Raw genomic sequence first — 72,089 nt, 5'->3', positions numbered from 1 at the left:
CGAGTGCCCCCCACTCGATCGAGTCATGCAGAGTCGTGAATACTACCCGCATGTTATCTCACATACCCCAACGTACTATGCATTCATTAGTATCTTAACATTATAATTACAACTACGCATGCGAATCTAAATAATTCCTCATACAATCAACAACAATTATCTACTTCATGTTATCAAGTGCCACGTTATAAACAACTAAAATGCCTTTCATTCAATTCCACATATAAAACACACCTCTTCAACCTTTAACCACACACCCAATCCTCCATTTCCAACATCCAATGATTCTTAACATATATCATTACGTACACACACAAACCAAAAGATAACACACATGACTCTGACGCATACCCCCCCATGTGACCGGTTCAAAATTACAGGGTGAGTTCGCGATTTTAGGACGTCTCCCAAGCCTTTGCATTAGCTCCTACAACTTTTATCCCGGGTTCATTTTATTTGACTCCCTATGTTCATTAGATTCATTAGTTACAGGTTTCAGGATTGTCTCTCTGATACCATTTTATAACACCCCCATACTCCAAGTGCCTTACCAGGACCACTTAGGTATAAAGCTGTTTCCATCTCGGTTTCCCGAGGCAATGATAATCAAAAGACAATAAAGAAACAACGTTTAAATAGTATAAAGTTTAAAGTGAATACAATCCAAAAACCAAACTGCCAAAAACGGAATACAGGTTCATAAGCCAACTATCTAAAAAACTAAACAAATGTTTGATAAACTATTCAAGCTACAGCGGAAGACTCTATCATCTGAAGGTGACACATCCCAGCTAGCCCATATGCCTCGACTCATACCTGCTCAACAACTGCTCACCATCCCCGAATGAATCACCACAGTTTTTAAAACAATAAAACGGGGTCAGTACTATTCACACAATCATACATATACAACTACTATAAGACAGACACCAACATATCTCAACCGTCACATAACCCAAACTCCACAATCAACTCCTCATCACCGACTACACACTAAAGTGTGTAGTCCTGCCAGAGTACCCGTCACAATAGGTTACTCCACTCCGCCAGTGAGGGACCGCAGCCGTTCCCACCTAAGCCCCGCTCATACCATAGAGCGAATAACCCAAATCAATTAATGTGCACATCCCTTCTGTGGCGGATTCCGCAAAAGGTGAATAATGGGCGTGAAGCCACTCCCGCAAGTGACCCCACTCAGCCAGGGACGTACCCCGAATACCACAGACCGATACAATCAATCATAACTACTAGCAGTAAACAATTCCAACAACCGTCACAATACTCGTATGATAATACTCAACAAACATAGATCACAACCAACACATATGTGAATAATACTGAGTAGGGAAACCCTACCTGGAATGCAAAACAATCAGACGATCTCAACAGCTGTTATCAAAAAGCCTCCTCTACGAATTCTCCTCCTAACATATGATCACATAATTACTAACAATCATAAAATGCAACAAAACCCCCAAATCCCCACATTAGGGTTTAAACAAACTAAGTAAAATACTATAAAAATCGGTACGTAGATCTTACCCTCGACGCAAGGATCACAAGGATGTAAAGAACGATAGATTCCGACCTCCCAAGCTCCAGGATTTGTCAATAATGCGAAAGATGCGAAGTACGTAGATTGAAATCCCTTTTGAAGTAATTAGGTTTGATAAAAGTGTATTATGAAAGTGACGGAAAGGTTTATATATTAATTCGCATTATTAACAAAACCCGACAAAACATTACCCGTAAACTGAGCCACTCGATCGAGTGCCCAACGTACTCGATCGAGTGCCCCCTACTCGATCGAGTACCAAGGCTACTCGATCGAGTACCAAGGCTACTCGATCGAGTACCAAGACTACTCGATCGAGTACCCTACAGACATAAACTGTTTTAAAAATCAAAACACCCTTACTCGACAGAGTAAGGCCCACTCGATAGAGTATCCAGAGACTCATAAAACCGTAGTATTACATATATGTTGAAGTTATAGTCGAGGTTACTATAACCTCGCATCTAGAGTTCATGTTATGGTTAGGGTTACTATAACATTGAATGGTTAAATGTTAAAGTTATAGCTGGAGTACTATAACATTGAATGGTTAATGTTAAAGTTATAGATGAAGTCACTATAACATTAGTTGCTTATACTTGTTCACATGTCGTGTCGTGTTCAGTTATTAAATGACATTGTGTTTTCTTATGTCGTTGGTTAATCTTGTTTACATGATAAGTAGGATGGTCAGTTATACTATTCTATGAGTTGAGTCATGATGTTGTTCACGCATGTTAGTACAGTCGGTTATACTGTGCATGGGTTTGTTGCTAGTTTGAATAGATGACGGTAGTATCAGTTATATACTATATACTATCGGAATGAACCAACGCCACCCGTAGATGCGGGATTTGTTTTGGTCTGTGTTCGGAACTAGCCAGAGGCAGTGGTTATACGCTCTGGTTCCCGAGTGTCGTTTGTTGTACATTTATTGCACCGAGAGTTTGGCCAGGTCTTAGACATATAGGCAGTGGTTATACGCTAGACATAGTACCGTGGAGGCAGTGGTTATACGCTCCACACCGATGGAGGCAGTGGTTATACGCTCCGTCAGCTAGAGGCAGTGGTTATACGCTCTGGAAAGTTAGAGGCAGTGGTTATACGCTCTAACGGACGTTCGCTCTATTCGCTACGCTTGATTGCTAGCTTTGTGCCTTATGTTGCTGTGGATTGTGTGTTACCATGTTCGCTATGCTTTAATGCTAGCATTGTGCCTTAGGTAGTTATGGGTTGTGTGTTACTTTGGTTGTAAGTATACATGGTTTAGTGGTTGCATATGATCTAGGTTTGCATGTCTCGTCCGTTTAAGATTTATTAAGTCATGGTAAGCTATGTTGGGTTTTCATGAGTATAGATGATTTCGCATGTTTACTGGTTTTACATTTCCATTGTTAATGATTGTTAATTATATTCAATTGTTGTAAACATGACTGGGAGAGCATCTAGTTATTCCCGACTGATTGCCGAGCCCCCATTCTCAGGTTGTTCAGATGTTTGCTGTTTGGATGATATCTTGTTGGGGAAATACTGTGCGGCGAGATGAATAATAAATTAGAAGTTTGTTTTCATGTTTAGAGAACCTTGAATAATGTATTAGTTTGTTTTGGTTTTAGTAGCGAACCGGATTGGTCAGGTGTTTCCGCCACCTTAACCCTTTTATCATTGTTATACTTTTATAATTCATTTTTATATACGTTTTCCATTTGTTTTATAATCCGAGTTGTTACATCTCTAATCTCTATTAACCATATCTTCTCAAAATCCTTCTTTCCATTGCAAAATTATCGATCAAAATTCGATTTCCTGGCATCCGATGACTTGCTCCACCAATTATTTTATACTCCGTATCATTCTCACTTTTCACAAAAAGGTAATCGCTAACTATCTCGCTAAACTCGGTTAGGTTAAGTTATTTTGCGTAATTTGAGACAATGAATCGATTGGGACTTCGTGAGGTTAGCTTTCTATTTTTCTCATTTTCCTAATTGATTTCAATGTTTATGAGAGATTGAAGTTAATTTTTACTCAAATTTATCGTTTATGCTTTTTTTTGTCTAAGTTTGAAATTTAATCCTTCAGATTCCATGATTGATTGCCAACTATTTCAGTAAAACTCCTATTAATGTTATTGGTTTTAGAATGATTAATGAGAACATGAAATTCTAATTATGCGATGACATTATTCACCAGGGTTTTCTTGGTTAGTCTACAACTCTACATTATCTAGATAATGACATGATGTTTATTTATGTCACCTACATTCTACATCTTCTTGGCATTTTCTAGCAGTTAAGTTATGAGGTCTGCAATAACAAGAAGGTAAGCCTTCTAATTAGCCATTTTGATTCCAATTCTAATTTTGAATATTATGACTGTCACTTTATCAGGATGTCTCAAAAAGTTTGTAGTGTCCCGCGAATTTATTTGTTGTGTTCCGTAATTATTGCCTCTCCCATCTTCTATTTCGCATTTTCGCGAAACTATCGAACTATGATTTCAAATTTGATCATCCATTCTTCATATATCAAAATATATCCTTACATAGCCACATAATAATTATTTTTATGTATTTGTTGAAGACAATTTTAACACTTATAGAGATTTGAATCTATTATATACTCCCCGGCCCGATCATTTATTTACCTTGCACTACTACAAATCCAGGCAACTACAACGCCCCTTTAACAACGATTATTCACGAAAATCACAATAGACGTTGTAGAATGTATGGCGCGAATTTTACTAAAATAAATTACAACGGGTATTGTTATAAACACCGTTGTTATTAGTTTTAACAACGGGTCACACATTCACAACCGTTGTTAATAATTTGGCGCAAAATTGACGCAAAGTTAGTGAAAAGTAATCACAACGGTTATTTTTGAAACCCGTTGTTAAACCTTATTTAACAACGGGTGTTTTTTTACAACCGTTGTTAAAACTTATTTCACAACGGTTGTTGTTTAATAACCGTTGTCAATACCTTCCATACTATAAACACACAAACACAAAAGTGCTGCAGCCCACAAAACACAACCCTTAATACACAAACACAAACACAAACACAAACAGGCCCAGACAAACAAACACAAAACACATACACACTCTCTTTCTCTTTTTCTCTATTTCTCTCTTTCTCATCGTCGCTTTATCTTCTCGCCGTCATTGTGATTTCATCGTCTATTACGTTCTGTATTTATCGGGTAAATCTCTCGAAATCCTTTATTAGTTTCATCGTCATTATTTTCTTTTTCTATTTATTTCTTTTGCATGTATGTGTTTTTATCGACCATTATGTTATTTGTTTAAGTATTGTTCGCATAATTAGTTAGTAAAACAATGAAGAAGCAAGATGAAGAAGTAAGATAAACATAATTAATATATATATATATATTTATAAATACATAAATTAAAAAAAAATTACATATGTAAAAATGCAATTCTTATATTTTCATGGAGGATCTTATTCTGCTCTATCGTATCCGTCCTCTCCTCCTTGGCTATTTGGAGGTTCCGTTCGTGATTGCTATATCGTCATATAGCCGCAATCTTTCTTTGCTCCGTCAAGCCATCTTCTTTGGCGTGCTTGATGCGGATCGAGCTTCCGCAAGGTAGCTCTGAAACTTTCCTCAATATGGAGGAACCAGGCGGATGAAGTTGTTGTTGTTCTCGATCATGGTAAGAGTCTTAAGGATGAAATCATTCATTTTGTTGGAGTTTTTGAGTTTGTTTTGAAAGATTAAGTAGAGTTTGTTTTAGCAGTTAGAGTTTGGAGATGAATATATGAGATAATGGAAATGTTAGTTGAGATATGCAATGTATTTATACTAAGCAATGTGTGGGTTGAGTTAATTGCTTTTTAATTAATATATATGTTAGGAAGTTGTGCCATAATCATCATCATATCTCTCAATAATCTTTGCTTCAAATCCTATTACTAACCCTTCTCATTCCATATTATCCGTTCATATGTACAGTGATGTCAGTAATAATGCATGCATCGGAATTCTAACAGGCCGTAATTATGCATGCATCTAGTAATATTTAATTTAATTTTTTTTTATTTTTTAAGAACAAACAACAACGGTTATTTTAAAACAACCCGTTGTCTTTAGTTATAACAACGGTTTTGTATATTAAAACCCGTTGTTATAACTTTCCCCCCAAAATTGAGTCACACTTTCCACAACGGGTTTTTATACATAAAACCGTGGTTAATAGTTTTAACAACGGTTTCCTTAAGTAAACCAACCGTTGTTAAAACCTTCTACAACGGACGCTTTAACAACGTCCGCTTTTTTATATAACAACGGTTTTTTACCGTTGTTATAGCCTGTATCTGTAGTAGTGTTGGGTTTGTTACAAATTCTAAGGAAAGATTAGATGACCAATTATTTGATGACAGGTGGACTAAAGTTAAATAAGAAGTCTCTCTTAAGATGGATAGATTAAAACGGGTCATATGCACGCCACTTGCATATATAAAAGCAAGTCTTTTGCTAATTTCTAGGCATTTTGTTTTTGTTTATCTATAAAAGTGGTAGCTATTTACCCGTCTTAAGCTTCAGATGGATAGTACCATTAATAACTGACTGAAACACCTTAAAATGAAATATGCCAGCGACATGGGGAGTAGTTGTTTGTCCTAATTTTATTTTAATTTATTAGTTGTTTCAGTTTATCAAAGATCATTACTTATTTGGTACTCCATATTAGGTTAGGGAGAGCAAAAGTTTACATATCTTAGTTTTTCCTACGACTACTTGACTATGTGTTCAATTTTAATGTGCATAACTTATAGCGTATATATGTTATTTATGGTCTCCCATTGCCCCTAAATATTAAACTCTATGCAACTTTATAGTAGATGTGTGTCAAGGGGCATTGGTCTGCAGAAGCCATGTAATGGATGCGGAAATTGTGGCAGCTTCACAACCTAATGCCAAGCCAATTTGGAGTGGTACAAAGTACAACTCGGATGGAATGTACTTGAGTTTTGATATAAGTCTTAGTTTTGAGAATTTGTGCTCTTAATTTTGATATTGTACTGAAAAAAATGAATTTATTAGGCTGTGTCACATACGTCTACTCTACAAAATTGTTTTGAATGGTGGCCGATGAGACTCAACGTTTTGTCTAATTAGTGAATAAAGAGGGCACCGTGTGGTGTGTGACTGTTTGTATAATTTTATGTATTGGTACAATGGTACCCTCATTAGTTTTTCACCTCAAATCATTCCAATTAGTAAAATAGCATGATTTTCAACTTCTTATTTCAACTATATAAGTTGTCGCATGGGTACCTTTGTGATTTCCTGTTATTTGTCGTCTCCAATTTTCACAATTAATTTTTGTTATTTAGAACTTAACATGTGGATCACTTTTGAAATCATCAACATAAATGCGGGGATACATGACAGCTTTATGAGTTATGAATAGATTTATCAAAAATATGAGACGGGTCTAAACATGATATAGAACATGGGTGGTGTAAAATACTTTGTATGAGACATGAGTATAGGCAATTCCTTACTATTATGGGTATTGTGTGATAACTTTAAAAGGTCAGAAGTTATTTAGTGTGGTAATTTAAATATCATTTATTCTACCCCGATTCTAAACGATTGTATTTTATGGCAATGTCATGAACAATTTCTTTCACATTTATCCAGTATAATTATATTTATTGTGTTGATTTTAGAATGAGTATATATTTATAAGGGGTGTAGACAGTTTACATAACGTATTATATACCCAAACTACTATAATGATAAAACTATAAAAGCTTATTTATATATACCCGTACAATTTGCACAGGTTCTAAACTAGTATCTTTATAACCAAGATGAAGAATACAACATAATAGGTAGTAAGCCAAGAGCTTAAGAATATACATACCAACTACCCTTTTATACTTCCCATGATATTTGTTTAACACAAGATTAAGAGTTGAGAAGTTCTTACCATCCTTACTTGAAGTGCGAGTAAACTTGAAACACCTTGCCAATTCATGTTTCACACCTCCACTTTGTAGGCTCTATCTGAGAGGCAAAAAAACATCGTCTCAAATGCCCCTTGAGCAACGAAAGTAATTACAAAGAAAATCCCCACGATCAACCCCGATCGTGCGACTCGAGTACAACCCCGTACCCTAATAAAACACTCTCTCACAAAATGAAAATTACAACTCTTTTGTCTCCTTATAAGGTTCACAAGTTAGAACAATGGAGAACAAATATCTTTAGGAGTATGAGAATTTAAGCACACAAGAATGATTCAAAAGACACGAAAATAATTTTGCAAAAGTAGATTGAAAACTCACGTTAAACTGATTTGCAAAACACTAAAGTTTAAAGCTCTTTTGATTTTCGGTCAGAACCGATTGATTGAGTGCCTCACAAATATAGAAAAGGTTGTTGTATAACAACTCCTATATTTTTGACAATAAAGATAGTTGCAAATAAAATCTTTGAAATAAAATATTCCATAATATATTTGACTTCTTTTGCAAGGCAAACTCTTGAACAAATTCAAAGATACTAGTTTGGATGCCCGTGCGTTGCAACGGGGTAATTAACTTAGTAAAAAAAATTGGTTATAAGGTCTTAATATTTACCTCTTATGTCTAATCATTTATTTAGATATGATCAAAAGTCTAAATATCTTATTTAAGAGACGCAAAAGATGTTAGGTTGATACCTAAGTTCCAAGGATGCCACATATTTATAATCATAAGACAACTACATCTTATGTTAATCTTTCGATGTGGGACAGTTCTATTATTTTTATATAATCCTACATTATTTTTCAATGTGGACATATAACATACTAAGAAGCACACAATTTTATATATGTACAAATTATATGAAATCTATAAGCCAATGATATCATTTTTACCACGAATTTCTATGTTATTTTCATAATTTTCTTAAAGATATTTTTTTGCCAAATGAAATGTAAATTTTTTTATATAAAAGTTAGAAACATTACTTGAATATAATATAGGAAATAAATATTGTAATAATTAAAATATTCTCCACTTTATTTTTTACATCAAAAAATATTATTTATGATACTTTCCTAAATTAATTTTTAAGATCACCCCACCTTATGATAATTTTCTGATGTGGGACAATTCAACTATTTATATGTATTATATTTACCACACCTACATTATTTTTCAATGTGGGACAAATAACACACGAAAAAGTACACCATTTTGTTTTCACCTATTTCGATATCCAACCCGATTTAATAATGAGAAAATATTATACTATCTATTTATATTCGTACGTTTTTTTATCCATTTTTTGTCATAATTAAAATATGTACAAATGATATGATTTAAATTACATTCTTTTTCCTAACACGACTTTTAAGATGTAATTGAGGGAGCAATAAAATGTATAAACAAATGCAAAATATTTTCTTTTTCTGGTGTGATTTTGATTAATGGTTAAAAATTGTGATTGTTTTAGTTACTCAAATGTAATGAGGCATAATAATTACCTATATTTGAAAGTTAAAAAGATTTAATTCTACTATTAATCAGAGTAAAAAAGCTCATTATTGATTTGTTTGTGGATTCAAGATCTTTTTATGCAACACTTGATTGTATTATAGTTCATAAATTTTCTATTTTAGTACAGAGATTATCATTATATGACACATTAATAACCAATTTATGTATACTTAGCATCCATTTTATTTTTAATTTATGATTTTGTCTTAAATAAAGTTATTATACTATCGATTGTCTTAAAATAAACATTATAATATAACTAATATAGCAATATATAATCGCTTTTATAAATATCTACGTGATTAATATTTGTATGGTATCAATGTAACTAAGGTTCGTCGTTAATACAAACTCTTATAAGAACTCTCTAAGATAATATTTAAGCGATTCAAAAGATTTTGGGTTGATACACCTAAATTTCAAATATGACTCCTATTTATAATCATATGATACCTCACCTCATGATAATATTCTAATGTGGGACAATTCAACTATTTATATATAGTATATTTACCACACCTACATTATTTTTCAATGTGGGACAAACAATATACTTTGAAATACACCATATTTTTCGCGCCAAATTCGACATATAACCCAGTTTAATAATAATAAGCAAATACTATACTATTTATTAATATTCGTATAGTACATTTGTTTTAACTTCTTATCGTAATTAAAATATGTGCAAATAATATGATACTATATTCTAATGCTAACATTTATTTGCCACGAATCTAATTATATATGTAACACCCCCATACTCCAAGTGCCTTACCAGGACCACTCAGGTATAAGGATGCCACCATCTCGGTTACCCGAGGCATGATATTCATAAGACAATAACGAAACAACTTTAAATGATATAACTTTAGTGAAAAGTACAACTGAAGCCAAATCCCAAAATACGGGTACAAGTCCTCAAACCAACTGTATAATCAACTAAAAGTAAAGTTTATAAAACTACGAAGCTATAGCGGAAGACTTCTATCGTCAGACGGTGGCACATCCCAGCCTATCCCGAAGACTCAACTCAAACCGCTCAATTCCATCGCTCACCATCCCCGAATGGATCACCGCGGGTTTTACAAAACAACAACCGGGTCGTACTAATCACACAACTTATATATATATCAACAATAAGACAAACATGCGACTTACACCGTCACACACACACACAATCACACGGTCCCATCAATCTCAATCACCGATGTCCCTTTGGACCGGACCCCGCGAGTGGGGGACCGGCCCGTACCCACCTAATCTCCGCCTCCTCATATTGAGCGATAACCCTGTCCATTAATGTGCACATCCCCTTCCGTGGCGGGTTCCACGAAGGGCGAAACTAGGGCGTGAAGCCACTCCCGCAAGTGACTCCACTCAGCCGAGAACGCATCTCGAGAACCATAGACAAACAATCACAACCACAACCGTCACAATACAATTACGATATTAATCAAACAATAAATCTCAACACATCAGCAATCATCTCATTATGGGACTAATGCGAGTAGGAAATCCTACCGGAAAGCACAACAATCGACGGTCTCTCTACGCGGTATCAAAAGCCTCTTCTACAAAACCTCCTCCTATCATACAAACATATAACACTACCAAATCAAAATCTACACAAAACCCCCAAATCCCCATATTAGGGTTTAAACAACTTAAAGGAAATACTATACAAATGGTACATAGGTCTTACCCTCGACGCAAGGATCTCAACGGTATAACGAACGGTGAAATCCGACCTTCCAAACTCCGGGATTTGCTAACAATGCGATTAAAGTGAAGAACGTAATTTGCTTTCTCTCTTGTGAGTAATTTAGGTTTTGAAAAGTGTTTAAGAACAATGACGGAAAAGCTTAAATACTTTAATCGCATAATTAACAAAACCCGAGAAATAACTCCCCGTAAACCGGCTACTCGATCGAGTAGCTAAGGTACTCGATCGAGTGCCCCCTTACTCGATCGAGTATCCTAGTTACTCGATCGAGTACCCAACAGGTCAGAAACTATTTTAAAACGCAACTCACCCTTACTCGACAGAGTAAAGCCTACTCGATAGAGTACCCAGAGACTCATAAATACGGAGTATTACAGTCTTCCCTCCTTAAAAAGAACTTCGTCCCCGAAGTTCAACCCATACTCAAAAATAAACATACTAACTCGATCAAGACACAACAACGTGACTAAGAACTCTAAACAAAACTCCAACCCAAACATGAACTCGTAACACCAACTCCGCTAACTATTCCTACCTCCGCAACATGGCTCACGATATCGTATCAACTCCATTATATCTCTCTCAACACTAACTCCATACACTACTAACTAGCTCCGTAATATATCATCCAGAGCCAATCCAATATCAAAATACCCATAACATCAAACGGAATGTTACATTCTACCACCCTTAAAAGGAACTTCGTCCTCGAAGTTTACTCAGACTCATAACATCATCCTCCAACTGTCAACACTATATAAAATATTCTCACACTCCGAAGCATCACACTACTACAAGCACGGCCATGGCCTTTTATAAGTATCATCCACAAAACAAATCCCTGCTTTACGCTACGCTAACACTCTACTTCCAATTATATTACAACATGCACCACCATGAAACTTTCTTTTATTGCATCCTACTCCTCTTAAGATAAATGTTACGTCCTCGTAACTCACTAATACTAAATCCTAGATATATCGTCTCATTATCCTCATCACCACCGTATGTCAAAGATAACCACCTATAATCTAAACACTCGCCATGCATATATCCAAGGCTCTCTTACTTAAACATTCCTCATACCTCAGCTCGTTCGGCACACCACCTAACCTATACCATAAAACTCGTAGCAAAAACACCATACTAATTCCCCATTATTACTGCAAAACAACATACCTCTCTATGTAAAGCACCTATCTCCCAAAAGCATAACTCACGATCCACACTCGTTACGTACACTCACACTAGATCCTCAAGTTCTTTCCTTCATTACCGCAAAACTCATACACAACTTAACATGACACTAATACCCAACACCCTACACTCACTGTCCCAAAAACTGATTATGAACCACGTGCAGCTTCTAGATTAGTATAACACATGTTCCACTAATCACTTACCATGACTATGTCTAACGTCTCATCTTAAAACAAGGTCCAAAAGTACCGTAACAACTTATGACAACTGTGTCCCATCAACAGAATGTCACTATAACATGCCAACAACGAAAACATATACAACTCTCTTTCATATCATACTCTATCCTCATTTCAAAACTTAACTGGTAAGAAACATCGATAACAAAAAAACCTGTCTATCTGTACAAACTGAAACTCACAGGAAGCAACATCAAACAAAACAACAATCTATGTATGACTGGTATGTACTTTCGAAACTCGAATCATAATCATCCCGCCTACTCCACCACAACGGTGACGGCATCACAACAACGCCACCAACACCACACGCGGTGCGAAAATACCCGCATCACAACACTAAATATCGTGCCCGGATCACCACCCGAGGCACCACAACCACATCGATAGTCATCACAATTGCATACAACTCCCATAAATACGACTCGAATAACTTCTCGAGACAAGAAAAACTTACTCAAATCCACTTTACTAAATCATAACACAACATATTTTATGAATTAAACAGATAATAACCTCGTGAATATCATCCCCTTACCATATCACGGATTGACATGTATCATGAATACATACAAGTATAGCCAGTCGTCATGCGGATCACTCAAATTATTACCTTTTTGAATATTATTCAATTAGATCAGCGTACTCAACATGCATTACAGAACATTCAAATAACAACTTTATGATAATCACACCATACCACGTCTTGTGAGGTCAAAACCTCACACAAACATTTATATATCACAGACCCGTAATCACATCCAACCAGTCAATCCTGATCACGTAAGTTACCACTCAACAAAGGTTACCTATCGCCCGAGCTTAACTCGCATGCCCCTCATCACATTCTTCCATTCGCATAACCAGTACCTTCTGCCACACATAACTATACAGCTAATACTCACTATGAGAAACCGCCTCCTAAGACTATGTCTTATACTTCCTCACAACCATACCTATCAATTCAATCTCTACAAAATCAGCCTCTGTAGAATTGCCATCTTTCCTATTTATCATTAACCTTAACCACTAGCGACAACACCTCCACACAACTACCGTTCGTACATCAAACTTCTTACACTCATCTCTAAACATCACCGTTTCTTCCCTATCTTTGGTTATCATCCCCAATAACGAGCATCAAATCCATCAACAAAATTACCTCAACATTATTTCCAATACTATCCTTAATTGTATCATCATCTAACTCTCCACCAAAATCTCATATCCTGCAGATATTCTACCAACTTCTTACTTTCCTTAATTCCTCAAAACTCAAGACTAATCTTGTTGTTCCGAAGCTCCTGTATAATCATTAATTCAATTCCTCATGATATTATCATGCATCTTGACGATTCCTTACTTTTATATCACATAACTCCGGTGAACATTTTCTTAGTTTTACTCCCCTCATGCTTTTCTTTTTACACTCGACTAAAGCAATTGACCATTCAACTCCTTATTACTTCTTCCTAACTTTTTAGTGCTCCGATCACCTTCTCATTGCTCCAAAATTCCAATCCCATTATTTCTTATCGATATTATCTCACTCTTCCTTACCATGTGTCCCCTCTCATCACTCCACTCACTCACACTTGTCGTTAATTTGTCCATAAAAATCAACATTTAAAGTTCAAACAATTACATCTCTAGAAATCATTTTTTTTTACCGTTAATTGCCCAAGGAAATCGCACATTAGTTTCGTCTCTCGATAACACAAATTTCCAAACTCAGTCACTATCTGCAAATCCACGTCGTGACATGTCTCCATTAAGTTCACTATATACCACTCTTCTCAATTCCTCTAAAACGACCTTTCATTACATATATTCTTACTCAACACTATTTCTAACCATCTCCTTCCATAATTCGTTATACATCTCAGGTTGCTACTATCCACATCCTTTCTTTCAATCTTTTCATTCTCACGTTCCTTAAACTTACATCACTCTTTGCCCACATTCACTTACTCTTACATTACTCAACACACAATCATATCACTAATCCCGTCTCACAAAACATGCTTTATGCCTCAATTAAGCCATACCAATCTCCCTTTTCTTTTTCCACTATCTATCACAACACATAGAACTCATGTCCTCCCACCAAACTTCTACTCACCACAGGTGTCACTCACTACACCATAAGATTGGGTAACTTACGCATCAGGATCAACATACATGTAAAACAATGCATAAAGAAGTAAAATAACATCTTTGAATTAAACATAATATGCAACGAAGTCAAAAGATAAGCATATGACCCAAAACAGGGGTCACTAGATCAAGTACAGGCCACTCGATCGAGTAAGTGACTTACTCGATCGAGTAGGTGAAGATCAGAAGCACGAAAAACAAATTACCAGGGCCACTCGATCGAGTAACTGACGTACTCGATCGAGTTCCCCCCTACTCGATCGAGTACCAAGTCTACTCGATCGAGTACCAAGTCTACTCGATCGAGTACCTACGCATTTCTCAGCACTGTCCAGTTTTCGTAAAACAGTCATAACTCACTCATTTCTTGGTCGTTTTGGGCGTGTGACCTATCGTTAGAATCGTAAAAGAACAAACTAGATCACATCAAAATCATTTATGCATCTCAAGTTATAACAGTTTAAAGACAACTTTGCTGTAATCAGACGACATAACTATTTGATTTTTACTTCCAAACAGCTTAAACAACAACCAAGCAAACAAAACCAGTCCAAAACTCATAAAACCAGTATTCCTAATCATATGTTACTATTTTCAAAACTCAAGCAACAATATTCATCATACACATAGATTATTTAACTTGTCAATCGCGATTTACCCACATGCTTTTATTTTATAACTTTACGTACACAATAACATAATATACGACATAAAATCCCCTATTCACATGTTACTAACATTGCAACATTATACAATCCATTACCCACATAAACATGCTTCACACACATGAATTTCATATTCTTATGCAATTACTTACTTAATCTCTTCCAACCAATTCATCCATTACAGCTACACACTTCTTATAACATATACACAAGAACAATCGTGGACAAGTACATAAACTTATCATACAACTCTATGCAAACAAAATATACGTATACAACACAACATTCTATTCACATGTTATTATTATGTCACATTATGAATCATCCATCCTGCAACATCATTACTCATCACATATGAACTACTTCCTTTTTCTACCACATCATTCATCATTCTCATATACTTTTCCTACGATTCAAAACAACATTGTAAACCAACTATCATGCTTTCAATCAATAGCTTACGAAATCACATCATCACCATCTTTTCTACACATTCCCCATTCTCCACATACATACATCCACTGATTCATGCCACACATCACCATATAAGTACACAATTCACAAGATAAACACATAGCGATCACGACTCATATCCCATGGTGACCGGTTCAAAATTGTAGGTCGAGTTCGCGACTTTAGGACGTCTCCCAAACCTTTGCATTAGCTCCTACAACCTTTATCCCGGGTTCATTTTAATTGACTCCCTATATTCATTAAATTCATTGGTTACAGGTTTCAGGATCGTCGCTCTGATACCATTTGTAACACCCCCATACTCCAAGTGCCTTACCAGGACCACTCAGGTATAAGGATGCCACCATCTCGGTTACCCGAGGCATGATATTCATAAGACAATAACGAAACAACTTTAAATGATATAACTTAAGTGAAAAGTACAACTGAAGCCAAATCCCAAAATACGGGTACAAGTCCTCAAACCAACTGTATAATCAACTAAAAGTAAAGTTTATAAAACTACGAAGCTACAGCGGAAGACTTCTATCGTCAGACGGTGGCACATCCCAGCTATCCCAGTACTCAACTCAAACCTGCTCAATTCGCTCACCATCCCCGAATGGATCACCGCAGGTTTTACAAAACAACAACCGGTCAAGATACTAATCACACAACTTATATATATATCAACAATAAGACAAACAGCAGACTTACACCGTCACACACACACACAATCACACCGGTCCCATCAATCTCAATCACCGATCGTCCACTGGACACCGCCGCGATGGGGGACCGCAGCCGTACCCACCTAATCTCCGCTCCTCATATTGAGCGATAACCCTGTCCATTAATGTGCACATCCCCTTCCGTGGCGGGTTCCACGAAGGGCGAAACTAGGGCGTGAAGCCACTCCCGCAAGTGACTCCACTCAGCCGAGAACGCATCTCGAGAACCATAGACAAACAATCACAATCACAACCGTCACAATACAATTACGATATTAATCAAACAATAAATCTCAACACATCAGCAATCATCTCATTATGGGACTAATACTGAGTAGGAAATCCTACCTGGAAAGCACAACAATCAGACGGTCTCTACAGCTGTATCAAAAAGCCTCTTCTACAAAACCTCCTCCTATCATACAAACATATAACACTACCAAATCACAATCTACACAAAACCCCCAAATCCCCATATTAGGGTTTAAACAACTTAAAGGAAATAATATACAAATGGTACATAGGTCTTACCCTCGACGCAAGGATCTCAACGGTATAACGAACGGTGAAATCCGACCTTCCAAACTCCGGGATTTGCTAACAATGCGATTAAAGTGAAGAACGTAATTTGCTTTTTCTCTTGTGATAATTTAGGTTTTTAAAAGTGTTTAAGAACAATGACGGAAAAGCTTAAATACTTTAATCGCATAATTAACAAAACCCGAGAAATAACTCCCCGTAAACCGGCTACTCGATCGAGTAGCTAAGGTACTCGATCGAGTGCCCCCTTACTCGATCGAGTATCCTAGTTACTCGATCGAGTACCCAACAGGTCAGAAACTATTTTAAAACGCAACTCACCCTTACTCGACAGAGTAAGGCCTACTCGATAGAGTACCCAGAGACTCATAAATACGGAGTATTACAATATAATTTTTTGAAAAACAATTATGTTACTCCCTCCGTCCTGGTCATTTGTTGTCCTATTCCATTTTAAGGTGTCTCAGTCAGTTGGTGTCCTTTCTATTTTAGGATTGCATTTGATGAGCAATTTGAACCTTCACATTCAATTTAGTCCACTTGCCATCTTATAATTGACCCCTTCCTCTTTCCTTGGTCTTTGTGCTAAAATCAAAGGACAACAATTGACCGGGACAGGGAATACTTTTTTGCTAAATGAGATGTATAAGTTTCTAAATAAAAATTATAAAAATCACTTGGATATAATATAAAAAATATATATATCATATCGTGGAGATAATGATATAAACTCTTAAGAGCTCTCCAAGACAATGCTTAAGAGACTCATAAGGTTTTGGGTTGGTATTTAGGTTCTAAGGATGCCTTCTATTTATAATCATATGATCACCCACCTTATGCTAAACTTTCAATGTGGGACAATTCTATTATTTGTACGTAATATATTCACCACACCAACATATTTTTCAATGTGGGACAAATAAAATACTTAGAAATACACCATCTTTTTCGCACATAATTCGACATCTAATCCGGGTTAATAATAATGAGCAAACACTATACTCCCTCGATTCAAGACCAAATACAACATTCTTTTTTTAGACTATTCGTGAACAAATCGAATCTTTAAGATTCCTTGCAATATGTAAAACAAAATATGGTCACATGGGATCTTATTTGATTCACCTATAAAGTACAATGAGAATATCAAATTTTTAATTTTTTTATAATGTAAACTTAAAGATATTTACGTTGTAATTTGTGTCTTGGCAAGTGTGTAAATGAAAATGTTGTATTTGGTCCTGAATGGAGGGAATACTATTTATTAATATTCGTACGTTTTTTTTAGAGTACTTTTTTTAGCAAATGAGATATATAAGTTTTTATATAAATATTATAAACATCACTTTAATATAATACATAATATAGAAAAAATATGTATATATATATCATGATGTGAAGATAATGATATAAACTCTTAAGAGCTCTCCAAAACAATACTTAAGAGACTCAAAAGGTTTTTGGTTGGTATATAGGCTCCAATGATGGCTCCTATTTATAATCATAGGATCACCCACCTTATGTTAATCTTTCGATGTGGGACAATTCTATAATTTATACGTATTATAATCACCACACCAACATTGTTTTTCAATGTGGGACATATAACATATTAAGAAGTACACCATATTTAATACTCGTATGTGCAAATCATATGAAATCTATACTCTAATGAAAGCATTTTTTACCACGAATCTAATTATATTATCTTCATAATTTTTATAACAACATTTTTTTGCCAAATTAAATGTCAAAGTTTTTATATAAAATTTAGAAACTTCTCATGAATACAAAATAGGAAATATACATATTATAATAGTTAAAAGATTCTCCACTTTATTTTTTATGTAGAAAATATTATTTATGAAACTTTCCAAAATTAATTTTTGATGATGTGGACGCTCTAGAATCGCTCGAAAAAAATCTCTTTTATATATATATATATATATATATATATATATATATATATATATATATATATATATATAGATAGATAGATTTTTAGCATAAAAATGAAGTTTCATGTATCACAAATATCTCAGTCAGATGTATATCATAAAAAGTAAATTTTCGAAATATTTTTGCAAAATAAGATCAGAAAGATTTCAGTCGTATTTTGTGAACCATTCAGAACTGAACAGTCTTTGGGTCTGTTAAGAACATACAACGAGTATGCTTGTGTCAAAGATATTAAACAATCAGTGAACAATGATCCCACAAATCAAGGGACCTAAGTTAGTTAAGTTGCTTATATTTAGAATGTATATTAGGTTTGATTTGTTCACACATTGTACTTTAGTATATAAAGCCTTGTAAATCATAGTTGCTATTATCAATATACAATTTATAAATTCTACGTTTATATGGTATCAAGTTCCTTTCATTGATCCTATACTACTCCTTGCTTCCGCCGTCGTCGGTAGACCTGGCAAAACGGGTCACTCAGGTCGGGTACGGGTCGGGTCAGTTTGGGTCGGGTCATTTCGGGTCTGTCACATATTTCGGGTCGGGTTGGGTCGGATCGGGTCACTTTCGGGTTTCGGGTCAATTTCGGGTGATCTGTTGTCGGGTTATTTCGGGTCGGGTCGTTTTTAGGTATATGTCATTTTGGGTCGGGTTGCTTTTGAGTTAATGGCTAAGCATTTAAGTTAATACTATTTTGATTAAGAAATGCAATTTTGCAAATTTAACCATTTATTAGGGATTATTGTAACCAATAAAACTTTATTTTGATATATATAATATTAATATGAGTTAGTACTAGTCGTTTCGGGTCATTTTGGGTCACTTCAAGTCATTTGGGATCAGGTCAGTTATGAGTCGGGTCTTTTCGGATTGGGTCACCTCGGGTCGGGTCAACATTGGGTCAGACAATGTTCGGGTCGGGTCTGGGTCGGGTCGGGTCAATTTGGGTTTCGGGTCATATTCGGGTCAAGCAAATTCAGGTCATTTTCGGGTCTCGGGTCAGCCTTTTCGGGTCGGGTCATTCGGGTCTGACCCATTTTGCCCGGTCTAGTCGTCGGTACACCCATGGCATCCTCTAACATCCTTATTCCCAATCTCGATGAGCCATCAAAACCACTCCTTTCCCTTCATTTCCCGTCCTGCACCAAACTCACGCCCCACAATTATCGTACCTGGTGTTTTCAAATCACCCGTCTCCTTCAAGGATACGGTTTATTTGCTCATCTCGACGGCACTTCCAAACCCCCGTCGCAAACCACTGTACCCCCTGCCACAGAGGCTAAACCCAATCCCGACCCTATTCCCAACCCGGCCTACAACACTTGGTTTCGCCAAGACCAACTCATCCTCGGTGTCTTAGCAGCCACCCTTCATGAAACCGTGAGCCCACTCATCCTCAATGCCACAACCACACAGGAGGCACGGGAACTCCTTCGCACTACCTACGCCAATCCCTCACGAGGTCACATCCTCCAACTAAAGGATAGGCTCAAAAACATTACCCTTGGTGATCAATCCGTCACGGATTACCTCTTGTCGATTCGAGCCTGCACTGATCAATTGGCTCAACTCGGCAAGCCTGTTGACGCAGAGGACATCACCTCCCACATCATCTATGGACTCGACCAAAACCTATACAAACCTGTTATTGATGCGGTACGAGCCAGAGATACTCCCATCTCGTTTGAGGCGTTTCATGAGAAACTCATTCAACATGAAATTCTCGTCAAAAACCAACCACCCATCACTCCCTTCACCCCCTCAGTCCACGCTGCCACTCGCCACCATCACCTCTCCAACCAGTCTCGCTTTTATCAACCTCGCACTTCCTAACACTCTACTCCTACAACTCAAAACCGAGCACCCAACCAGACCAGTCCCACCACCAATCAGCCCAAACCTTTTTGAGGCAAGTGTCACTATTGTCGCGAACAAGGGCATGTCACTGGTGACTGTCCCGATTTTAAGCGTGACTACCCTAATGTTGTATTCCCTCCACCGCTTCCCAAACAACACCAACCTCATGCCTACACTGCCACGACAATAACCACACCCAACTCATCCTATCTCATTGATAGCGGCGCATCTCATCATATCACCAATGACCTCCATACTCTTTCGCTCCACACTGCATATGATGGCCCGGATGATCTTGTGATAGGAGATGGTTCGTCTCTTTCTATTACTCACATTGGTTCTTTCTCTTTTCAATCTCTTATTTTCAATAATGTCTTAGTTGTTCCCAATATCTCTCGCAAATTAATTTCTGTTTCTCAGTTTTGAAAAGACAACTCCGCTGTTGCCGTATTCTCACTAACATCTTTTTGTTTTAAGACACTTTCGACGGGTCAAATTCTCCTTCAAGGACACCTCTATGATGGAACCTATGAATGGCAGCCTCCTCCTCCGCCTCCCCAAGCACACTCGGCCAAGCTCTCCTCAACCTTGTGGCACAACCGTCTTAGTCATCCCTCCACTGCCACACTAAAACTTTTAAATTCTGCTTACAATTTCAATATTTCTACTTTTAGTCATTGTAATCCATGTCTTATGAATAAAAGCCATAAACTCCCGTTTTCCGTTTCCACTCTAAAATCGACTGCATATCTTGATCTTATTTTTTCGGATGTTTGGACCTCGCATATACTCTCTCGTGATGCCTTAAAATACTACGTAATTTTTGTAGATCATTTTACGCATTACATATGGTTATATCCGATGAAACACAAATCCGACACTAACCTCACATTCACACGTTTCAAAGCAATAATAGAAATTTTTTTTGCTAAACCAATCAAGTGTTTTTATTCTGATAATGGGGGTGAATACATGAAATTAAACCCGGCTCTTTTGAATGACGGAATTACACACTTAACCACCCCTCCTCACACTCCGGAGCATAATGGCTTTGCGGAGCAACGCCACCGTCACATAGTTGAAACCAGTCTCGCTCTTCTCACCCAAGCTAATATGCCCACCATTTTTTGGCCGCATGCCTTTGCTACGGCAACCTATCTTATCAATCGACTTCCGACTCCAACCTTACAAAATAAATCTCCCTATGAAAAATTGTTCAACCAACCACCAAACTATCTGAAACTCCGCCCCTTTGGTTGTCTATGTTTCCCGTGGCTCAGTCCTTACACCATGCACAAACTAGACTCAAAATCAACTCCCTGCGTATTTGTTGGATATTCCATGACTCATAGTGCTTATATTTGTTTCGACCCACTAACGAGAAAAGCCTACACCACGCGCCATGTTCGTTTTGTCGAAACTGAGTTCCCATATGTCTCCCTCACTAAACAACCACCGAGTTTTATACCCTCACTTGACCAATGGTGCGAACTCACCATTCCTTTACTCACCCAGCCACTACCCAAGCTCACAACTATCTCTCCACAACCCCAACCAGCTCCCTTCCCTGCCCCTACCCCGCAACAACCCGAGACCACCACAACCAGTACCCCTGCTTCTCCTATTCCGCCATCCTCCACTCCCGTGTCTCCCACTCAGTCTCCTTCCCCACCTCCACCTCCACCTCCTCCCCCTCCCTCTCGAGCTAGAACCCGTCTTAGCAATAACATTGTCAAGCCTAACCCGAAATATGCACACCTAGCCCAATACAACGTGACTCATGTCACTCCCACCACCACAAAACACGCTCTCGTTGATCCCCGCAAGAGAGCCGCGATAATTGACGAGCACCAAGCCTTAATCCGCAACAATACTTGGACCCTTATCCCACGTACCCAAGCTCAAAATGTTATCGGATGCAAATGGGTTTATCGCGTCAAGTACAATCCCGATGGAAGTCTTAAGCAATACAAAGCTCGTCTTGTTGCGAAAGGCTTTCATTAAAGACCTGGTATTGATTACTCCGAGACGTTTAGCCACGTTATTAAGCCTACTACTATTCGTCTCATCCTCACCTTAGCTGTCACTCACAACTGGCATCTCCACCAAATTGATGTCAATAATGCCTTTCTTCAAGGCACCCTCATGGATACTGTGTTCATGTCTCAACCCCCTGGCTTTCTAGACACCGACAAACCTGATCACGTATGTCGTCTCACCAAAGCCATTTACGGCCTCAAACAAGCCCCACGGGCTTGGTACACCGAACTCAAAAACTTCCTCCTTACCTCTAATTTCCAGAACTCTGTCTCGGATCTTTCATTGTTCTTTCACAACTTGATGCATAAGTCCCTGTATGTCCTTGTGTATGTCGATGACATAATCGTCACCGGACCCAACCTTACCCATATAGCTGCGTTTATCACCTAATTATCCTCCAAATTTTCCCTTAAGGATCTTGGTCCTCTATCCTAGTTTCTTGGCATAGAAGTGACACCCACCAAGACCGAATTACATCTCAATCAAACCAAATACCTCTTCAACCTTCTTCATAAGTACAACATGCACGAGTGCAAACCTGCTCCTACACCGATGCTCTCCCATCCACCTCTCGTAAGAGAACCTGCCCAACCTATTGAGAATGAAAGTGATTATCGCTCCATTGTTGGCAGCTTGCAATATCTCTCTCTTACACGGCTGGATATTGCATATTCCGTCAACAAGTTGGCTCAATTTCTAACCCATCCCACGTTCACCCACTGGTCAGCCCTGAAACAATTACTACGTTACCTACAAGGTACTCTCCACCTCGGCATCCAGCTCACCAAAACATCCTCGTTATGTCTTCACGCCTTCTGTGATGCAGATTGGGGTGGTGACCCGACTGACTACGTCTCAACTACAGGATATATTGTCTACCTAGGCCATAACCCTATTTCTTGGTCATCTCGCAAACAACGCGCACTATCTAAGTCCTCCACTGAGGCTGAATTTCGCGGTGTCTCCGACACCACTTCCGAGGTTCTATGGCTCACGTCCCTCCTTCATGAACTAGTTATCACCGTCACGAAAGCACCAACCATCTATTGTGATAACCTCAGCATAACACATTACTCCGTTAACCCGGTTTTTCAATCAAGGATGAAGCATCTTGCTCTCTCCTTCCACTTTGTCAAAGAACAAATTCGCCTTGGCTCTATTCGAATACAACACATAAATGGCAGCGATCAATTAGCGGACACGCTAACCAAGCCCTTACACAAGCCCCGTTTTCTCGAATTGTCTTCCAAGATTGGACTTTGTCACCGCCCGTCCATCTTGAGGGGGAATGTCAAAGATATTAAACAATCAGTCAACAATGATCCCACAAATCAAGGGACCTAAGTTAGTTAAGTTGCTTATATTAGAATGTATGTTAGGTTTGATTTGTTAGCTTTATTCTCTCCTAAAATATGGCAATTATATTATTTGTTCACACCTTGTATTTTAGTATATAAAGCCTTGTAAATCATAGTTGCTATTATCAATATACAATTTATAAATTCTACGTTTATATTAAGTACTATACCCTTACATTCAGGATGTCAATCCTTTTAAACCTGTTACAACTCATGTCTAGACAACACATATTAGTCAAGGAGGGAAGAAAAGATTAAGGACTTGTCATCATCAACATATATGGTTCAACACACCGTAAGACGGATCTTTTTTATAAAAAAATCATTCATTATAATGATCAATAAAAGAGTGATTTTTATACAAACTGACCATAATTATTTCCAAGTCGTCAAAGCCTTGAAATTTATCCTATTACGGAGTTTATTCTCGGTGATAGATTTTAAGACAGATCCAGGACTTATGACACAAAAAGGGGAAACTATCATGGGAGGGGGAAAGTGACAGCCTTGAAAATGACAAAATTGAATACAGTACATTGACATTCTCCATATCTTACCATCACTAGTAGAAAAAACCCCTATCACGACGCAGTTATCGTGGCGGTTCTAATAGAAACGACGCGAAAAGCCCAATAAATTGGCGGGAAGGGAATTTTTATGTATGTAGAAGGTCTATAGTGGCGGTTTAAGTAAGAACCGATGTGATAACATAAGCTTTTTATGTCGGTTCCAAATAGAAAACGCCATCATAAGGCAATTGCGGCGGTTTTATTAACAACCGATGTTATAAATGACGCGAAAAGTTAATACAAAGTGACAACTTTTTAGGCTAAAAAACCGCCATTATATGTTTTTGCATCGGTTTTTAATTAAAACCGACTTTAATAGGAAAAAAACACCAAATAAAAACCCATTACAATTCCCTCACAATTAAAACTCACGGTTGCCGTTTCTTCGTCTTCTTCGATTCCACACCGCCAAAACCCAAAAACCCTTTACAATTCAACTCCGGCAATCACCACCATCAGGCATCCCCCCACCTGCCCACCACTGCATCCGGTCTTGTTGGGTTCCTTATGGTTGATGATGACATGCCCATTTTATTTGTGCTATCTTAGTTTAGCTTTTCAGGTTTATTGATGTAATCAAGCATGGATTAAGAAGTGTTGAAGTTGTTAATCATCCCATTGTATTAAGTCAAGTGTCATCTAATGAACAAGTGAGAAAGTAGAGTATCTTAGAGTAATAGAAACAGTCCAGACGACTGTTGCTTTCATTAGTAAACAGCTGCTTGGATTGTTGCCACAATTCGTAAAACTTGAAGTCCTTTTTATCTTTCTAAAAAGCTTTCTCGTGACTCTTATTTTTCAAAGATAAAACTTCAGATTTTTATTAGGAGATGGTCTTCAATAAAGAGTGGTTTGAATTATTATTAATTTCAAAATATTTCCTCTTTATGCAAATTCAACCCTTTGGTCTTTTAGAAAACAAAAAATGCTTTTTGCCATATTTGTGTTAACTTGTCATCATGTGACTTGTCTCACATCCTTTGTTTTCTGAATTTGCATGAGCTTTTAAGGTTATATTTCAAACACTCTTTCTCTATTCTTGCCTTTGCAAAAGAGCCCTCTTTGGTGCAAGTTTTGGGTGGTTGCAAATGTCCTTCACATGTGTGGTCTTTGACCCTTCAAAACCCTAGCAACCCCTTCACTCACCTCCTCTATATAAGACGTGCCATCCTCCTCATAAAACCTAAGACTTCTTTCTGAATTTATTTTCAAGTTTGCAAATTTGTTTTTCAAAGCTTTAAACCGTGTGTCATTTGCAAAACCTTTAAAGAGTCTTCAAGTTGTTACAGTCGTGGCTACTGTTACTTTAATATACTAAACTCTCTTGCATAAGAATTGTTGATCTTGTAAAAGTTGTCCATCTCTATTCTTTGCTAAGAATATGTTAGTGGAAACTTGATCCTATAACATTCTAAGTGTGTTAGTAGAGTTTAGGACGGAGTAGTCTTTAACTCTTGGCAACCGGAGTAGGTTGCGAGTTAGCTTGTCATAAGAACGGAGTAGTTCTTGTACTAGCTTTACAACCGGAGTAGGTTGGTGTCTTTTATTGTAATGGTCTTTTAGTTGTCGGAGTAGATCACTAAAAGAAAGCAATAAAAAGGTAGATTGGACGTAGGCACTTGAGTATTTGCCGAACCAATTCAAAAATCTTGTGTTTAATTGTTTTACTTTATTTCCGCTGCATTTACTTTGTTTGTTTGTCTTGCTTTGCTTAACCTTAGAAGTAACAGTTCATCATACTGTCACATTTGGTCTGCAGTCGTATTCCACAAACTGAGACAAATAGCTACAGTCAGAACAATTGTTACTTTCATACTTCAGCAAACATTCATCGTGATACTTGTTCAATCTTTCAATATTATTCAAAGTATCTTCTCATCTCTTTTGTTCTCGTAACTCACTTTAATTCAATAAAGTTGGAGTTATAAATTTTTAAATATTACCTAATTCACTCCCTCCCCCTCTTAGGTATTTGAATCCATAAACTCAACAATTGGTATCAGAGCCTCGTGCTCTTGATCGAGGCTAATCGCCTTAGAGTTTGATTCGTGGGTAATGGATTCCGAGAAACACTCCAAGATCCCGGTCTTTACCGGTTCGAATTTTGGATGGTGGAAACTCAAAATGGAACATTACATCAAAAGTATCGATTATCAATGTTGGAACATCATCCAAAATGGACCTCTTGCCATTGAGGAAACCGATATTCTAAACGGTTTCACCAAGACAAAAGAGGAAAGAAATTACAATGAGAACGACTTCAAACTTGCCGAAAAGAATTCCAAAGCAATGTCGATTCTTCAACGTTGTGTTGGTGAGGGGGAAGTTAGTCGTATTTACGGATGTCCTACGGCAAAATCTATTTGGGATTCCCTTGTAATTTCCTATGAAGGGACGTCCCAAGTAAGAAAACACCGTATTGACCTTCTCATGCAACAATATGAGATGTTTAGAATGTCAAAAGACGAGTCCTTAAATAGTTTCTCTTCACGTTTTTCTTGTATTATTAATGAGCTTAAAAGTCTAGGAAGGAATTTCGAGTCCGAGGACATCATTCGAAAAATCCTTCGTAGTCTAACCCGTAAATGACAACCTAAAGTCACCGCCATAGAGGAAGCTAAAGACTTGTCAACCCTATCTCTTCATGAACTAATGGGATCACTAATGGCTCACGAGTTTAACCTCGATAAGCATTCTAGTGAGTCATCAAAGGGAAAGAGTCTCGCCCTCACATACTCTCCAAGTGATGGAGAAGATGAGGAGGAAGACGAGTTTGCTATGTTCACAAGGAATCTAGCCGGGTTGGTCAATGGACAAGGAAACAAAAGGTTCACTAATAATTACTCGAAAAAACGCTTTCCTAAGAAACGACCTAACTCCACCGTGGGATGCTTTAAATGTGGTGATAAAACTCACCAAATTAAAGAATGTCCCAAGTGGGAAGAAATCAAATCAAAGGAAAGAAGAGAAAAGGTTAAAAAGGATTATAAACATAGAGTCATGAGTGCTATTTGGGGAATGTCCGACTCCGAGGAAGATGAGGAACTCATCGAGGAGGAACTTGAGGCTAAAATGTGTCTTGCAAATCATGGTAAAGAAAAAGTCTCAAAAACCTCAAAACTTGAACACTTAAGATGCCTCATGGCTAACCCCGACGATTCCGACTCCGATTCCGACAACGAGGTAAATCATCTAAAGGCCAAGGCTAGAACTTACTCCAAAGAGAAAGTATGTAAGCTTCTTGATCAACTTTTTGATAAATGTCGGTCTCAAAATGATAAGCTTGATGTAATGCAAAATGAGATTGAGGAAATTGCTCAAGAGAACTTTAATCTGAAAAATGAACTAAAAGCAACAGACTGCGTCACTGTCACTTCTGAGGCTTATAACGAAGTTAAAAGAGTCAATAAGTTAAACAAACATTTGACTAAAGAACTAGAGCGTCTTAGGTTGACACCCACGGACGTGTCTGACCTTGAAAATGTCAACACTACCTTGGTGATGCAAGTTTCCTCACTAACCAAGGAACGTTATGATCTTTTGAAGGACAAAGATGCTCTTGAAAATGAGATCTATGACCTTGTAGTTGAAGTTGTAGACTTAAGAGAAACAGTGTCTAAGACTGTTGCTTCCAACAAAGATTTATACAAGTCTAAAGAAAAGAGTGAATAGTTGGAAAATGAAAACGAGTGTCTTAAAAGTGAGGTCGTTTGTCTCAAGAATAAAATAGGAGGTCTCCATGATAGGCTTACCTTCTTTCAAAAAGGAATGCCCGAATGTAGCACTTCTAGGTCTTCTCTTCACCATAGATCCGATGAAGTCGTTGATCTAAACAAAAGACTTGACGAGATGACATCTAAATATGAAGAGTCCAAAGAAAGAATCATATATCTCGTGTCTAAACTCAACAACCACACCCATGACTTCATTGTTGAGAAAAGATTGCCCATAGAAATTGTTAACAATGATGAACTCAAGAGAGAAAAAGAAAAGAATTTGCATCTCCTCTCTCGTGTCAATGACTTGACCAATGAACTTGTTAATGCTAAGAACATCACCAAAAATTGGGAAGGAAGTCAAACCGTGTTAAACTTCCTCACGAATCAAGCCGATAAATGTGATAAAGCTGCTGGTTTGGGGTTCAAATGGAACAGTCAGACTGACTGTTGCATCCAGAAGCCTAAAACCAATTTTAGAGGAAGGAAATACGTGGGTCTTCCCGAATACATCATTTGCAATTATTGTGGTGACAATTGTAACACCCCGTATTTTATTAAGTTGGATAAAATTCTTTTAATTGCTATTTTGAATTTAATTACATCATTTAACGATTTATATATATATGCTTAGCTAATTAATTAATTTCATCATAATTCGATACGTTAATTTTAATAATCATTAATAAGTTTATTGAAAGTTAGTTCAAGTTTATTGAAGTTAGTTCGAGTTTGTTTATTTAATAATTTCCGTTTCTTTACGAGTCCTTATGAAAGTTGTTTTAAGTGAACCCGAGATGGATTTTGGGAACAAAACCGTCCAATTAGCTATTTTGAGCTTATTTCACTAAAATAGCAATTTTTATTAATATCCGTTAATTTTGTAAAAATCGCTAATAATTCCGATTCAAGCTGATATCGTATTATTTCCGTTAACTAGCTGAGTTTATTTTATTTTCACTCATTAAATTTATTTATTATTGATTCCGTTTTATTACTGAAACTTTTACTAAAACCGATTTTATTAACTCGAGACGGTTTTAAAAACGAGTGAAATTACTTAACGATGAAGAAACGTACGTATAATATATAGCAGGCAAGCAAGCTCGTCACTCATTCTTTTATTCTTATTATTATTACACCCGTCCCTACCCCATTCTTTTCCCTTTCCTTTCGTGTTTCACCAGCAACAACGAAACAATAGCAACAATCAACAGAACCCCAAATCACCATTTTTCCGTCGACATTCAACCTCAGATCCCGGCCCATTTCTCGACCAAATTCCGTAATTTTTGTACCATTCTCTTCCCCTTTCCTTCCTCCTCCTTTTAAGGTAAGAAAGTCTCCTTTTTGTAGTGGTTTTGTCTTTCGCCGTCTTATAAAAGTGTCGTCTTTTAGCTTCTTTATTCCGTTTTCTTGCCCTTTTATGAAGGATTCGAAGACCCGGGGTGAGGCTCGTGCCTTGTGGACCATTTATTCGAAGAATAAGGGGCGTTTAAGGTAACACGATTCTACCGATCCTATTATTAATACTATTGTTCGGGGTTATATGAAATCTGTGCTAACTATTTTTCGTATTCAAAATTAAGTGGTGATATCTGTACTAGTATCTGATGGTAATTGTTGTCGTATTATATGAATTAATTATAATAGTAATAATAATTTTTGTCAAACTTTGTGAGATGGGATTTGAATGGATTATTGGAGATGGGTTGAGAATTGGTATGTTGAGCTTTGAGATTGTTAGTGGCAGTGGATGAATGATAATCTAAGCTTTGGATTAATGGCGTAGTAACGTAAATATTTCGCTGATTGAAATATTGGTTTATTGGATTAAAGACACACGATTATGTACCACGAGATTAGTAGCAATTACTTAGGAATTTTGATAGTTGTTATAGTATAATTTTGTGAGTACTACTAATTTATGTCTCTAGTCTTAATTTTATTAGCTTGTGAGATGGGTTTATAATTAATGTCTTAGATGGTCCGAGAGTTTGGTATGTCTGATGAAGGATGCTTATGTTAATTATAGTCAGTTGTGAAGTTGGTGGTCTAAGAGTAGTATGAATTTATATATTAAAGTGCACATTGTTGTCAGGGACTTAGCAAATTAAACGATTGAAAGTGTTAAGAGGCCTTTGCGAAGTTACTAATCTTGAAAATTTGAGTAGTATAATTGGGATTAATGTTAGAATATTGTGGTATTGTATTATTATTGTCGTATCCTTTGTTCTTGGCTAGTGGGTGAGTAGCTTGGAGTTATACTCTAAATGTTGAGCAATTCCTTTAATGGAATATTTGACAATATCGATATTGAAATTGAGATGGAAATCTGGTTACTATGGAGTATTATATTATAGGACGGAGTAATGAGAGAGATGGGGTAGAGAGTTGAGATTGAATTAATTTTTGGGACGAGAGTGACTTTTATAAGGTTGGCCTAGCAGCGGCCTGGCCGTGGCTCTCGTAGCCTGGCCGTAACTTTGTTGTAGCCTAGCAAAGGCCGGTGGCAAAGGATTGCCTAGCCGTGGCTTTGGGCGTGGCCTTTGGCCGTGGCCTAGGCGATGGCTTTGGCCGTGGCTTTGGCTAAGTCGCGAGTTTGGGCCGTATCTATAAATTGTTTTGACGCTAGTTTGGTTTATTTAAAATATAATTAAATTAATTTCCATCTCATATTTTATATAACGATAATTCGTTAATATCGTCCTTTCACATAATTATTTTAGGTGACTCATATGTAGTTGAAGATGAAGAGTAATTTTGGGTTTTGGAAGCTTTCTCAAGTTTATTGCTTGTCTCTTTGCTAGCTTAAGGTAACTATTCCGAGTTACTCGACGAATTAATGTCACATTAGTAGTTGATATTGTGTTTGTTGTTTGATAAGTGTTTAGGTGATTGTTAATGTTTTACTTTCGTTTTTCACATGATAAAAATTGGAAATAGCATGAGAATAATATTGCGATAAATTTTGTAATTTGGGCCAAAGTAGGCCAAGACTCTGAGCTGGGCCAGATTGACCGAACGAGTTTGGTCAAGCTAGGTTTAAACTAGTCAGCCTCGATTTGACCGATGACCCGTCGCGGGACTCGGGTCGAGGGTTTGTCTTTGAGGTGAGATTGGATGTTTTATGTTATGCCTTGATATTTGTAATTATCATTTCACATGTTGGTTGTTGGATGCTTTGGATGCTTTATACTTGAGTCTTCTTGCCTTGTTGCCATTTTAGCTTGTTCTCATGAATTATGAGATTAACGGTTAGCTGGAATTTGGATTATTATTGATATTGAGGATATTGTTGGATTGTCTCTTTGAATAGACATTTATATAGCCTTTCACATGATAGAATGTTAGCATTTATGTTGGTAAGTTGGACTCTTTGCCCTCTTATGGTTAAGTGGGTGTCTTACTTGTCTTGTGTGGTGTGGGCTAAAGTATTCAAGCTAGGACTAGCTGGGACTAGGTCCTAGGTGAGTATTTCGGCCTTCATCATAGATAGGTCTTTATAGTCTTTGACGAGTATATGTTCACTGCTTAATAGCCTTTGTGTTCCTCACTTGGTGGGATTATATCCAAGTTGGGGCATGACCTCGTTACTTATTTTGAGAGTAAGTGGTCAGCTTAAGTACTAGCCAACCCTTTGGTGGACTCCTTAGGGTACTCACTTTGTTTTAGAAAAATTGTGGGTCTTGGGTGCGGTGGTGTGTATCCGCATGTCTAGGTCTGCGCAGATTTTAGGCTAGGGTTGTGTTGTGTCTTGGTCATGTTTTGATAGAACCTCTGAGCCAGGATACCGGTTCGATTACCTTCCCTACCTCGTGGTATAGACTCGAGTTACAAAGTGACTATTGACCGTACTAAGAACTTATGCCTGTCTTTGATATATTGCCCTTTCTTGTTTGATGATTCTATGAATCATAGAAGGTGAGATGCAAGCCGGCTATGGTTGATAGAGTTTGGATTCCTGGATGTTATGTGATTCACATGATAGTGTAGTATGAGTCGGTCTAGTATTCACATGCTAGGACTATGTGTTGTTATATTGTTGTTCACATGATAAGCACGATTGTCTAGCATCTATATGCTAAGGCTATGTGTTATTCATATTCATATTCTTATGTTTGCATGTTATATTAATTATGACATTTCGTGGCTGGGAGAACTCGGAGTTACTCCCCACTTTGTCTTCGTGGCTTTCGTATTTGTATAAAATGCGAATGACAGGTAGGTGATGCATATATGGGGTACATGGACGAGCTAGCGAGCAAAGTAACCTTGGGACCTAGACTAGTTTTATTTCATTGTGACCCTTAAACCCTTTTTATGTCACATACATTTTAGGGACATATGTCTCCCTCTTTTACTTTGGTTTGTATCACTATATTTTCTTGTCTTTAGCTTTGTTATGTAAATTAGTTTGTTAGCATTTGCAGGTTTTGGCACCCTCCTTTTGGAAATGTTTGTGAATGGTTTAGAAAAGTTTTAAAAATTACAGGTTTTTACCCAATTGAACCTATTACAAACATATCCTGTCAGTTTTTCTGTAGAATTACGTGTTTTCTTTTCCGCAATAATTGAGGGTGTCACAACAATGGTCATGTTTTCAATGGATGTACAAAACGGTTTGATGACATTGACAAGAACACCAAAACATTAAAAGAAATGAGCATTAAGAAAGACACCACAAGTTATGTTGATCACAAAAAGGGACCCAAATTTATTTGGGTTCCTAAACTCAAAAACTAATCTTGTGTAGGGCTTGGTGAGAGGCGGCCGCAATTGATACTTGGATAGTGGATGCTCTCGTCACATGACGGGTGATAGAAGCCAATTCCTCTCACTTAAAGCATATGATGGTGGCACGGTAAGGTTTGGTGACAACAAGAAAGGTGAAGTAATTGGCATTGGAAAAGTTGGTAAGTCATCCTTACTTTGTGTCGACAATGTGCGGCTTGTCAAAGGTTTGAAACATAATCTCCTTAGCATCTCTCAACTTTGTGATAAGAGTAACTTTGTAGAATTTAGTGCTAATGTGTGTCGAATATTTGATGCCACTACTAATGAACTAATACTCGAAGGAAGACGTGTCAAAGATGTTTACTTAACTAATTTGAACTCTCTATCCGGTCACACCATGTCTTGCATGAGTGTAATGAACAATGATCCTTGGTTATGGCATAAAAGGTTTGCTCATGTTAGTACAAAAACTCTTAATACCCTTAAAAGACTTGACTTAGTTGAAGGCATTCCTAATATAAAGTTTGATTTTGATAAAGTATGTGATGAATGTGCTAGAGGTAAACATGTTAGAAGTTCCTTTAAATCCAAAAGAATTATGAGTACATCTCAACCTTTGCAACTTTTACATATCGACTTGTGTGGACCAATGAGAACTAGAAGTAGAGGTGGTAGTCGTTATGTGTGTGTCATTGTTGATGATTACTCTAGGTTCGTTTGGGCACTCTTCCTAAGCTCTAAGGATGAGACATTTGATGAGTTTCTAATTTGGTTAAGAAAGATTCAAAATAAACTTGGTTTAAAACTTGTTTCAATGAGAACCGATCACGGAACCGAATTCGAAAACTCATCATTTGGTGCTTATTGTGATGACAATGGTGTAGAACATAACTTCTCGGCTCCCAGAACCCCACAACAAAATGGTGTGGTTGAAAGGATGAATAGAACCCTTGAAGGAATGGCTAGAACAATGTAATTATCTAGTAAGTTGCCTAAGAACTTTTGGGCCGAAGCGGTAAATACCGCTTGCTACATTCATAATCGTGTCATGATAAGGAGTATATTGAATAAAACTCCTTATGAATCGCTACGTGGAAGAAAACCCAACATTTCATATTTTAGATGTTTTGGAAGCAAATGTTTTGTTCATAACAATGGTAAAAACAATTTGGGTAAGTTCGATCCACGTAGTGATGAAGGAGTATTTATTGGGTACTCCGATCATAGCAAGGCCTATAAAGTTTACAATAAACGAACCTTGTTAATTGAAGAAAGCATCCATGTCATTTTTGATGAATCTAGTGTACTTGGACAGGTACAAAACATGGATGATGATGATGAGGATGAGGATGATGAGTTTGAGATTGGTCTTGTTCGAAAGGACTTCGTGTTCACGGATGAAGAAGCTCCCAAAGATCTGAATTGCAACGGACACGAGACTGTCACCTTCAAAGGAGATCAGCAACTCGGGGGGGGAACACGTAGCACCTCTGCTCGATCCTTCTCTGGAAGCAACAGACCAACAACGATTGTTGCCTCCACCTCAATCAAGTAACTCAAACACGGTGAAGATGAAGATCCTTCCAGGCCAAAAAAACAGATCATTGTGGATCGATCTTTGTTGAGGGGGAACAAGAAACCATTGTTCCAAAGAAGTGGAAACATCAAAGCTCTCATCCACTCACTAATCTCACAAGTGATCTCAACTCGGGAATTCGAACAAGATCATCCCTCAACAATCTCGCTCATCTCAATGAGTATTGTGCCCACAATGCCTTCCTTTCTCAAATTGAACCTTCAAATGTAACAGTCGCCTTGACTGATGCAGACTGGTTGCTTGCAATGCAAGAATAGCTCAATCAATTCAAAAGAAACGAGGTATGGCACTTAGTCCCTAGACCGCCTAATCGTACCGTCATTGGTACTAGGTGGGTCTTTCGCAACAAGCTTGATGACTCGGGAGAAATTGTAAGGAACAAGGCTAGACTAGTGGTGCAAGGTTATAACCAACAAGAGGGTATTGAGTACGATGAAACCTATGCACCGGTAGCTAGACTTGAGGCCATACGATTGCTTATAGCTTTTGCGGCTCACAAAGGCATTAAACTCTTCCAAATGGATGTCAAAACCGCTTTCTTAAATGGATATTTGGAAGAAGATGTCTTTGTAGAGCAACCACCGGGTTTTGAGAACAATGACTTGCCTAACCATGTTTTCAAATTAGACAAAGCTCTTTATGGTTTAAAACAAGCACCAAGATGTTGGTATGATAGATTGTCTAAATTTCTTATTGAAAATGGTTTTAAAAGAGGCTCCGTTGACAAAACATTGTTCTTGAAGCAACGATCCAGTGGAATTGGTTGTACAAGTATATGTTGATGACATTATATTTGGTGCAACAAATGAACTCCTTTACTTATACTTTTCGGAACTAATGAAATCGGAGTTTGAAATGAGCATGATGGGGGAGCTAGGATTCTTCCTTGGGCTCCAAATTAAGCAATCAAAGGATGGAATCATGATCCATCAACAAAAGTATATTAAGGAAATGCTTAAGAAATTTGGGATGACTAATGGTAAGCCTCATGATACACCTATGGTAGCTGGGTCCAAATTGGACAAGGATGAACTCGGTAAGAATGTTAGTGATAAGGTGTATAGAGGTATGATAGGCTCACTTCTTTACTTGACCGCAAGTCGTCCCGACATTCTCTTTAGTGTTTGTTTATGTGCTAGGTTCCAAGCAAATCCGAAAGAATCACATTTCAAAGCCGTTAAACGAATTCTTCGGTATTTGATTGGAACACAAAATCTTTACCTATGGTACCCTTTACATTGTCCTTTTGATCTTATAGGCTTTTCGGATGCGGACTATGCGGGGTGCACGGTGGATAGAAAGAGTACCTCCGGAATTGCAACGTTCTTGGGTCCTTGCTTGACTTCTTGGGGCTCAAAGAAACAAAACACGGTAGCTCTTTCTACGGCCGAAAGTGAGTATGTTAGTGCGGCACATTGTTGTTCTCAACTTCTTTGGGTAAAACAACAACTCTTGGATTTTGGTATTATTTTTGACTCCATTCCCTTAATGTGTGATAATACGAGTGCAATAAATATTTCCAAAAATCCTATTCAACACTCTAAAACCAAACATATTGATATTCGTCACCACTTTATTCGTGATCATGTTGAAAAAGGACATATTAAACTTATCTTTTGCAAAACCGAAAATCAAATTGCCGATATTTTCACTAAGCCACTTGCAAGAGAACATTTTGAGAAATTTAGATTAGAAATTGGGTTAATCAATTGCTTGTGATTTTTAGTGTGAGTTTTACAAATTTCCTTAATTGATTAAATTAAAATTGGATATATGTTATTAAGTGTTCTAAGTGCATTGACATCATGTTTAGACCAAAAATTGACACCGTATTTGTGAGCCGGTAATCACTCAACCTCATATCTAAATTTACGTTTATTATATGCTACCTTGCGTTTTTATTTCGAGTGATTAAATATGTTTAGTTGGGCCAACCACCTCACTTACCACATTTATTGGGCCATTTACTCATCTATACCCGTCCAACCTTCTAACCCAACGTCCACTTACCTCTTCATCTCCCAAATCCACTAACTCCCTCATATCTAACCTACCCTTAACCCACCATGGTAAAAACCTCTTTCAATACTACCATACCCGTGAAACCAACAAAAATTACCTCACCACCTGTCACATCAAACCCACCGACATCAACAACTCAAACAATGACTTCACCCAAAATCTCCTACGCCTTTCCTCCACAGACCTCAAACCCGATTCCTTCATCTAACCCAGATCCACCAAACCCACAACCATCACCGACCCTCACTGATCCTCCATCATCCGACGACATCCCCATCTCCACTATGGTAGGACGGCGCACACGAGGAGGTCGGAAGAAAAGCTCTGCTGTTCCAAGCTCTTCATCTGAACCGGTATTGGTAAATGTTGAAGATGTTGAAGAGACCGAGTTTGATCTAAATGAGAATCCAACCAAGTCCGCCGAGTCTGACCCGACTCGGCGAAGAAAAACAACAAAAAAAAAAGACAAAGCTTCCTCATCCCAATTACCCCCAATTTCTGAAAATGTCGAACAAAGCAACATCGAAAACCCTCTTGTTAATTCCCCTGATGAAACACCCACACCCAGTGAACCACCTCTGAAAAAAATCAAAACAATTAAAGAAGAAACTTGTGTACCTTTCTCCCTCAGATCCGGTTTTCTAACCTCTAAATGGGATTTGGCTATTGTTTGGGATCACCTTGAAAGTATAGACCTCTCTACCTCCATCTACAAAAATTGTGAGAGGCTAATGCATCCCAAGGCAATCCATTCTCCTCGGGTTTACAACCAAACCTGGTTTGAGCCGCCTGCTTTTCATTCAGTCCGTGACATGATCTTAGCTCAAGGTTGGGAAAAGTTACTGGAAATGCGTGAACCGGTCTTTGTGAGTGAAGTGATTCAATTCTTTGCAACTGTCCGAATTGATAAGTCGGGTGAATCTCTTACGGCTAAAGTGAACGGTAAGCCTCTGAAACTGTCTCAATCTGATTTTGCTACCGCCCTTGATATTCCAGTCGGAGGTTATGACAAACTTCCCTCCGAAACTTGGGTCGCTTTACCTTATGCCTCACCCCTTAATGTCGCCCAAGTAGTGTGTCCCAAAACTGTCTCTCCTGGTCCAGTGAGCAACACCCAAATACCCCCTCCTCTTCGAATCATTTTTAACATGTTGTGTCGATCAATTATCCCTCGGGTGATCGGGGAAAGCTTACCATAGCCCAACAATACCTTATTTATCACATTGCAACTCATAAGAAGGTGAACTTAGTTGGGTTAATGTTCAAGCGTTTTCATCTTATTTCGACCAAACTTCGTAGACCCTCTTCTAGTGTGCTACACTTACCCTATGGAATATGGTTGTCGGTTGTGCTTAAGGCACATGGGGTTTTAGTGAGTACTAGCTTGGGGTCATTGGACATGTGTGATGTTATGAGTGATGGTCAAATGGGAAAAATGCTCATCAAAGTTGAAAATGATGAATTAATCTCGGTGAAAATTAAGAAGGATCCGGAGGTTGGGTCGTCTAGTCAAGTAAATACGGGTAGTATGCGGGAAGTTCTTAATGCCGTGGCTGAGTTGAGTGCTTGGCTTAAGGAAGATGCTCGTCAAAAGGATTTGGCAATCTCGGCCCTTGCTTCTACAGTGGACCTCATCCGTGGTGAGGTGGATATCATTTCCACCCTCGTGTCAACAAAGGAAATTGGTGATGATGCTAATGTGGATGATGATCCTTTGGGTAGTGGCTCGGATGGTGAACAAGCTTCCTCCCCTTAGCCTATCCCTTTCTTCTCGGCCCTCTTATCCTTGCCCGTGCCCTCTTTCATTTTGTCCCACCTTGTTTGTGCCCTTCTAAGACATTATTTTCTTTGCTTGTTATTTTGACATTTGGTGGTGTATGTTAAACTTTATTTAGCCATGGTGAACTTTGATTAACTTATGTTTAATCCTTGTTTATGTTGACTTTGTTACCTTGTCACGATTACATGTGTCTTTTTGTGTTTTCTTGTGAATTATCTGCACTCTAATTCTTTTGACATACCTATCCGTTTGATGATGTCAAGAGGGGGAAAAGGTAAACTCATGCTTTGAATCTCTTTGCTTATTGATTAACTAATGTCTTGCCTAACCTTCTTAGCTTGATTCTTGTTTTGGGGCAATGTAAAATTGTCATGGTAGTTTGATTCTAGCTTTTGCCTTAGGTAAGGTAATATTGTCCATTCTCTCATTTTGATCTTGCTTGCTTAAAATCTTGAATCAAGGTGCTACATTGCTTATACATTCGTTTGGGGCTTGTCATCATTAAAGGTATAATTTGTTGGGTTCCTTATGGTTGATGATGACATGCCCATTTGATTTGTGCTATCTTAGTTTACCTTTTCAGGTTTATTGATGTAATCAAGCATGGATTAAGAAGTGTTGAAGTTGTTAATCATCTCATTGTATTAAGTTAAGTGTCATCTAATGTACAAGTGAGAAAGTAGAGTATCTTAGAGTAATAGAAACAGTCCAGACGACTGTTGCTTTCATTAGTAAACAGCTGCTTGGATTGTTGCCACAATTCGTAAAACTTGAAGTCCTTTTTATCTTTCAAAAAAGCTTTCTCGTGACTCTTATTTTTCAAAGATAAAACTTCAGATTTTTATTAGGAGATGATCTTCAATAAAGAGTGGTTTGAATTATTATTAATTTCAAAATATTTCCTCTTTATGCAAATTCAACCCTTTGGTCTTTTAGAAAACAAAAAATGCTTTTTGCCATATTTGTGTTAACTTGTTATCATGTGACTTGTCTCACATCCTTTGTTTTCTGAATTTGCATGAGCTTTTAAGGTTATCTTTCAAACACTCTTTCTCTATTCTTGCCTTTGCAAAAGAGCCCTCTTTGGTGCAAGTTTTGGGTGGTTGCAAATGTCCTTCACATGTGTGGTCTTTGACCCTTCAAAACCCTAGCAACCCCTTCACTCACCTCCTCTATATAAGACGTGCCATCCTCCTCATAAAACCTAAGACTTCTTTCTGAATTTATTTTCAAGTTTGCAAATTTGTTTTTCAAAGCTTTAAACCGTGTGTCATTTGCAAAACCTTTAAAGAGTCTTCAAGTTGTTACAGTCGTGGCTACTGTTACGTTAATATACTAAACTCTCTTGCTTAAGAATTGTTGATCTTGTAAAAGTTGTCCATCTCTATTCTTTGCTAAGAATATGTTAGTGGAAACTTGATCCTATAACATTCTAAGTGTGTTAGTAGAGTTTAGGACGGAGTAGTCTTTAACTCTTGGCAACCGGAGTAGGTTGCGAGTTAGCTTGTCATAAGAACGGAGTAGTTCTTGTACTAGCTTTACATCCGAAGTAGGTTGGTGTCTTTTATTGTAAGGGTCTTTTAGTTGTCGGAGTAGATCACTAAAAGAAAGCAATAAAAAGGTATATTGGACGTAGGCACTTGAGTATTTGCCGAACCAATTCAAAAATCTTGTGTTCAATTGTTTTACTTTATTTCCGCTGCAATTTTACTTTGTTTGTTTGTCTTGCTTTGCTTAACCTTAGAAGTAACAGTTCATCATACTGTCACATTTGGTCTGCAGTCGTATTCCACAAACTGAGACAAATAGCTAAAGTCAGAACGATTGTTACTTTCATACTTCAGCAAACATTCATCGTGATACTTGTTCAATCTTTCAATCTTTCAACATTTCATATTTTAGATGTTTTGGAAGCAAATGTTTTGTTCATAACAATGGTAAAAACAATTTGGGTAAGTTCGATCCACGTAGTGATGAAGGAGTATTTATTGGGTACTCCGATCATAACAAGGCCTATAAAGTTTACAATAAACGAACCTTGTTAATTGAAGAAAGCATCCATGTCATTTTTGATGAATCTAGTGTACTTGGACAGGTACAAAACATGGATGATGATGATGAGGATGAGGATGATGAGTTTGAGATTGGTCTTGTTCGAAAGGACTTCGTGTTCATGGATGAAGAAGCTCCCAGCACTGAATTGCAACAGACACAGAGACTGTCACCTTCAAAGGAGATCATCAACTCAGGGGGAACACGTAGCACCTCTGCTACTGATCCTTCTCTGGAAGAAACAGACCCAACGACTGTTGCCTCCACCTCCAGAACTGAAGTAACTCAAAACAGTGAAGATGAAGATCCTTCCAGGCCAAAAGAAACAGTCACTGTGGATCGATCTTTGTTGAGGGGGAACAAGAAACCATTGTTCCAAAGAAGTGGAAACATCAAAGCTTTCATCCACTCACTAATCTCATAAGTGATCTCAACTCGGGAATTCGAACAAGATCATCCCTCAACAATCTCGCTCATCTCAATGAGTATTGTGCCCACAATGCCTTCCTTTCTCAAATTGAACCTTCAAATGTAACAGTCGCCTTGACTGATGCAGACTGGTTGCTTGCAATGCAAGAAGAGCTCAATCAATTCAAAAGAAACGAGGTATGGCACTTAGTCCCTAGACCGCCTAATCGTACCGTCATTGGTACTAGGTGGGTCTTTCGCAACAAGCTTGATGACTCGGGAGAAATTGTAAGGAACAAGGCTAGACTAATGGTGCAAGGTTATAACCAACAAGAGGGTATTGATTACGATGAAACCTATGCACCGGTAGCTAGACTTGAGGCCATACGATTGCTTATAGCTTTTCATGCTCACAAAGGCATTAAACTCTTCCAAATGGATGTCAAAACCGCTTTCTTAAATGGATATTTGGAAGAAGATGTCTTTGTAGAGCAACCATAGGTTTTGAGAACAATGACTTGCCTAACCATGTTTTCAAATTAGACAAAGCTCTTTATGGTTTAAAACAAGCACCAAGATGTTGGTATGATAGATTGTCTAAATTTCTTATTGAAAATGGTTTTAAAAGAGGCTCCGTTGACAAAACATTGTTCTTGAAGCAACAGTCCAGTGAACTGTTGGTTGTACAAGTATATGTTGATGACATTATATTTGGTGCAACAAATGAACTCCTTTACTTATACTTTTCGGAACTAATGAAATCGGAGTTTGAAATGAGCATGATGGGGGAGCTAGGATTCTTCCTTGGGCTCCAAATTAAGCAATCAAAGGATGGAATCATGATCCATCAACAAAAGTATATTAAGGAAATGCTTAAGAAATTTGGGATGACTAATGGTAAGCCTCATGATACACCTATGGTAGCTGGGTCCAAATTGGACAAGGATGAACTCGGTAAGAATGTTAGTGATAAGGTGTATAGAGGTATGATAGGCTCACTTCTTTACTTGACCGCAAGTCGTCCCGACATTCTCTTTAGTGTTTGTTTATGTGCTAGGTTCCAAGCAAATCCGAAAGAATCACATTTCAAAGCCGTTAAACGAATTCTTCGGTATTTGATTGGAACACAAAATCTTTACCTATGGTACCCTTTACATTGTCCTTTTGATCTTATAGGCTTTTCGGATGCAGACTATGCGGGGTGCACGGTGGATAGAAAGAGTACCTCCGGAATTGCAACGTTCTTGGGTCCTTGCTTGACTTCTTGGGGCTCAAAGAAACAAAACACGGTAGCTCTTTCTACGGCCGAAAGTGAGTATGTTAGTGCGGCACATTGTTGTTCTCAACTTCTTTGGGTAAAACAACAACTCTTGGATTTTGGTATTATTTTTGACTCCATTCCCTTAATGTGTGATAATACGAGTGCAATAAATATTTCCAAAAATCCTATTCAACACTCTAAAACCAAACATATTGATATTCGTCACCACTTTATTCGTGATCATGTTGAAAAAGGACATATTAAACTTATCTTTTGCAAAACCGAAAATCAAATTGCCGATATTTTCACTAAGCCACTTGCAAGAGAACATTTTGAGAAATTTAGATTAGAAATTGGGTTAATCAATTGCTTGTGATTTTTAGTGTGAGTTTTACAAATTTCCTTAATTGATTAAATTAAAATTGGATATATGTTATTAAGTGTTCTAAGTGCATTGACATCATGTTTAGACCAAAAATTGACACCGTATTTGTGAGCCGGTAATCACTCAACCTCATATCTAAATTTACGTTTATTATATGCTACCTTGCGTTTTTATTTCGAGTGATTAAATATGTTTAGTTGGGCCAACCACCTCACTTACCACATTTATTGGGCCATTTACTCATCTATACCCGTCCAACCTTCTAACCCAACGTCCACTTACCTCTTCATCTCCCAAATCCACTAACTCCCTCATATCTAACCTACCCTTAACCCACCATGGTAAAAACCTCTTTCAATACTACCATACCCGTGAAACCAACAAAAATTACCTCACCACCTGTCACATCAAACCCACCGACATCAACAACTCAAACAATGACTTCACCCAAAATCTCCTACGCCTTTCCTCCACAGACCTCAAACCCGATTCCTTCATCTAACCCAGATCCACCAAACCCACAACCATCACCGACCCTCACTGATCCTCCATCATCCGACGACATCCCCATCTCCACTATGGTAGGACGGCGCACACAAGGAGGTCGGAAGAAAAGCTCTGCTGTTCCAAGCTCTTCATCTGAACCGGTATTGGTAAATGTTGAAGATGTTGAAGAGACCGAGTTTGATCTAAATGAGAATCCAACCAAGTCCGCCGAGTCTGACCCGACTCCGGCGAAGAAAAACAACAAAAGAAAAGACAAAGCTTCCTCATCCCAATTACCCCCAATTTCTGAAAATGTCGAACAAAGCAACATCGAAAACCCTCTTGTTAATTCCCCTGATGAAACACCCACACCCAGTGAACCACCTCTGAAAAAAATCAAAACAATTAAAGAAGAAACTTGTGTACCTTTCTCCCTCAGATCCGGTTTTCCTAACCTCTAAATGGGATTTGGCTATTGTTTGGGATCACCTTGAAAGTATAGACCTCTCTACCTCCATCTACAAAAATTGTGAGAGGCTAATGCATCCCAAGGCAATCCATTCTCCTCGGGTTTACAACCAAACCTGGTTTGAGCCGCCTGCTTTTCATTCAGTCCGTGACATGATCTTAGCTCAAGGTTGGGAAAAGTTACTGGAAATGCGTGAACCGGTCTTTGTGAGTGAAGTGATTCAATTCTTTGCAACTGTCCGAATTGATAAGTCGGGTGAATCTCTTACGGCTAAAGTGAACGGTAAGCCTCTGAAACTGTCTCAATCTGATTTTGCTACCGCCCTTGATATTCCAGTCGGAGGTTATGACAAACTTCCCTCCGAAACTTGGGTCGCTTTACCTTATGCCTCACCCCTTAATGTCGCCCAAGTAGTGTGTCCCAAAACTGTCTCTCCTGGTCCAGTGAGCAACACCCAAATACCCCCTCCTCTTCGAATCATTTTTAACATGTTGTGTCGATCAATTATCCCTCGGGTGATCGGGGAAAGCTTACCATAGCCCAACAATACCTTATTTATCACATTGCAACTCATAAGAAGGTGAACTTAGTTGGGTTAATGTTCAAGCGTTTTCATCTTATTTCGACCAAACTTCGTAGACCCTCTTCTAGTGTGCTACACTTACCCTATGGAATATGGTTGTCGGTTGTGCTTAAGGCACATGGGGTTTTAGTGAGTACTAGCTTGGGGTCATTGGACATGTGTGATGTTATGAGTGATGGTCAAATGGGAAAAATGCTCATCAAAGTTGAAAATGATGAATTAATCTCGGTGAAAATTAAGAAGGATCCGGAGGTTGGGTCATCTAGTCAAGTAAATACGGGTAGTATGCGGGAAGTTCTTAATGCCGTGGCTGAGTTGAGTGCTTGGCTTAAGGAAGATGCTCGTCAAAAGGATTTGGCAATCTCGGCCCTTGCTTCTACAGTGGACCTCATCCGTGGTGAGGTGGATATCATTTCCACCCTCGTGTCAACAAAGGAAATTGGTGATGATGCTAATGTGGATGATGATCCTTTGGGTAGTGGCTCGGATGGTGAACAAGCTTCCTCCCCTTAGCCTATCCCTTTCTTCTCGGCCCTCTTATCCTTGCCCGTGCCCTCTTTCATTTTGTCCCACCTTGTTTGTGCCCTTCTAAGACATTATTTTCTTTGCTTGTTATTTTGACATTTGGTGGTGTATGTTAAACTTTATTTAGCCATGGTGAACTTTGATTAACTTATGTTTAATCCTTGTTTATGTTGACTTTGTTACCTTGTCACGATTACATGTGTCTTTTTGTGTTTTCTTGTGAATTATCTGCACTCTAATGCTTTTGACATACCTATCCGTTTGATGATGTCAAGAGGGGGAAAAGGTAAACTCATGCTTTGAATCTCTTTGCTTATTGATTAACTAATGTCTTGCCTAACCTTCTTAGCTTGATTCTTGTTTTGGGGCAATGTAAAATTGTCATGGTAGTTTGATTCTAGCTTTTGCCTTAGGTAAGGTAATATTGTCCATTCTCTCATTTGATCTTGCTTGCTTAAAATCTTGAATCAAGGTGCTACATTGCTTATACATTCGTTTGGGGCTTGTCATCATCAAAGGGGGAATTTGTTGGGTTCCTTATGGTTGATGATGACATGCCCATTTGATTTGTGCTATCTTAGTTTACCTTTTCAGGTTTATTGATGTAATCAAGCATGGATTAAGAAGTGTTGAAGTTGTTAATCATCTCATTGTATTAAGTTAAGTGTCATCTAATGTACAAGTGAGAAAGTAGAGTATCTTAGAGTAATAGAAACAGTCCAGACGACTGTTGCTTTCATTAGTAAACAGCTGCTTGGATTGTTGCCACAATTCGTAAAACTTGAAGTCCTTTTTATCTTTCAAAAAAGCTTTCTCGTGACTCTTATTTTTCAAAGATAAAACTTCAGATTTTTATTAGGAGATGATCTTCAATAAAGAGTGGTTTGAATTATTATTAATTTCAAAATATTTCCTCTTTATGCAAATTCAACCCTTTGGTCTTTTAGAAAACAAAAAATGCTTTTTGCCATATTTGTGTTAACTTGTTATCATGTGACTTGTCTCACATCCTTTGTTTTCTGAATTTGCATGAGCTTTTAAGGTTATCTTTCAAACACTCTTTCTCTATTCTTGCCTTTGCAAAAGAGCCCTCTTTGGTGCAAGTTTTGGATGGTTGCAAATGTCCTTCACATGTGTGGTCTTTGACCCTTCAAAACCCTAGCAACCCCTTCACTCACCTCCTCTATATAAGACGTGCCATCCTCCTCATAAAACCTAAGACTTCTTTCTGAATTTATTTTCAAGTTTGCAAATTTGTTTTTCAAAGCTTTAAACCGTGTGTCATTTGCAAAACCTTTAAAGAGTCTTCAAGTTGTTACAGTCGTGGCTACTGTTACTTTAATATACTAAACTCTCTTGCATAAGAATTGTTGATCTTGTAAAAGTTGTCCATCTCTATTCTTTGCTAAGAATATGTTAGTGGAAACTTGATCCTATAACATTCTAAGTGTGTTAGTAGAGTTTAGGACGGAGTAGTCTTTAACTCTTGGCAACCGGAGTAGGTTGCGAGTTAGCTTGTCATAAGAACGGAGTAGTTCTTGTACTAGCTTTACAACCGGAGTAGGTTGGTGTCTTTTATTGTAAGGGGCTTTTAGTTGTCGGAGTAGATCACTAAAAGAAAGCAATAAAAAGGTAGATTGGACGTAGGCACTTGAGTATTTGTCGAACCAATTCAAAAATCTTGTGTTCAATTGTTTTACTTTATTTCCGCTGCAATTTTACTTTGTTTGTTTGTCTTGCTTTGCTTAACCTTAGAAGTAACAGTTCATCATACTGTCACATTTGGTCTGCAGTCGTATTCCACAAACTGAGACAAATAGCTACAGTCAGAACGATTGTTACTTTCATACTTCAGCAAACATTCATCGTGATACTTGTTCAATCTTTCAATATTATTCAAAGTATCTTCTCATCTCTTTTGGTCTCGTAACTCACTTTAATTCAATAAAGTTGGAGTTATAAATTTTTAAATAGTACCTAATTCACCTACTCCCCCTCTTAGGTACTTGAATTCATAAACTCAACAGGTCTGCTAGTGGTTACTCTAAGGTATTATGAATTCCTATGTTATTTATTCTTCATCACTGGTTTTAAATGATACGGTTTCCCGTCATATATACATATTTTTGTTGATACCAAGTTTGAGTAACATAGATAAATCAAACGACAATTTCCGATCATACATATTGTTGTTGATCTAATAGCAATCGTGATACAATTATTTTATCTAATACAAAAAATTCCTGTAAATGACGAGGTAGAAGGGATTGGTAGTACTCAGCATTAACCCTAAGGATGACTTGTATTAAACGGAAATGAATATTCAACAAAGAAACACATCCATTTTTGTGAGCCATTTAGCCTACTTTGCAGTAACTGATGTAATACTAACTTGAATTTGAACTAAATTGTGTTATAATGAAGGTGACATGGGTAGAGCATATAGAAGTGGATGACCGCGAGGTCCATAACTTATACAGGGGACTTGTAAATTCGGGACTGGCCTTTGGAGCAAAACAATGGGTTTCAGATTTGATTACTCCGACGACGATGCCTATGAACTAATTGTCGACATTGGGGACCAATACTACAATTCCAAAGGTTGCTTCTTTTAATTTTAAGCTTTTCGATTTTATTTAGTTCTTAATTGCTTGATCGCTTTTTAAGGTTTTAATTATTTGCTATAATTTGTTGTTGGTGTACTTTAATCATGTCATCGATGCGTTTCAAGAAGAGATTTTGATGGTAGTTTTGATTTATCTCTTTGACTATCAGTTTTTTATGTTTAGGTTTATGATATTATTACTTTTGGTAGTGTAATGTGTTTTGTGTGAGCAATTATAGGTGGCTTCACTTTGAGATATAATATAATTCTAGGGTTTCACTCTCCATTTATCCATTGTCCGTCTCTTTCTCTCCTATTGTCGTTCTTTGCATTTTCTCTGTTTGAATTCACGATACCAAATCGATTGATTAAACTCGTTGCTTCAATTCTTATTAATTTCGGATAATTATAATTAAGGCCGATGTTGTAGGTAAGCATGTGTTCTAATACTTAATTACTGGCTTTCACAGAAGTGTTAGATGGAGGCATTGGTCAGATGATCACTAAGGTGATTCCCTTTCATCTTGTTATATTTTGTGATCGGTAGTTAAGCGAGTTGTCTAGCAGGAGTTGTCGCGGTTTTGAAAAGTTTGATTCTTTTTCCTCCCTCATGTTCAGCTTATCCTCAATAGCTTTGTTTTCTCGCATCCAGATATGGTAAACACACACACTTACAGCGGCCGGATGATTCTTTTTCAAAGTAGAACCCTGTACTTTCCAGTCCAGGTTAGACATCTATCCCGCTAAGTCATATGTGCAACCACTAATCCATGTAATTCATCAGTTTTGGACTATAGAGCATGTGAAAAAAAGATGATCAATATCTTCATCCTTCTCTTGACATAAACAACACGCATTTCTATCTTCTCAGATTCAAACTAAAATTATTTTAATGTTTAAAATCTAATATTTGATCGAAATTGTGTACAAGCTAAGTGCTCCTTGGCGTGACAATAATGTGAGGTAGGACTTCCTTATGTTGGAATCTTGCTAGAATATGAAGCTTAAATTTGATAGTTGTACTATTATTAGTCATGTCTTGATACACTGTGCATTTGTGCTGTAATGGGAGAAATGTATGTTCATAAACTCAGCTCTGCATACTTTGGTGTCTTAGGTCATCAGCAGGTCAACTAGTCAAACTTTTTCTATCCATTTTCTGTCCAATTCCTGCAGATAGATTCGACTGGATTCGACTATTACATCTTTACTTCATTTCCACCTTGATTCGATCAGCCATGCTCACAGGTTATTACTACATTATATTTGCTTAGCTTATCTATTACATTACCGAGGGAAAAGAAGAAGTATACTCACAGGTTAATTATTGAGCTCTCATATTTTCTTTCTCCTACAGTCAGTACTAGAAGTTCAGTCTTTGTTTTGATGTCTTCTCGTGTTTTCTTATTTGTATTACTTGATTATTTTTTGTAACACATGGTATTACATATATTTTTGATTGTATGAATTTGCTATAGTTTTGTGGTAGTGTGACGTTTTTTGCCGGGGACTTTCTTTAACTGAAACTCTTGATTATTTTTTTAGATCTAATTTATGTGTCCATTTATTTTGTACAGCTCTCGTTTGCGCAAAGAGGTGGCTGGCATATAGTGTTCTAATTACTCCATCCAAGAATAAGTTGTAAGTCACCATCCTAATACAAGTATCTAGTGTTGTTCTTTATGGCCTTCTATTTGCATAATTTAGAGTGGACTGCCTTCATCTTGCGTGTTTAGCAAAGGCCACTTCAAAGTATCTGTTATCTTCCATTGTTTAATTCTAGACATATGCCTCTATGTAAAAGTGCCTTGAACTATACTTCATATATGGCAAAATAAGTTATTGAGTGGTGGTCTACTTTTCCTTTATCTTATGTAAATGTAAATCTATTGGGATTGTAAAGTAGAGTTTATTTGTTCACACTACATCATAGAGATGGTCTTGTTTTATCTCAAATGCAGTGTGACTTAATATGAATTGATTGGGAATGTTTTGCTATTTTCTTTTCTTATACCACTTGGATACCAAGATGGGAACATTATGGATGAACCATGTCAGGTTTGTTTTGATTTTGCTCATGGATTCTCAACTTTTTCCATCATACAGCTATTTGTAAACAAGAATCTTAATGATGCTATTTTGAGGGTTTATCTATTAACTTGCAACAATTTAATTCCCTGAAAGTCACCGTTAGAAGTCTGGAGGTGCTTCGGGGAGAAAGGGATTGAATGGGTAACCAATGCTCTTCAACAAGATTTGGAGGAGCAACAAGATGCCATCGGCTTGGAGGAAAAACACTCTTGTCCCTTTGTACAAGAACAAAGGTGATGTCCAAGAGTGTTCCAATTATCGGGGAATTAAACTTATGAGTCATACATTGAAGTTGTGGGAGCGGGTAATCGAGCAAAGGCTTAGGAGATACGTAGACATCTCGGAAAACCAATTTGGATTTATGCCCGGGAGATCGACTATGGATGCGATTTTTATCATGAGACAGTTGATGGAATACCATCGGGACAAGAAGAAGGATTTGCATATGGTTTTTATCGACTTGGAAAAGGCATATGATAGGGTACCAAGAGAAGTACTTTGGTGGGCTTTGGCGAGAAAGGGTGTGTCGCGAAAATATATTGACCTCATAAAGGACATGTATGAGGGGGCTAGTGCAAGTGTTCGCACTAATGTTGGGAGAACGGAAGAATTTCCTATTACCATTGGGGTGCATCAAGGTTCCGCACTTAGTCCTTTTCTCTTTGCTATAGTTATGGATGAGTTGACAAGGGATATTCAGGACGACATCCCTTGGTGTATGATGTGTTTTGATGATATTGTGTTGATTGACGAGACAAAAGAGGGGTGAGAGAAAGTTGGAATTGTGGAGGCAGACTTTAGAGACTCGTGGGTTGGCTGAGCAGGAGTAAGCGAGTATTTGAGGTGTCGATTCACTAAGGTGGCGGGGTTGAGATCGACGAGAGGCGGGGAGTATTATTTTCGATGGGAATGTTGTTGAGGGTTCGGATTTCTTCAGATATCTAGGATCTATTATTCAAAAAGATGGGGAGTTAGACGGAGATGTGGCCCACAGAATTAAAGCGGGATGGTTGAAATGGAAGAGTGCTTCAGGGTTTCTATGCGATAAAGATATGCCCCAAAGATTAAAGGGAAAATTTTATCGCACGACAATTAGGCCTGCCTTACTTTACGGCTCCGAGTGTTGGGCCGTGAAACATTGTCACATTCAAAAGATGAGTGTGGCGGAGATGTGCATGTTGAGGTGGATGTGCGGACATACAAGGAAAGATCGGTTAAGGAACGAGGTGATTAGGGAAAAGGTAAAAGTGGCGCCAATAGAGGACAACATGATGGAAAACCGACTAAGATGGTTTGGCCATGTGAGAAGGAGACCTATGGGCCTTTTGATTAGGAGGTGGAGACTTGGAGAACAGAAAAGGTCCATAGAGGCAGAGGAAGACCGAGACAGACATGGTTGAGAGTGATAGAGCACGATATGAGAGTTCTGGGGCTTGAGGAGAGTATGGTGACAGAGAGGGCACAATGGAGGGAAAAGATACATGTGGATTTTTAGTATTTGATTTTTTTTTTGACAGATTTAGTGTTTTTTTATTTATTTGATTTAAAGAAATTAATTTATTTATTTTTCTCTCCTTTATTACACACTTTTTCAACAACCACTTTCTTATAGATTTTACCTGGTTCATTCCGGATCCTTAACTCTATTTCGGTTTTTAAAAATCGTTTTAATCTTTCCTCTCGATTTATATTTTAAGTTTTTATAAAAGAAAGACGGAATTCGATTTTAAAACCCCTTAGTTCACCTTGACTTTACATTACATTTTCGTTCTCCCTTTTTGTTTTTCATCTTCCCTTTTTTATTCGCATTTTGAGGCGTGCGTTCACCCATGGACGGTTCGAAAGGATGATTCATGTCAGCCGACCCCAAATCTTTTTGGGATTAAGGCTCTGATGTTGTTGTTGTTGTTGTTGTAAAGTCACCGTTAGGCTTTAGAGAATATCATCTGCATGCTTTATGTTCAGGTTAAAAAAATTAAATTCCAGTATGGTAAAGCAGCAAAGCATGTTGATGGGCATTTCTCAAACATGTGCAATGGGGGATGAGCAGAATTAGGGCTGTTGACGGGTTAGTTGGTGGTGCCAAGCCTCTTAGAAATACTCAGTCATGTTAAAAATTGAATTATATTTGTTGATGGGTTAGTTGTCATTTGCTACTATTGATGCTCCCGCCTCGATGCTCGACCATGGCTTCCACTTCACACACATACATCGCTGGTACAACTCGAAACTCTAATTTTTTTAGTGTGTGTGAACATTTGATACTTTAGTGTATAATCGCTGGTTTTGTCTCACTCGTGCAAAAGCTTTTGATCAAACCTGGGAGCGTTCTATAGTGTCTTATGTTGATTTTAATAATATTTAGGCTGTTTTTTTTTAACTATTAGTTTGCTAAATGTATTATTGCAGATTCAACAATTCAATCTTAATTGAGGAGATGAAAGATGTAAAGAGATGTGAGCTATTAAATGTTTAGAGAACATCAAATGTTGTTTAGTTTATTAACTAAAACGTGTATGTGATTATTTATACACTTGGATGTATAATTTTAAAATCGACATTATTGTTTTGTGAATGATAAGCAAATTCGTTGGTTGGCATTCTTGTGTATGTATTGTTTGTTAGTTTCGCTATTTGGCTTGTCAATTCCATAGGACATTGCTTCCAAAATTTTGGTAGTAAACAATTTTTTTAAAAAAATATCTATCTATGGTGGCGGTTCTTTAAGTATGAAACGCCACTATTAGTTTACCTTTAATGGCGGTTCTTTAATAATAACCGACGTTATATATAACATTTAATGGCGGTTCTTTAACAACAACCGACGTTATATATAAATTATAGATGAGTTATAGTGGCGGTTCTTGTCTAAAACCGTCGTTTTATATAAGCCTATAATGGCGGTTTTGTTTAAAAACCGCCACCATAGGTAAGCTATCATGGCGGTTGTACAACCGCCGCAAATTGTAAACGACCCTGTGTTATACGGCGCACCCAAAATCTCTAAAAACCGCCACAAAAAGGTCATTTATGACCGCCACTATAGGGGTTTTTTGAACTAGTGCATATTAGAAACCACATACTCGAGATAAAGGTTCACATTAATACGGAGTAACATTCATTACGTAAAATTCGGTGTAGCAAAGTTTTCATTTTCAAGGCTTTTTTCTGGGTTTGGTGTAGCAATTGCTACACCGACTAAGGGTGAGTCCGTCCCTGTGTAATGGGTTGTACAAGATACTTTACGGTATTACTCCGATTTTTTAAAACAAAAGGCAAAATCTTCAGCATAATCATTATAGACAAACATGGATCTTCTCATGATAAAAACTCACTGGTTAATTGCAACGTAAATTTCGTTATTATGTCATTTATATTGTATTCCGTCAACTTACTTTTTAAGCGTGTATAATCTTTAATTTGTAAATTAATCTGAAAAAGGGACTTCAGGTAGATTTTATTAGAACTATGAATGTATGAACATGATTGTAGAGAGAGATGTTTATGAGAGAGTAGAATTAATCATTCATCAAAAGTAAATCTGTAGGAGTATTACATGATGTATTTATAACAAACTTAAACCAACATAAGTTAATCTATAACTAACTTTGGTTAGTTATTACAAACTCTAATATAACTAACTCTTATTAGTTAGTTTATCTGTCTCATATTCCCCCCTCAAGCTTGAGTTTGGGGTGAATACTAAGCCAAGATTGTTCGATAGGAAGTGATGTTGAGCAGATCCAAGTGCTTTGGTCATCAAATCAGCTAATTGGAGTCCAGTTCTGACATGCTTAGTGAGAAGAAAACCATCTTGCTGCTTCTCACGAACATAGTGACAGTCTATGGACAAATACTTGGTCCTTTCATGAAAGATAGGATTATGGGTAAGATGTTCTACAGCTTTATTATCACACAGCAATGAGACTGGTTTAGGAACAATCTTATATATATATATATAAAATTGGGTTGAAGCGCTGTGGATGCGACACGTGTCAACCCAGCATTAAATACACGCATTAATTACAGCTGGACATTAAATATAAACATAATAAATGTTACATAAATCTCAGCAAAGTATTAATTAAAGAGTAATAAATGTATTATAAAATTACATATAACAATTACGATGATTTGATTCTAAATTTATTAAAAAATTATCTTGATAAAAAATTTAAAATGTAAATAATTGCGTTAATTGCAAAAAATGCTTCCAATTGAGTATAATTTTCATTATATTTATTGAAATATTTTTATATGTAGGGATGATTAAAGTGAGTCTCTCACAATTATTTAAATTTACGTAAAAAAACATTTTGAGAAAGTGATAAAACTTAGACCATTAAATCCATTAAGAAAAACATATTTAGAAGAGTTATTGTATTTGTTGGAAGAGTTATTGTATTTGATAAAAACAGAACTTAAAGAAAATTACAAGAGATAGGTTTTTGCGAAAATGTTAACTAAGCACCTTAACTTTGTTCAATTGTGAAATTAGGCCTCATAAGTTTCACTTGGAACAATCAAGCCCCTTAAGTTTCACAAAAAGTGAAATTCAACCCCATTTTTTAAAATTTCACCAAATTATTATATTGAAATCACTTTTAATACAATTTATCAAATATAAAATATTTTGTTTTATAGTTTAGGAATTTTCATATTTATATTAAATACTGAGAATTTTTTTTTGAATTTTATAGTATATAGACAATTTGTTATATATGTGTGAAAACTATAAAAATTATAAAAAATTTACTAAATATGTATGTAAAAGTGTTCTTCAATGATTAATAAATTATGTAAAAATTCGTAAAGTTTCAATTAGTAATTTTTAGTATTTAATAAATTATTTAATACTAATATAAAATAATTTTAATATATGAATTTGGTGAAAATGGGGTTGAATTTCACTTTTGGTGAAACTTTAAGGCTTGATTGCTTCAAATGAAACTTATGGGGCCTAATTTCACTACTAAACAAAGTTAAGGGGCTTAATTACCACTTTCGCTGTTAAGTTTTTGTAGTGTGAGAATGAAAAAAAATATATTGAGAGAAATTGAAATACATATGGGATTTTGATAGATTTAAATTGTGTGAAAACGAGTATGTGTACAAGTATGTATGTACACAGTGATCGCAAGTGCATTTGAATAGTCAAAACAAAAGTAATAATTATCAAGTAATATAGTATTATAAACGACATAAAAAAGTAGAAAATACATTACATTTTTCTTTAATATCTTCAATTAAATATGTATATACGTCAAGTATAAAATATTGATTATGACTAACTAAATATTACTTTTAGTTAAATATTTTTTATGTTATCTTTTAAATACTTTGAAGTTAAATCTCAAAAAATAATATTTGAGAAAAGTTCAACCTATTTTATTTATAGTAAACTCTTAAACATCATTATATATAGTTGTTTAAAAAAATAAAAGGTGCAAATTTCTTATAGATATGTTTGACACATAGCACATGCAAGACACAGTCAAAATATTTGAATAAGTTGAGTTTGGACCTTAAATGTTTGATACATAAATATCATACGTTATACATAAAAAATTAAAAATTACATAAAATTATATTCATATCATTTTAAACAAATATTAATTGATTTGAAGCTTAACATATCGTGAAATGATATAATTTGAGAACTTAATGTTGATTGTTGCATAATTCGAATAAATTTTATTTTAATTAATATGATATTTGATTAGTGACAAATTTATTTATAAAATGTTGATCATGCAAAATTAATTATCACTTATTAATTTTAATTAAAATTGTATGTATTTTTATTTTAAAACATTGAAGTTAAACATAAAAAATTTAATATGAGAAAATTTAATTTATTTTTATTTATAAGTAAAAATATTAAACGTCTATAAATTATATTATTTTTCTTCAATTATAATAATAAAATTTTAAAACAGGCCGCGCGAAGCGCGGGATACTACCTAGTAACACTTAAATCCTGCAGAATATTATCCAACCAAACTAGTTCAGAAGAGGTATAGGAGAGACTTCGATATTCAGACTCTGCTGAACTCTTACTGACAGTGCGTTGCTTCTTAGTTTTCCATGAAATCAGGGAAGATCCAAGGAAAATACAATAACCACTTAGTGATTTGCAGGTGAATGCACATTTCCCCCAATCTGCATCACTATAGACAGTGAGAGAAAGATCAGATGTAGCACTGTAAAATAAACCAGTATTAATGCTACCCTTTAAATATTTGAGGACAAGAATATCATCTTGTAGGTGTGGAAGCCTTGGTTGACTGATAAACTGACTCAGATGCTGTACAGAATAAGACAAATCTGGTCTTGAGGAATTGAGATATAACAGTCTTTCTATTAATCTCCTGTAAACTTCAGGATTGTTTAGTATCTGTCCTTCATCAATAGACAACTTTAGACCTCTTGGTAAGGGAAAACTTGCTGGTGTACAATCCTCCATCTTCATATCTTGAAGTATGTCCAAGATATACTTCCTCTGATTGATCATAATGCCTGTGGCATTATGTGAAATCTCTAATACCAGGAAAAATCTCATATGTCCCAAATCTTTTATAGAAAACTTGGCATCAAAACCTTGCTTTATGCCATTAATTTGTGCATCATCTGTGCCAGTCACAGAATATCATCTACATAGACTAATGCAACCACAAATGCCTTAGTGGCTGCATCATATCTAGTAAACAATGAATAATCATTTTTATATTGCACAAACCCAATGCTTTGCAAGTATTTGGTCAATTCTTTATTCCATTGTCTACTTGCTTGCTTTAAACCATACAATGATCTTAGTAACCTGCATACTTGACCAGGTTGAACTGTGTATCCTTGTGGAGGTGTCATATATACTTCTCCGTCCAAAAATCCATGAAGAAAAGCGTTATTAATATCTAATTGATGCAGATTCCAACCTCTTGCTGCTGCCAAACCTATCAAAGCCCTAACAGTTGTGAATTTTGCAACAGGTGAGAATGTGTCCTTGTAATCTTTGTCTTTCACTTAATTGTACCCCTTTGCTACTAAACGAGCTTTATATCTCTCAACACTAAGCTACCATCTGCTTTATACTTGATTTTGAATATCCATTTGGAACCGATGAGTTTCTTATCCATGGGCAACTGAACTAATTCCCATCTCTTATTATCTTCTAAGGATTTTATTTCCTTATTCATAGCATCAACCCATTGTGGTTGTGTACTTTCTTGTTTGAAGGTGTATGGCTCAGACTCCTTAATAACTTTGGCTAAGGAGGCATCATATGTAGGAGAAAAATCAGCTAAATTTTGTAATACTGCAACATGTGCAGATAATGCAGGAGCTGTACTTGGCAACTTCAGTGGACAATGAAACTGTTGCAGAAGAACTGATGGTTGCCTGGTTCTTGTGGAACGTCTAGTTGCTTCATTTTGATGAGAATTCCCTTGGACCAAACCCTCATTACTATTATGTGTATTTTGAGAAATATTATGTGGTATATTAGTATTTAGAATAACATCCTCAGTGACTGTTGTGACAATTTCTGGAATATCAGTATTAGTTTGCATTGTATTAGGATTAATATTATTTGAATGTGGTTGAGATTTTGATATCAATACAGTAGATGTTGCTGGATTTACCAATTTATCATCAGTGTTGACATTCTAATTCTCTTGTTTGAAAGGGAAAATTTCCTCTCTAAATACCACATCTCTATTGACAAAAACTTTGTGGGTGGCTAAATCATATAGCCTATATCCCTTTTGCTGATGAGGATATTCCAAAAAAATGCATTTTCCGGCCCTTGTACCCAACTTATCAATGTAAGTGGGTGGCATTGTTGCATAACAACAACATCCAAAGACCCTTAAAGATTCATAAGGTGGTGCTTTGCCAAAAATTAAGGTAAAAGGTATTCGCCAACCAATAACTGATGAAGGCATCATGTTTATCAAATGAGTGGCTGTGAGCAAGCAATCTCCCCAGAATTTGATGGAAAGTCCTGCCTGAACCCTAAGTGCCCTAGCAGTCTCTAGGAGGTGTCCGTGTTTACGTTCCACCCTCCCATTCTGCTGAGGTCTTCCTATAACACTAGTCTGGTGAACTAAACCCATATCTTTGAACAGATTACCACAGACATGATACAAAAATTCTGAGCCATTATCAGTTCTTATAATCTTCACTTTAGCAGCAAATTGGGTCATAATATAAGCAAAGAAGTCCTTGACTAATTTATGAACTTGGTCCTTTGTTTTAAACAGAATAGTCCATGTGTTTCTTGAGAAATCATCAAGTATAGTTAAAAAATACTTAGCTCCAGTCATAGTAGGGGTCTTATATGGACCCCAAACATCCATATGCAATAATTCAAAAACATAAGCAGCTTTAGAAGAGCTTTGTGGAAAAGGCAACTGTTGATGTTTAGACATAACACATGTTTCACAATGCTTAGCTTGTTTTACATGACTATGAAGAACATTTACAAACTTGAGCTTATCAAATCCTATATGACCTAACCTTTTATGCAACAAATCTATAGAAACTGTAGTACTACTATTTGCAGAATTTGTAAACTTGTGAACTAATGTATTACATTTCAAAGCTTCTGAAACAACTGATACTACTTTATTAACTAAATCTTGTGTATGAAAGTTTTGAAATCTGTAGAGGTCTCCTATCCTTCTGCCAGATGCAATGGTCAATTTAGTTGAATGATCCTGAAATGAACAAGTTTATCTGTCTCATAGATTTCAACACCATTTCTTTTTCTGATCGATCGTCGACCGAGTGTAATTAATTTATTAGGGACGATATCTGATATACACTATTTTGATGCTAATTAATTTGATACAACAATTGTGTGACAAATTGACAAAAGTAGTTTGTGCTTCTATCTCCCCTGATTCTATAAGTCAAGTTCCTGACAATCTTGTTATAAATGTGTAGAATGCTAGGAAAAGAAGCTGGACATTCGACGGTACGAGACTGAACGACATGTTTATGATGCGCTTGGGTGTTTTTGTACTCTCTCTTATTTATTGATTTTCTAGAATTTAGATTTCGAAGCTCAATCGATTGGAGTCTTGGAGAGCATTTAGCAGTATAGTCTGACTTTCATATCACACTATTGTGTCAAGAGGATGGCTCGTCTTGCACTTGTTTGGCAAAGGAATGAAGGATCACCACATAATCCGGGATCTCCCTCATACATGGATAGGTCATTAAGAGTTTGGAGTTGTCTTACCGTAGGGATTTGTCCACGAAGTTTGTATAAGAAAATAGGGTTTGAGATGAATGAAAAGTATTTTTACTGTCAGGATGAATGTACGTATTTATAGTGAGCTATGCATGTTTAAATAAGGGAAGGAGCCTAATGTAATCAACCTAATTGTAGGATATAATATGTTCTTGCTATTATTACAAATATATATGACAACTAAATTGATTTGATTGTGAAGATATTATTGTGTGGAAGATGTGGGAATATTATTAGCTGCAATATTGTTAATACGCCCCCTCAAGTTGGACGATCTTGTGATAAGGCCAAGCTTGTCGCGTAGTTCATGGAATTGATGTTTGTGCAATGGCTTGGTGAGGATGTCTGCGAGTTGATCCTTGCTGGCGATGTGAGAGATACGGATTTGACTGAGTTGTAGTTGTTGCTTGACCTAGTGGAAAGATATAGCCATGTGCTTCATTCGCGAGTGGAAGACCGGGTTCTTGGCATAGAGCGTAGCAAAAATGTTGTCACAGAATATGGCAGGAGGTTTGGTAACGTGTATGTTTAGTTCAGAGAGAAGGTTGCGAAGCCATAATATTTCCGTGGTGATAGAGGCAATAGCGCGAAACTCAGCTTCTGTCGTAGAGAGAGCAATTCCTTTTTGTTTCTTGGAGGACCAAGCAATGGGGTTACGCCCAAGATAGGTAATGTAGCCGGTGGTTGATAGGTAATTGTCTTTGTCACCGCCACAGTCAGCATCACAGTAGGCATGGAGACAAAGAGGTGTGTCTTTGTATAGTTGGATTCCATGGTTTTGAGATCTTTGAAGGTATCGTAGAAGGCGTTTGAGTGCCGTCCAGTGATTCGAGGTGGGATGATGGAGAAATTGTGCTAGTCGGTTGACAAAGAAGGCAATGTTGGGCCGAGTGAGAGATAAATATTGGAGACTCCCGGCGATGGCCCGATAGGTGGATTGCTCGTGAATAGGATATTGATCTTCTCGAATGAGAGGTGGTGATGTAGCCATGGGTATTGTATTTGGTTTGGCATCTGCCATTTTGTGTTTTGTAAGTAGATCTTTAATATATTTTGATTGACTTAGGTGAATTCCGAGTGCATTCGGAGTTACTTCGATACCTAGAAAATAAGATAAAGGTCCAAGGTCTTTTAAGGAGAATCTAGTAGAAGGTTTAGTGATAAAGGATTGTAAGTGCGATGAGTTAGGTCCTGTAATGATAATGTCATCGACATAAATAAGCATGTAAAGAGTGAGTGTAGTTTTTTGCAAAATAAATAGTGATGGGTCGGAAATAGATTGATTAAAACCGACAGTGGTGAGGTAGGATTTGAGTTCGGTGTACCAAGCTCGAGGAGCTTGTTTTAGTCCATAGATTGCTTTATTTAATTTACAAACAAGGTCGGGATTAGTTTTATTAATAAACCTAGGTGGTTGTGTCATAAAAACATTGTCTGTAAGAGTGCCTTGCAGAAATGCATTGTTAACGTCGAGTTGCCTTAAAGGCCAGTTTTTGGTTATAACGAGGGAGAGAATAAGACGAACTGAGGTGGGTTTTATCACGGGACTAAAGGTTTCTGTGTAGTCAATGCCGGGTCGTTGATGGAAACCTTTTGCAACGAGGCGCGCCTTATGTTGTTTAAGAGTTCCATCAGGATTGAACTTATTTCTAAATACCCATTTACAACCAATGATATTTTGAGCGGTCGAGCGCGGAACTAAGGTCCAGGTATTATTACGGGTGAGGGCATCGTACTCAGCCTGCATGGCTTGTCGCCAATGAGGGAGGACGAGAGCTTGTTTTACGGTGTTGGGAAGGGTGGTAGGTAGTGTGGATTTAAGGGCGAGCATGGCATATTTTGGGTTTGGCATGCAAATGTTGTTATCAAGGCGCGTTGTGACAGTTTTGTTCGGAGGGGGTGGTTTGGTCTTGGGACGGCATGTGCTTGGAACGGAGGTAGTGGAGGGCGTTGTGGGAATGGTGGCAGTGGGTTCGATGGGAGTGTTAGTTGTCGAGGGAACAATGGGTTCAGATGGGATGGATGCTGTCGAGGTGGGATCGACATAAGGATTGGATGTGGAGGTGGGTCGACGAGAGTAGACGAGGGTAATGGGTGGTTAAGGACGAGACGACTGAGGTTGGACGGACGGAGTGGCTGGTGGCGAGGAGGTAGTAGGAGGAAGAATGTGGAGGGAGAAGGTGGTCCATTCTTCGGTGGTAGGAGATGGGAAGGTTATAGTTGGCATAGTAGCGAAAGGATAGATGTCATCATAAAATTTTACATGGCGAGAGGTGTAGATACGATGGGTCTTTGGGTCAAGACAGTGAAAGGCGCTTTGCGTGGTAGAGTAACCGACAAAGACGTATGGAATAGAGCGATCTTCCAACTTGTGTTTGGTGTAGGGTCTTAACCATGGATTGCATAGAGAACCAAAGTTATGTAGGTTGTTATAATCTGGTTGCTTATTATAAATCATAAAGTATGGTGACTTACCTTTTAGTGATCGAGTGGGAAGTCGATTTATAAGGTAGGTAGCGGTGCTAAAGGGAAATAGCCAATACTTGGTAGGTAGATGAGCATGTTTGAGGAGGGCTAGACCCGTTTCAACTATATGATGATGTCGTCTTTCGGCATATCCTTTGTGTTCGGGAGTATGCGGAGGAGATGTCGAGCGGGAAATTCCGTTATTAAGAAGGGTTGTATTTAATTTAACATATTCGCCTCCATTATCGGAATAAAAATGTTTAATTGGTTTGTTGAAATGTTTCTCTACAATTGCTTTAAATTGAAGTGATAGTCTTTTTAGCCTATTTCATGCACGTATTTCTATGCTTTTATCGTGGTTTTACGCTACGAAATGCCCCGTATATGCTACTTTGGTGTATTTTGTCCTAATTGCAGGAATGAACCCAAAAGGAGTGAAATCAAGCCATTTACCGTCCGTTTTGCATGCATTTGGAGGAAGAGATAATTTGGAGCTGGGAATACAGCCTTCTTGGGATGCGTGAAGGTGTTTCGGGAGCTAAAAGGACAAGTCAAAGTCAAACTAACGGATTTTATAGCTGCTGAAGTCAGGATCCACTCGATCGAGTTCTTTTCAAGTCGATCGAGTGGTTTTAGGAATAATAATCAGTCGCTCGAGCAGTTTTTCTGGTCGATCGACCAGTTCCATAATAGCCTTTACTCGATCGAGTGATTTAGTTGGTCGATCGAGCAGTTTTTGGGTGAGTTTGCTCGATCGAGTGGTTTTATTCCACTCGATCGAGTGGATTCGCTGATGGGCTGGGCTTTTTACTTAGTTTCCGTCATTAGGTTTAACTATACTCCTATTTTCTTATAAATAGGAGTTAGGACGTCATTTGTAAAGAGAGAGGGATCATCACACGTTACTTTTCTTCTGTCACTTTCACTGTTACTTTTGTTCTTCAATTCTGGATCAATAATTCAGTATTAATTCTTTCTCTTTCTTTTCTTCTTAATTATTGTTTATGTTTATTGTTCTTCCTTTATTTCCCGTTTCCCCTTTTATTATGTCTAGCTAATTCCGTAATATGTTAGGATTAGGGAAGCCATGGTAGCAACATGTTATAATTGACTTGAATAGATTAACCTGGCGATAAGAATTGTATTAGGCAATTTAATTGTTATCTGGTCGAATGAATGCATGCGGGAGACCAATAAATTTAGTTAACCCCGACCTGGATCGAAAGATTGGAAGGGAAGGCTTGCTTAATTACAATAGGGTATTGTAGTGAGGGTGAAAGCTAAGCTATTTACGCTCTAGGGCGGTTTAAGGACCGAAAGGTGACGACCATAGCTCTTCTTATCAATAGTCTAATCGCCTCAGTATACCGATAGTTTAGCTGCCACGGTAGACCGACTCCTAGCATATTCCCTTCTCTCTATTGATAAATCCTTCTATTTTTACCTCTCCTCCCTTAACCGCTTAATAGTTTTAGTCAATACAATCAAAACCCCATTTCGTGACACACGAGACCGAATTAAACAGATAGATAGCAACTTAGCCTCCCTGTGGAGATCGACCCTACTTACCGACTGACTTCATTGTTAGCAGTAACTTAGGTATTTATTTTTGGTACGAAACGACAATATCAAATTTTGGCGCCGTTCGGGGAGGCGACGTTTTTTATCCTGTTTTACTTTGTTTGTCCTTTCGCCTCAAGGGAAGACTAAGTACCTTGGGAAATTTTGTTCTTATCTTTTTCTTTAGTCTTTGTTTTGATAGGCCTACGGGTTTATTAGACAAAGCACGAGGGATATTATCGAAGGGAAGGCTTGAGTACCTTCGATCCCTCTTGCCAAGATGACATCTGTCTCCGACTAATTGCTCGAGTTTGAAGCCCAAGCTGAAAAACCCGCTAGTTGGGAAAGGAAGACATCTGGGGGGGATGTGTCTTCTTGAGCACAATGCATTTTGTAGTTGTCTTTGCCACATCCACCCTATCAATGGCCACCGCAACAAGATCCTCCCGATATACAAGAAGAAGAATTTGCGGAGCTGAAGTCTTTATTGGAGACACTTGCATCTCAATTGCAAGCTCAGCAAGATTTTGATAGACAATTCTTCTCGCGAGTTGATGAGCTCGAGTCGTAGTTGCTCGGTTAGCGGTGAGATAGAGATAGAAGAGATCGCTTGAGTGACATATTTAATGGGGACGCTTGTATTCAAAATACAAGAGAGTGATAGACATATGGACGCTCGAATCCTTGAGCTGGAGTCAAGCATCGCTCAGCTAACAGCTGAGATGCAAGAAGAAGAGGTATACCTTGTTGAGAGCGGTTTTTCCCCTGAGGAAACCGCGTTGCCCAATGCTGAGGACGACTTTTATGACTCCGACGACGAGTTTCTATCACATTTCACCGCCCCACACGAAGATTTCAGCCCTATGCAAGAAGAATCACTCGATCGAGTAACTAAAAGTAGTCGATCAAGTGAATTTCCAGAAGAAAGTCCTCGATCGAGCAATATCTCTACTCGATCGAGTGAAATGCAGAAGGATAGTTCTCGATCGAGTGAAATGCGGGAGGGAAGTAGTCGATCGAGTAGAAATTCTACTCGATCGACTGATTTGGCCAGCGAGAGCAATGATATGATAGTTGGGTTCGTTTTAGGCGACGATTTTGACGATGATGACGGTTACGGTGAGCTACCCTTATTCGAAGCCGAGTCGGATACACTTGAAGCTGAGATTTATGGGCTGAATTCCACTGAGGGCGACGAAGGGACAGCTGAGTCGGTATTTGCTCCTAGCACGGATGAGGTATTACATTCTTTTGTCAATGATTCCATTGATAGCAACTTACCTGAGGTAATTAGCAATAATTTTATTATTGTTATTCAAAGTACACTACCTCGTTTGATTCGTGCTAATTCTTTTAATGCCATACCCCCTCCCATGTGGACGTATAATTTAACTGCCTTTCACCGTACTTATCATGTCAAAATTGCTAATCTGAAACGATACCCTACTCTATTGACAATTGCTCCCGCGCTCCTCTATTATGTGGATAAATTTAGGAGCTCCCATAGGAAATTTGTTAAACTTAAACGGTTAAACATTTTTAATTCCTATACTTTTGTTCCACTATGGTGCTACTTATGCTTTTGTGTAGCACATGCGCAGATGTATGATTTGATGCTGCACGCTTTGAGCTGTTTTGATTGTGACTAATTAGAGGGGCTCGAAGAAAAATAAGGTCGAGCTGGGACCTGACTGAAGCTAGCGCTACCCGGGAGGCAACCCGGCGATTTTATTTTGCTTTTTATTTCATTTCAGTTGTAATAAATGATTTTTATACCATAGACTATCTCAGTATGCTTGTCTTGTTAGTTTGCGGGCTGTTTTATTTGCGTTTTGCAGGAAATACATTGAGAATCACTCGATCGAGTAGTTTTTCTACTCGATCGAGCACTTTAGCTGAGAGATCCTCTCGATCGAGTGCTTAATCTACTCGATCGACCACCTGCAGAAAGAAAACTACTCGATCGACTGCTATTGTCCTCGATCGAGCAGTTTTAGACGCCCATTTTACTCGATCAGCCACTGTTCGACTGCTATCGAGTGTTTTTGACTTGGATTAGCTTCCTGAGACGGTTTTCCTGGCCTTTAGCAACCTCCCATGTTCATGGTCGGTTTGGGGAGGTCCCTTTATTCGCGCATTTTGTGAGTTTTTCCGTATTTACTCTTTTCCTCCTTTAGTTTGCATTTCCTTTCCATGTTTTGGTACAATGAGGGCATTGTACGGTTTGGTTTGGGGAGGTTATGCATCCATATCTGTGTCTGCATTTTGTTTTCATTGCATTTCAGTTATCACATTTAATTTACGTTTGCATTGTTGTTTATTTACAAAAAAAAAAAAAAAAAATCAAATTCTCATAAAAATTAGAAAAATTGTTAAAATTCAAAAAATTCACGTTTATTTTTAGCATTTAGATTGAGTCGGAACGGTCGATTCCTGTGATGATGTTGCACTACATTTGTCTTTCTGCTTAAGCCTTGCATTGAACTGTTATCTTTTAGCTTTGTCTTTTTGCATATCTACGAGTTTATGTTTAATTTAGCTGAACGAATAGACTTGACCTGAAATTTTGGCAACCTACTTATAATTTCTAAGGAATTAGAGCCTTATAAACTGGTGTCATTTGTGACCAGTTTCATGTAGGATTGTGAGTAGTTACTCCTTGCATATCATGTATCATTAATTTAAACGTATATGAAATTCAATTGCTTTTTCCCGTCATACATTGGGGTTAGTGGTTGGTGTCACATGCAGGGAGGTGTTTACAATTTTCCTTTCTTTCATTTTTACCCATTTAACTCCACATTAGCCAAATTTGCCTGTTGACCCTTAGCTACATTCCAAATTCAGCCTGCCTTGTCAAGCTAGTTTAGATTGTTCCGCGGTATATTGTCTATTGTATCAAGTATGGCTTGCACCTATTGATTCGGAGTTGGTAACTTATGAAGAAAAGGAGGATGATGAAAAAGACGTGAAAAAGAAAAAAAAAAGGAATTCGAAAATGAAAAAAATTCGAAAAAGAAGAAAAGAAGAAACCGAGAATAGAAAAAAAAAAAAAAATTGTTGGTTGGTTGACGGTTTCTGCTCCTATGATCTATCTTATATCATTTGAGGAGTAAGTTCAGTTTGGTTTGGTGAGATTTTATGCCAAATGAAGGGCATGTGCTTAATTCATAATTGAGTTGGAAATGGATACGTCTCATATGGTTCTGTTTAGGTACTAGCTTGGCCGCCTATACCTCCACATTTCCATAAATTGTTTTGCCTTTTCTTACCCATTGCCTCACTTTACCATATTTTTGTAAGCCCTCGGCTGTGACAGGACCTTGTTTGGTTGGAATGTGTGTACGGTAGCTAGAATTGTCTATCATATTAGTTGCATGCATGTTTATGTGGGTCGTAGTTTAGGTGAGCGGCTATTTTTCTTTTTCTCTCTTACATTCATATGCTTACCCTTTGCTTCATGAGAGAAGAGTGACCCGTGAGAGTCCATTGTTAAAGGTCTTGCAAGGTCGACGGTTCAACTTTATTTATAAACGTCCTATAACTCGTTTGCATTTGACTGTTTGCTATAAGAGTTAGTTTGCTTGCATTAAATCGGCTTAAGTAGGCATTTGTAGCTAGCTTTGAGTTATCTTTTTCCGTTCCATTAGTTGCATTTTAGTTTACTCGAGGACGAGTAAAGGTTTGGTTTGGGGAGATTTGATACGTGCATTTTATATAGTCTTTTTAGCCTATTTCATGCACGTATTTCTATGCTTTTATCGTGGTTTTACGCTACGAAATGCCCCGTATATGCTACTTTGGTGTATTTTGTCCTAATTGCAGGAATGAACCCAAAAGGAGTGAAATCAAGCCATTTACCGTCCGTTTTGCATGCATTTGGAGGAAGAGATAATTTGGAGCTGGGAATACAGCCTTCTTGGGATGCGTGAAGGTGTTTCGGGAGCTAAAAGGACAAGTCAAAGTCAAACTAACGGATTTTATAGTGCAAGTCGGGATCCACTCGATCGAGTTCTTTTCAAGTCGATCGAGTGGTTTTAGGAATAATAATCGATCGCTCGGCGATTTTTCTGGTCGATCGACCGATTCCATAATAGCCTTTACTCGATCGAGTGATTTAGTTGGTCGATCGAGCGGTTTTGGGTGAGTTTGCTCGATCGAGTGGTTTTATTCCACTCGATCGAGTGGATTCATGATGATGGGTGGGCTTTTACTTAGTTTCCGTCATTAGGTTTAACTATACTCCTATTTTCTTATAAATAGGAGTTAGGACGTCATTTGTAAAGAGAGAGGGATCATCAAACGTTACTTTTCTTCTGTCACTTTCATTGTTACTTTTGTTCTTCAATTCCGGATCAATAATTCAGTATTAATTCTTTCTCTTTCTTTTCTTCTTAATTATTGTTTATGTTTATTGTTCTTCCTTTATTTCCCGTTTCCCCTTTTATTATGTCTAGCTAATTCCGTAATATGTTAGGATTAGGGAAGCCATGGTAGCAACATGTTATAATTGACTTGAATAGATTAACCTGACGATAAGAATTGTATTAGGCAATTTAATTGTTATCTGGTCGAATGAATGCATGCGGGAGACCAATAAATTTAGTTAACCCCGACCTGGATCGAAAGATTGGAAGGGAAGGCTTGCTTAATTACAATAGGGTATTGTAGTGAGGGTGAAAGCTAAGCTATTTACGCTCTAGGGCGGTTTAAGGACCGAAAGGTGACGACCATAGCTCTTCTTATCAATAGTCTAATCGCCTCAGTATATCGATAGTTTAGCTGCCATGGTAGACCGACTCCTAGCATATTCCCTTCTCTCTATTGATAAATCCTTCTATTTTTACCTCTCCTCCCTTAACCGCTTAATAGTTTTAGTCAATACAATCAAAACCCCATTTTCGTGACACCGACGACGGACCGAATTAAACAGATAGATAGATAGCAACTTAGCCTCCCTGTGGAGATCGACCCTACTTACCGCTGACTTCTGTTAGCAGTAACTTAGGTATTTATTTTTGGTACGAAACGACAATATCATGAAGGAAGACTTGGTTGGTGTCAGATTTTCGTTTGAGCGGGTATATCCAAATATATTTGCTAAAGTGATCGACGAATATGACATAATACTTATAATGATCGAATGAAGGTACGAGACTCGTCCAAAGGTTAGAAAACATGAGTTGGAGCGAGTTAGTGGTTCAAAAAGACGAATGCGAAAACGGTAATTTCCTGCTTTAGTAATATTGCAAGACTCACAGTGCTCAAAATCATGAATAGAAAAATGCAGATCTTTATTAATAGTTTTCATTACATCATATGAGGGATGACCTAGCCTATGATGTAAAGATAGCGGAGCGGGTCCTTTGGTGGCGTTGTAGGGTCGCGGTTTTGGAGGACACCACTCATAAATTCCATCTCTAACTCGGCCCTGGAGAAGCGTGGTTCCCGTTGCCATCGCCTTAACGCAGAAAAAATTATGTGAGAAAATGACATATGCTTTATTGTCTCGACATAGTTGAGATATCGAAAAAATATTGCGCGATATTTTAGGAACGTGAAGAACGTTAGATAAATTAATACCATTTAGGTTGAGATTACCTGTGTTGGCGATTGGTAGGCCGGAACCATCTCCTATCAGGAGTTCGTCGAGGCCGGAGTAGGGTGAATGAAAGGCGAGTGTATCCAGGTCATGGGTCACGTGGTGACTTGCACCGCTATCCAGGAGGTAGTTAGGGTTAGGAACCGAGTAGCCAGTGGGCATAGCCGTGGCATTGGCTTGAGGAGAAGGTTGATGGTAGCGGTTTGGTGGTGGGGCAGGAAAGGTGATGTTGGGAAAAAGCTTGCGGTAGAACGGGCAGTTGACAATGACATGCCCGGTTTCGCTGCACCATTGGCACCGACCTTTGAATGGGCGAGGGTTGGATTGGGTGTTTGGTTGGGCAGCGGGTTGAGATTGGTTGTGGTGGGTGGTAGGGGATCGATTATAGGAGCGAGTGTATATGTAGGCAGGGTTGGCAGATGGTTGGTAATGGTTGATGGGTGGGTTTTGTTGAATAATTAATTCTTGTTGTAATAATTTTTCATGGAGCGCCTCGAACGGAATTTGTGAGTCGCGGGCTCGAACTTTGTCAATGACGGATTTATAGAGTTCGTAATCAAGACAATTAAGGACTCTTGAAATCACGTCTTCGGGATCAAGGATTTTGCCCATAAGAGCAAGTTGATCCACACAAGCTTTTATCGAGTGAATGTACTCGGTAATGGTTTGATCTGTGATTTTAGAGATCGAGTCAAATTTGGTTTTTATTTGTTATGTGTGTATGCGCGACGGATTAGCATAGGTTTGGGCAAGAATGTCCCAAGCTTCCTTCGCGGATTTTGCCCGCACAATCAAGGTTTGAAGGGCAGAGGTTATGGTGCCCATAAGGGCACCGAGTATGAGCCCGTCTTGTTTCAACCAAGACATAAGGGCGGGGTTTGGTGACTCCTGTTTGTTAGCATCCAGAATGGTGGCGGCAAGCGCGGGTTGGGTGCCATCGAGGAAGCCTAAAAGGCTTAATCCAAACAAGATGTTGGTGAGTTAAAACCTCCATGTGGTGTAGTTTAGAGGGTTTAGTTTCACGACATGACTGAGATTGGGTGTCGTTAAGGGTTATGCGGCATCATGGGGATGGGGAATGATAGAGTCAGTTTGAGTGGTAGTCATATGGCGAAAGTCGGGTGAGGGAGTTGGTATTTTGAGAGTTTGAAGGGGTTGCGTTTTGGTCGGAGTGGGTTGGATCGATGTAGACTTGTTGATACCATATAAGACAATAGGGTTTGAGAAGAATGAAAAGTATTTTTACTGTCAGGATGAATGTACATATTTATAGTGAGCTATACATGTTTAAATAAGGGAATGAGCCTAATGTAATCACCTAGTTGTAGGATATAATATGTTCTTGCTATTATTACAAATATATATGATAACTAAATTGATTTGATTGTGAAGATATTATTGTGTGGAAGATGTGGGAATATTATTAGCTGGAATATTGTTAATAGTTTGTTGTTTAGCAAGTTGAGACCGCTTAATGAAGTTAAGATGGAGACGCTTGTCGGGATTGTCCCAGAGAGTTTATTGTTTGATAGATTAAGGGATTCTGATGATCTCACTTCACCAATCTTTATTCTTCTTCGAAAGAAGAGGATGAGTCAAAAGGAAATCATAGACCTTGCTGAAATCAAGAGGAAGGTTGTGGGATGCATTATCAAAGCAGCTAGATTAGGTAGAAGCATCCATATTAGAAGCTCTGATTCCAAGCCACTTGATATCGACGCACCCATTATCTGGTACACCTAGCTGAGCACAGTCTTGAGACAAATTCCAGTCATAAAGCCCAAGTAGATCGCAAGGAGGAGTGTCCAAGAAGGCTAAAAGATCAAGATGGTGGACATCCATGTCAGTGACAACAACAATAAGCACATGAGGATCAAGGTTTTGCCTAAGCTTCCTGAGGAACAAGTAGCTGAACTTATCCCAATTGACTTGGAACAACAGAATCTTTGATGCAGTACACGTGTCCACTGTGAATCGCGTTAGGATGGCCAAATTCTCAGAGTTGAAAACCAAAAGCACAAGAGACGTGGTGATGGTCAGCTTGGTAACCTGCTCAAGGGGATAGGTAAGGCCTTTATAAGGGATGTAACACCTTTTCTCCATGGTTTGTATCACAGTGAACAAGAACATCACCAAAAAGATGGAAAGTGCCGGTGTAAGCTGGCAGTATGCAACCATCAGGTTTCTTCACAGAAAAGGCATCCTCAGGTTCAGGTTCAGGTTCTTCTTCCTCTTCCTCGGAATCTTCATCAAGACAGCCGTCATGATACTCCAAACGGTCCTCCTCCTCCTCCTCCTCTTCCTTATTCTCCTTGGACACCCCAAAGACATACCCAATTGGGAAAAGCTTGACAGCAACCCTCTCTAGACATTGGTTTACATCATTAATTATACCGACATCAATCAGAACTTGAAAAAGTGTTTTGGACAAGTAATTATCCAAAGCTTTCAAGCTGGGAAAGAGGAGCATCGTAAATACATCAGGTTCGCAAGCACAAGTCACATACTCGTTCTTTGATATTACCTATTGTATCTCTAAGATGCACATCAAAAAGCTTGATGCCGTCAGTCGTGTTGACCTTCACCCTTAACTCCTGCCTGTCAATCAACAATAATATTTACACTTGTATAATTTACATTTGTGTAATTTATCATATATTCCCCGCATGATCACTCCTTCCTCACCACAACTGAAAGAGGTGTAGCAAAGATCAAGATGTTTGAGTTTTCTCATATTTCTCATTGAGTCCGGGATTGAGCCATTGGATTCATTCTTTGTAAGGTCGAGGTACTAGGTAGTAGGTACCCCTCCATACCATTTATACTATTTTCGGTCTCATTTAAATTATACGTAATACAGACAAAGTAGCACAATTATCTTGTGAGGACAATATAAACGGAATGAAGGTTATATATTGGTAACGACTTGGACATCTAACACCATGAATCAACTTTCAAAGTCTACCACCAATCCACCATGATGGCTGCTGTTAGTTACTGGGCTTGTGGTACCACGTTCCTCAAGTAGTAAAGTCGTCCTTCCTCTCGTCTATTCTTGACCCAATAAGCGATGATGCTGAGTTTTAATCAACAATTTTTTTTACGTATTTTGTTATTTATGTTTAAAATCAACCTCTTTTTTCTTTCTTTCGACATTTGTGAGTACTTTCGCTACATTAAATAACATGTTTTTATCTTTTCTTAAAGGAGTCAACTCTCAAGTCTTAAGTCTAAATTAACGACCTGAATTTGAATATTTTTCCAGTTAAAGGTCAAACCTATATATTTTCTAGTTATGGCTTTTTGGATCTCAAATTGATTAAATCCACTTAAAATTATACATGTTGGAATTATTTCTCACATAAGAAGGGTCAAACTTTACTCTTATAAATGAGCACTCCATTTGTTACTACAATAGCTAATTCCAGCTTGAGAAGGTGTAAGTTTAACCCGATTGACCCGATTTGTGCTTAATGCGATTAATGAAATATACAGAGTATAATCTTTAATTTGCAGTATCTTAATTCTTAAGTAACATGGGTGTCTGAATTGCGGTAAATATACTCCCCGGCTTACTGTTGCGACCACCAAAGAAATGCGAAGTGACCTGCATCCAAAACCGCTAGCAAGAAATTATAAAATTACAGTTATTAGCATTCAACACTTAAAGTAGCTACATCATCTATAACAGAATGCTCCGAAATTGTATTTTTAAAGTTATTAGCATTACAAATTTATACAATTAAAACAAGATTTTCAAAGCCACTGACAAATGACGAATTTGACGATTACTAGTGAAGGTACATCCATAGTGACCCTTGCCATAAGATGACAATCAAGAAACTTAACTCTAATTTCTGAGCCTGTTGAGTCTTATCATTACTTGTACATAAAAGTAGTCTGCGACA

The 72,089-nt window shown here is 37.7% G+C and overlaps 3 long non-coding RNA genes across 4 annotated transcripts; all 3 read left to right on the top strand.

Moving 5' to 3' along the window:
- Positions 1 to 24,954: 24,954 nt before the first annotated feature.
- LOC141656046 (uncharacterized) lies at positions 24,955 to 47,888 on the top strand. Of its 2 annotated transcripts, XR_012548304.1 has the most exons (5): positions 24,955 to 25,070; positions 46,629 to 46,650; positions 47,026 to 47,202; positions 47,677 to 47,714; positions 47,859 to 47,888. It is a non-coding gene; the product is annotated as an uncharacterized LOC141656046 (long non-coding RNA). The 2 variants fall into 2 exon arrangements; XR_012548303.1 differs by lacking the exons at positions 47,677 to 47,714; positions 47,859 to 47,888 and having other exon boundaries at positions 47,026 to 47,329.
- LOC141656045 (uncharacterized) lies at positions 29,487 to 32,678 on the top strand. Its single transcript, XR_012548302.1, has 3 exons — positions 29,487 to 29,629; positions 29,729 to 29,796; positions 32,521 to 32,678. It is a non-coding gene; the product is annotated as an uncharacterized LOC141656045 (long non-coding RNA).
- Positions 47,889 to 48,316: 428 nt separating the features above from the next.
- LOC141656044 (uncharacterized) lies at positions 48,317 to 51,428 on the top strand. The gene is made up of 4 exons (XR_012548301.1): positions 48,317 to 48,454; positions 48,784 to 48,847; positions 49,168 to 49,264; positions 51,263 to 51,428. It is a non-coding gene; the product is annotated as an uncharacterized LOC141656044 (long non-coding RNA).
- The last annotated feature ends 20,661 nt before the right edge of the window (positions 51,429 to 72,089 follow it).

The sequence above is a fragment of the Silene latifolia genome, chromosome 5, assembly GCF_048544455.1.
Source record: "Silene latifolia isolate original U9 population chromosome 5, ASM4854445v1, whole genome shotgun sequence".
NCBI lineage: Eukaryota > Viridiplantae > Streptophyta > Magnoliopsida > Caryophyllales > Caryophyllaceae > Silene > Silene latifolia.
This window is presented reverse-complemented; position numbering and strand designations above follow the sequence as displayed.